This window comes from Vicia villosa, linkage group LG5, assembly GCF_029867415.1.
Source record: "Vicia villosa cultivar HV-30 ecotype Madison, WI linkage group LG5, Vvil1.0, whole genome shotgun sequence".
Taxonomy (NCBI): domain Eukaryota; kingdom Viridiplantae; phylum Streptophyta; class Magnoliopsida; order Fabales; family Fabaceae; genus Vicia; species Vicia villosa.
The window spans coordinates 99687591-99759679 of NC_081184.1; the positions used below are offsets into that span (position 1 = coordinate 99687591).

The 72089-nt window shown below is 36.9% G+C and overlaps 1 protein-coding gene across 3 annotated transcripts; it reads left to right on the forward strand.

The window, feature by feature from the left end:
- The first annotated feature begins 33151 nt into the window (after positions 1 to 33151).
- On the forward strand, positions 33152 to 44098 carry LOC131601877 (helicase protein MOM1-like). 3 transcript variants are annotated; one of them, XM_058873790.1, is made up of 9 exons: positions 33152 to 33686; positions 34452 to 34998; positions 36409 to 36479; positions 36631 to 36743; positions 37508 to 37612; positions 40037 to 41926; positions 42035 to 42245; positions 42772 to 43584; positions 43684 to 44098. In XM_058873790.1, exons 1-9 carry the CDS (start codon positions 33437 to 33439, stop codon positions 43791 to 43793), a joined length of 4110 nt encoding a protein of 1369 aa, XP_058729773.1. In that variant the 5' UTR covers positions 33152 to 33436; the 3' UTR covers positions 43794 to 44098. The 3 variants fall into 3 exon arrangements, with proteins under 3 accessions (XP_058729773.1, XP_058729770.1, XP_058729772.1); XM_058873787.1 differs by having other exon boundaries at positions 42772 to 44098; XM_058873789.1 differs by having other exon boundaries at positions 42035 to 42224; positions 42772 to 44098.
- The last annotated feature ends 27991 nt before the right edge of the window (positions 44099 to 72089 follow it).

Consider the following 72089-nt stretch of genomic DNA (forward strand, 5'->3'; position numbering starts at 1 on the left):
TGCACATACAAACAGACAACAATCCAATGTCGGACAGACAGAATAACAGCAGAGTAATAACAGAATAAGAGTCCAGAGGTACTAGGTCCATAAGTCCGAGTCTCCAAAATGCTAGGGATAGTAACCAATAGTCCAAAGAGAGCCTTATGTGTTTTTTAGATTTTGGTTGTTTATTAGTGTTTTAACATAAAAGTAAAGTATGGTCCAAGTGGACAAAAGGAAAATAGCGGAAGCATAAACATATGTCCAAGTGGACAAAGAGAAAATAGCGGAATTATAAACATCCAAATGGACAAAGAGAAAATGGCGGAATGTAAATATGATGAAATGATAAAATAAAGCGATAAAGCGAGAAATATAAAGAGCGGTATAATAAATGGCGGAAATTAAAGTTAGTTGTTAAATGTTAAAGATAACCATCTTGAAACTTGTCAAGTATGTTATCAAAGTTAGTAATGAAGATCGATGGTGAGTGAATGATGTACTCGGATTTAAATTCAATGGAGGTTTATCAGAAGCTTGATAAAAATCATAGCGACTACACGATAAATACCTCCACAAGTCTTAAATCACCGCATACAATTCTCTTCCATATTTGATCTTTTATCGAGTCGGGACAAATGTAGGAGAACTCTCCATGTATCAAGATTATCAATCAAAAGAAATAAGAAGGAGAAGAAGAAATGATCTAGCCTTTATCAAGAATCCATAGAATTCTCAAGATATCAAGACTTTCATCGATCAAGAGAAAATAAGATGAAAAAAGATAAGAATGAAAAACAAATTGATCTAGTCTTTATCAAGAATCCATAGAATTCTCAAGATATTAAGACTTTCATCGATCAAAAGGAAATAAGATGAAAAGATAAGAATGAAAACAAATTGATCTAGTCTTCATCAAGAATCCATAGAATTCTCAAGATATTAAGACTTTCATCGATCAAAAGAAAAATAAGATGAAAATAAGAATGAAAACACAAAAGATAATCAACTCACACTATCATTAATATCATTCATCCATTTTGGTGGATTAGATCATTTCAAACCTATCAACACCCTAGATCCAATGATATTAATGAAGTGTAGGAAGAAGGAAGCCAAAACAAGCACAAAAAAGGCAAAAAACCACATTCTGCCTGCTGGAAATCGATTTCATGCAGGGGGAAATCGATTTCCATAGTGCAGTTTTCAAAAAAAAACAAGTTACGTTCAGCAGGAAATCGATTTCAGCCTTAAGGAAATCGATTTCTTCAGTGTAAATTTCAGCAAAAACAGCATTTAAAGGCATGAAACTTGATTTGAACAAATATACAAACACCTTATGATCACACATCAACTTGAGCACGAATTTTCCATCAAATTACTATCAATTAGCACCAATATAGCATCAAAGATGCATCACACACAAGCACAAAAGAATCACATTATGATAGATGAAAAAGGATGATGAAAATTACCAAATCTTGAACAAAACTTAGATCTACTTCAAGAATCACCAACACAAACCTTGATCTCTCAACAATTGAAGAAAAAAGAGTGAAATGGATGGTGGCTTAGCTCAAAATTTGTGAGGTTCAAGATGTGACTCGCAAATTTTATGAAGGAAAAAGAGCTTTGGTGAATTTTGGTAAGGATGAGGAGAGAAATTGCAAGGGATTTGTTGGCTCTCAAAGCTTGAGAAATGAGAGAGTAGTGGGCTCTATTTATAGGATGAGAGCAAGAGTAGTGGTAATTTGGTCTTTTTGCATTTGGTAATTAGCTTGTGTTTAATTGGTGATTAAAGTGGCAATTAGATGGTAAAAAGTGGTAAAATGGGGTTTAAGTGGGTTTAATGAAGAGAATTATTTTGATGAGGTGGAAAATTGGTACATTGACAAAAATGGTCAAAGAAAATAGGTGCCAAAATCAAATCAAGCTTCCCTCTCTATTTTTTTTAATTTCGCCTTAAGGAAATCGATTTCCCCAGGAATGAAATCGATTTCACTCTGTTCCAGAAGAGAATTTGGCGCAGAATACACTAGGGAAATCGATTTACCCAGGAGGGAAATCGATTTCATGCTGTCCAGAATGTGATTTTTTTGAAGATTGCTCCGGGGAAATCGATTTACCCAATAAGGAAATCGATTTCCTCAATCAAAAACTTGAAAAATGCCTTGTTTATTGCATGTCTTGGCTTGGTACCTACAAAACAAAAGCCTACAAAGAAACAAAGCAATGTTTTTGGTATTTGGGTTAGTACAATATGCATACAAGATAAACAATCATTGGTGCTTGATGGTCCCTCTTATTGATGAGGTGAGTGCAACACCATAAACAAAACTTCCAAGTGAAGCTCTTGATTAGTGATTGGGATATGAATGACATAGGATCTTAGGGTCAAAAATTGGGGTATGACACCAAGGTTGTGGCTACTGAACAATGAAGGACTCACTAGGGGAGACTCTATTATCTGCCTTGCACAATGCCCAAGGTTGAGGCTGACTATTAACAGGGGAATTTATTGTTTTTTGGTGCCTTGTATGAAGCCCAAGGTTGAGGCTAACTTTTTTTGTTGGATTTTGACTCTATTGAAGGATTTATTTATTAAAAGACTGATTTTTGGAAGCTAACCCTTTCCAGGGATTTTGACTCAGCTGGTGAAATTGTCTGTTAAAAGACTGATTTTTTGTCATGTTTTTTTGGAGGCTGACCCTTTCCAGGGGTTTTGACTCTTTTTGGGGAAATTATCTCCTAAGAGAATGAATCTTTGGTTTTTTTGAAGAAGTGATTTTGGAGGCTAACCCTTTCCAGGGGTTTTTATTAAGATGAAAAAAAATGTGTGGAGGCTAACCCTTTCCAGGGGTTTTTATTAAGATGAAAAAAAATGTGTGGAGGCTAACCCTTTCCAGGGGTTTTTTATTAAAATGAATGGCAGAAAGATTATCTAGTGGAGACTTCTTGTTTAAAGCCCAAGATGAAGGCTGACACTTGCTGAGGATAAGCAAACATGGATCCTAGACTCTGCTAAGGAAGATTGATGAAGATAAGGGTGACAGAGACTGTCCATGTCTCTCATTCCAAAAGGTGTACTCAATGTGAAATTGAGACAAACTTAGCTTGTTTAAAGTCTGGTTTAAATTGGAAGAAACTCGCCAGGGTATGTTAAAAGGTGACTAAAGACCTGTTCCTATGTTTATAAGAAACCTGATGGGTCCTTGTATACAAGCTCAAGAGGAAGCTGGAAATGCTTTTAAGAAGCCTGTGGGTCCTTGTACAAAGCCCAAGAGGAGGCTAATCGAGGGTCATCGAGGGTCCTTGTTATAGCACAAGAGAAAGCTATGTAGTTTTGAACTTATTTTGGCTCTAAGCAAATGGGTAAGAGGTTTCACCGGGAATAATTCCTCTTTGGGTGGATGTGTCCTATTTTTTGGATTCTAAGGTTTTTGCCAAGATGTTTCACCGGGAATAATTCATCTTGGGGGTTTGAACTACAGATCTCTAATTAGGAAAGAGCCTTCACCGGGAAGACATTCTCAATCCTAGGTCATATTCCTATAATATATATAGTTTAACTGTCATAGGGTTTATACTCAAACGTAGTTCTAAACTAATATATAAACAGTTCTATATTTGACGGTAATTTAAATAAAGACTGTAAATGGAAAGCTTGTAAAGCCTAACCTGGATGGAGTGGAGGCCTTTGAAGAAGTATGTACAAAGCCTTACCAGTAATTGATGGATAACAGTTGAATATATATATATATATATATATATATATGATAAACAGTTAATGGTTTTTGAAAACAGAAGAAGTGAAGATGGACAAAGGTCACATAGGTATCTGAAGAGTTTCACCGGGAATAATGCCCTTCAAATACCAGAAGAATGTTTTGAAAAACAGAAAGAAGATTTTGTAAATACAGTTTTTGAAAACAAACTATGAAAAGAAAAAGGTGTTGGGTCTTACACTCTATTAGAGGCCCACTTAAAAAATGATTTACTGTTTATGAGAAACAGTTGAAAATGATTGAAATGATATAAGGTTTTGTTGTTTGAAAACCTTAATCGTCTGTTTGATCGGAGATTGAAAACAGTTTTGCAAATTGACAAAAGTCAACTTAATTAAGGCAAAGATGAAATCTATACCTAATTAAGACCTAAACAATAAGGGTTTTATCATAAAATTATTCACAAAGTAATTAGGTTAAAACAAAATGAAAATATATATATTTTAAAGTATTTAAGAAAACATTTAAAACATACTATTTTAAACCTAATTAAAATACATGAAATAAATAATATTTTTATGATTTTTTTTGATTATTCATAAAATAGGTATATTAAATAATAAGTGTGTGAAAAATGAAGTGAAAATGATTTAATTTGATAGGTGAATTAATTGTGTGAAGTTGTGAGAAAAATGAAGGAAATTAGTGGTAAAAATAAAGTTTTGGTCTCACCATGGTTTGAACCCACGCCCTTTATGTTACCAGTCCCAAAACAACACCACTGAGCCAACGCACGCTTGGTGACAATGTAATGGTTTCGTTGCAATACATATGTTATTCAAGTGTATAGAAGCAAAAAAGAAAATAAAATCAAAAGGTCTGGGGCGAGGGGGATTCGAACCCCAGACCTTGGGCACGCGCAACACACAAACACTCTTTACCACTGGGCTATCACGTTTTAGTCGTTTAGAAACAACTACCATTCAATATAAAATAAACTTTAGCCTTGAATTTGAATTTTGCGCGCCACCACCATTGTCATCTTCAACCTCAAGCTTTCAAATTTTTGAAATTCTGAACTCTCTCAACTCTCAACCATTTGCAAAGATATAAAGACCAAACTTGCTCTAAATTCACTCACGATTCCAGATATGTAACTAATATTTATTTATATTAACTATAGCTACCTAATTTCTCAGAAAACTCTAAGAACACATGAACCCTAAATTTGAAATTAAATGACAAACAAGATGAATAAATGAATGATGATAGAGGGTTTTCAATCCTCTGAAGATGCTGAACAAGATAGAATCGAGCTTTATCACAAAGAGTACTTAAATTAAAGAGATGGAGTTCAGAAACTTACCTCTGAAAATGGAGGTCGTGAGGATGATAGAGAGCACCTGGGCTTGTATGAATGATCCCAAAAGCTTCCTTGGGACTCAGTGATGCTAACTGAATGCTTATTGTAACTTCAATTCTCCTGAATTGCTCTATGGACCTCCCTCGATTTGAGCTTCAAGTGGACATGGAGAGTGATGAATCTTGAGTTACAGATGAGCTGCAGCCATCTGAACAGCTTCACTATGACCTGAGGAACACGTCTGGATGCTTGGCTTTGTTGGAAACCTTCTGAATTGCTCTATGGACCTCCAACTGCAACAGCTCCAAAGTGAGAGCAACAATGGCGTTCCTCCACTTACAGAAGTGATCCAGGTGCTTGGATCACCTCAAATGAACCCCTTTGAGATGTTAGAATGCTTACTTTCCAAAGATAAGCTTTGGTTTGAAGAAAACGATTCTTCTTGCCAAAGAACTTTGAAAAACCATAAGCATGAGAAGAGAAAGAGAAAGCAAGGAATATGGTTGCTTTGGTGTCTTTTCTGAATGAGAAAGAGCCCTCTATTTATAGGCAAATGGTTCAGTACTGATTGAGAGAGTGAGCTTGCTTAGTGAAGTGAGTTTGGTTTCTTAGCCATGAAGAAATTTCAAAGAATATCCAAGAGTGATCATTACATTTTCGAGCCAGCCCCCCATCCATTGATCCTATCTGATCTTAGGGAACATTTCTGATGCAGAGTGAGCTCTAATTGGTTGGTGAGAAGATTCCTTGGGTGATTCATCAATTTGCCATAAATTCCCAAATGTAATCATTACATAATCACATGTTCTTGTTTTGGGAATCTTCCTCAATTCTCATGTTATGGTGGAAATGAATGCATGGCATGTTTTCAGATGTGTTATGGGTCGTGTAGCATCCATAAGTGAGGTCATGTGCACAAAATTGCAAAGTTCAAAAATGATGCATGACCTATAATTTTACTTCATGGTGCCAACTTTGAACAAGCATAACTCTTAGCTCAAAATGAATTTGGAGAAGGTTGAGCACAATTTGGAAAGCCCTAAACATCTACTTCAAATCATTAGTTTGGGGTTTCTTCAGAATCATTTGGGAAAATTGTGAAAAATGAGCCCAAAGTTGGATGAAAACTAGGTTAAAAACACTTAGAAAAATTTCTAAGTTTTTATAACCTAAAGCTTGAAAATTCCAAATCTCTTAAATGGTTGATCTTTTGAAAAAAGTTCCTATGTAAGATGTTGTTTTATTTTGCAAGATCTACAACTTTCATGTTGGAAGTTTTTTGAGTTGTGTAGGTGAAATTTTGAGTTTCCATAATGCCCTCAAAAACCCTAATTCCCGACTTTTTGCTCCTTGAAGATTCTTCTTGAATTTCTTTGGTCAAATGACTTTAATATCCATATATTGATGATATTGATCCTTGAAAGTCATGGTTTGACCAAAAATCTTAAAAGTCAAAGGTGATCCCATACAGTTGACTTTTTCCAAATAAGGTGAGATTTTGGACTTTTGTGTAGAATCAAGATCTTCTCCTCAAATGAGTGATGTAAATGGGTTATATTGAGGTAGTAGAGGTTCTTGAATCATGTATTGAGTTTTGGATCCATGCCCTGATTAAAAGTCAACTATCCAGATGAATTAGGTTAAAAACCCTAATTGTCGACCAGATGAAATTGGTGACTGTGGATCTTGAATTGAGGTGTGATGTCCAGTGGATCTTATTGTATGGATCATTTGAAGATGATTGAAGTCTTTAATAGATGTCCTGGAGCTTTTTAGGGTTTCCCAAAGGTGATCCCTGATTTCAGTCCTTGATAGGCTCAAAAACCCTAGTCTGGTGACCTGAGTAAATCTGTACTCAGAGGACTGGGTGTCTAATCAATCATAGGTGAAAAAATGAAGCTCTTGAGTCCTATGATTATGTTAGAGACTAATCCTTCTATTGATTGATCCTTTGCCTGAGTTTTCTTGTCTTTGAACATCCTTGATTAAATGCCAAATGAAGAAGTGACTGCTCTGGGTACCTGCTTTGACCTGATGAAAATCCTGAAGATATGTCATCTCAGGGGGGTCAAAAATTAGGGTATGACAGATGGGACATTAGTTTTAAGGATGGCGAAAGCGTATTAAAACTGATTAGAATTTATTTACTTTCAAAAAGTGTTTTTAAACCCGACACGGGATGGCGAGAGCGTACGTTAGGGAATACTAGCATGATCCGAGTCAACAGAGCGAGAGTTTGAGACTAGGAGATTTAAGTAGGTAACGTCTTCATGAAGCGAGCATTTTATTAATTAAGATGTTTTCAAAAAGCGTTTCTAAATCTGGTGAGATGGCGAGAGCGTACATTATGAGTTAGGATCATAGTCTAAATCAATAGAGCGAGAGTTTGAGAGGAGGACTTTTAAATAACATAGTTAGTAAAGATCTTTGATTAAATAAGAACCATAGCCAATGGAACTTCGGATCACCTAAGTTAGACGAACTACATACTGATATCCGTTTATTATTATATTACCTAGATTTAAGATTTTATTTTCCCCATTTATAAATAACCCAAATATCATTAGCCTTAGCTTTACATAGTAACTTTAGATAACGGTAGGTTGATTTATAGTCCCTGTGGATTCGATATCTTTTAAAACTACACGACACGACTATGCACTTGCAGTTATTCCGACTAATAGACACGCAAAGTCGCGATCAGATGGAAGAGTGAAGGTTTATGGTGGAGAGTGAATGTGATGAATGATGAAGATGGAAATGGTGGAGGATTGTGGTGAGTGCAGAGGTGGTGAATCAGAGAAGATGAAGATTGTGAAAGGGTGGAGAATGGTGAAGTGAAGATGGTGGAAGAGATTGAAGGGGAATCTGAAAGTGAAAAAGGTGGAAGATTGGAGAGCCTCAACATTGGAGAAGAGCCTCTGTTATATAGGTTAGTTTCCTCTCTGATTTCTGTTATTCTGTTATTTTGAAGGTAGTTAGAGATTGGAAAAAGTTAGTTACTTAGGTTTTTGGATTCTGTTATGGACTTGGAAGTTTGTTATTTTCTGTTTGATGAGCTGGCAGGTAGTTAAGTTCTGTTATGAGTGTTAGGAAAGTTATTTACAAGGGTTTGAAAGTTAGTTAGGTTTGTTAAAACTGTTGGTGGTTAAGAGTTTGTTAGGAGGTAGTGACAGTTAGTGAAAATCAGTTAGGAGGTTGGGTTTTCTGTTATGAATCAGTAGGTTAGTTATGAATTGGTTTAGGTTGAAAACTTTTGGCTCAATGTTAGTTAGGGATTGATTAAAGGACTGGTTGATGTCAATTGCTTGCTGATGGTATGTGGACTTGTTAATTAGGAATGTGTATGGATGCTGAATTTTTGTTAATGATAATAGTGCTCTCTGCTGATCACTTGAACTTGCTGCTAACTTACATCTTTTAAACTCACTGTGACAGGTCTTAGAAGTATCATCAATTGACCCACCCGAGATAATACAAAGAAGGTCGAACCCATGGGTGCGATTACTCAAGTTTATGAAGCCTCAAAACTCAAAGCTCAAGGATAATGTCTTACAACTGATGCCAAATGGAACCCATCTATGTTGTTCAATATTTTGTACTTCACCTTCACTTCTCTTCCGGATTGTGTTTTTTTCTTTTCCACTTTAAGAATAGAGACATGTTGGCATTTGGCATGAGGACACCAATGAAGATTCACCATGCTGATCATGAACTTAATTAGAGGGTGATGAAGTGTGTAATTACTTGTAATTTGTGATGGATTTTGTAATTTGTAAGTGTAATGTCGCTATTGAATTTGTAATGGCTCCTTTTGTAACAGCTTATTGTATGTATTCAAAAATTCTTCTTGAATATAATTTAGATTCTTCCATGGTTGTGAACATGTAATCTCTTTATGACTTAGAAATATGGTGAAAGGCTTATAATGGCATGGTTAATAGGATCTTGTGATATGCTTGAACAAATTGTGATAAGTTCCAAATAATATTTGAATTCTCATTTTCCCTCCATATGCATTATTTGCATCTAAGTCTTTTTTGGCCCACTTGCACAATTGATCATTATTTCCAAATGACATAAAGAATAAGTTGTGAGATATTGGATCGAACTCTAGTATTGTCGAAAGGTAGCTTCTTGGTTCGACAGTTCGACAGAGTTAAGCATGAAGTCGAAGGATTGTTCACATGCTGGTGTCGAAGTATGCATGCTGTAGTCGAAGATGGGTCTAGCATGCAGATGTCGAAGATGCTAGGGTTGTTAGCATGTTAAATTAGGTTTTAGTGTTTAAACCCTAATTTGTTAAGTTAGCTTGTTTATTAAGTTGGCTTGTGTAATGGGCCTTGCTGAAAAAGCCCATTAGTTAGTATGTTAGGTTTTATTATAAATAGCATACTAGTCTCTCATCATTGCTAAGCTGCAAATCCTAATTTAGGGTGAGAGAGGTTATTTGTTATTCTTGTAAACTTGTAATCTTGTTTTAAGAGAAAGTGAAAGAATAGCAGTTATAACCAATTCTTGTGTTCCTCTTCTTCCTTGTCCTTTATTCTTCCTTGTTTTATACTTTGTTCTTGGCATTGAATTCACAACAAATTGGTGCGGTGAGCGTGGAGAAGATGCCTTCAACAAAGTATGAGATTGAAAAGTTCACTGGAGTGAATGATTTCGGTCTGTGGCGCTTGAAGATGAAAGCCCTACTGGTTCAGCAGGGTTGTTTGGAAGCGTTGAAGGGAGAGGCAGCCATGAATGCTGCATTAACGGCAGCGGAGAAGACAACTATGATCGAGAAAGCACACAGCGCAATTCTGTTGAGCCTTGGTGATAAGGTTCTACGACAGGTATCAAAGGAGACGACGGCATCAGGGTTATGGGCGAAACTTGAAAGTTTGTATATGACCAAATCGCTGGTAAATCGACTCTACCTGAAGCAGGCTTTGTATTCATTCAAGATGGTTGAAGACAAAGTGTTGGCTGATCAGTTGGATATGTTCAACAAGCTGATTCTTGATCTTGAAAATATCGATGTAAAGATTGATGATGAAGATCAAGCGCTGTTACTATTGTGCGCTTTGCCTCGATCACATGCTCACTTCAAAGAAACTCTCTTGTATGGAAGGGAGTCCCTGACCTTTGAAGAAGTTCAATCAGCCCTATATTCAAAGGACCTGAACGAACGAAAGGAGCATAAACCTTCGACTGTTGGTGAAGGTTTGGCCGTTAAAGGAAAACTCTTACGAAAGGATGGTAAGTTCGCCAAGAAGAAAGGCAAAAGCCAGTCGAAAACTTACAGTGGCGAAGCATCTGGCATTCGATGCTACCATTGTAAGAAGGAGGGTCACACAAGAAAGGTGTGCCCTGAACGCTTGAAATATCATGGAGGTAAGGATAATGGCAACGCTGCCATTGTTCAAGATGATTTCGAATCATCTGATGTTCTTGTGGTTTCAAGCAGTGACTCTAAGAAGGAGTGGATTATGGATTCAGGTTGCACTTGGCACATGACTCCAAACAAAGACTTGTTCGAGGAATTATGTGATCAAGATGGTGGATCAGTATTGCTGGGAAACAACAAGGCTTGCAAGATTGCAGGTGTTGGATCTGTGAGATTCAAGCTCCATGATGAGTCAATAAGGTTGTTGACTGAAGTCAGGTATGTTCTTGATTTGAAGAGAAATCTGCTTTCTCTTGGTGAATTCGACAAGAAAGGATATGTTTTCCAAGGAGAGAAAAGTATCCTAAGAGTCATGAAGGGTTCGAAGGAAGTCTTGAGAGGCGTGAAGAAACAAGGCTTGTATACCCTTGAGGCTGAAGTTGTAAGTGGTTCGACAAATGTTGCATCCACGAAACCTTTGTCGAAAACAGAAATCTGGCACATGAGATTGGGCCATGTCAGTGAAAGGGGTCTGGTCGAATTAGGGAAACAAAATCTGCTTGGTGGAGACAAAGTCGAAAAGCTGAAGTTTTGTGAACCCTGTGTACTTGGAAAATCTTGCAGAGTGAAGTTCAACAAAGGCAAACAAAGAACACATGGATCCATTGATTACATCCATGCTGATCTTTGGGGGGCTGCAAGGTGTCCATCACATTCAGGAGCAAGGTATTTTCTATCCATAGTAGATGATTATTCCAGAAAATTATGGGTATTCATCCAGAAGACTAAGGATGAAACTTTTGAGAATTTCAAAAGTTGGAAGACTCTGGTTGAAAATCAGACTGGCAGAAAGGTCAAGAGGTTGAGAACCGACAATGGCCTTGAATTTTGCAATGAGGCATTCGACAGTTTTTGTGCTGTCTCTGGTATTGCAAGGCATAGAACTACTGCAGGTACTCCACAGCAAAATGGTTTGGCTGAAAGGTTTAATCGAACTATTTTGGAGAGAGTCAGATGCATGTTGACTAGTGCCGGTTTAAAGAAGGTGTTCTGGGCTGAGGCTGTTTCGACAGCAACATATCTGATAAACAGATGTCCTTCGACAGCGTTAGATATGAAGACACCTGAAGAAGTTTGGTCGGGACATCCACCAGATCTCGACAAACTGAGAGTATTTGGCTGCATAGCCTATGCTCACATTAGGCAAGACAAGGTCGAACCTAGAGCTCTGAAATGCATGGTCATGGGATACCCTGAAGGAGTCAAAGCTTATAGGCTATGGTGCCTAGAGCCAGGTCACAGGAGGTGTATCACTAGTCGAGATGTAGTTTTCAATGAAGCTGAAATGGCTTTTAAGAAAACTGATGATGTTGGTCGAAGTACAGAAACATCTGACGAAGAGCTGGAACAGGTAGAGATTCCTGTTGAGGTGGAGCATGTTGATGCTGAATTGCATATCCCAGATGAAGTCGAAGAAGAAGCAGAAGATGCTGAAGTTGAGGAAACTGACGATGACTACCTATTGTCGAGAGATAGGTCGAGAAGAGTCATCAAGCCACCTCAGAGACTTGGATATGCAGATCTTATAGCTTATGCCTTAATCTCTGCAAGTGAGGTTCTAGGCGAAGAACCTAGAGACTATAAGGAAGTTATGAGGAGTCGAAATAAGACTGAATGGCAGAAGGCCATGGATGATGAGATGAAATCTCTTCATGATAATCATACTTGGGAACTGATCAAGAAACCTGTTGGGGCAAGGTTAGTCAGCTGTAAATGGATTTTCAAAGTTAAGGAAGGAATTGAAGGAGTGACGTCGAAAAGATACAAGGCAAGGTTAGTTGCAAGGGGTTTCACTCAGAAAGAAGGTGTCGACTTCAATGATGTGTTTTCTCCTGTTGTGAAGCATAGGTCCATTCGAATGTTGCTTGCCATGGTGGCACAGTTCGATCTTTGACTGCAACAGATGGATGTGAAGACTGCGTTCTTGTATGGTGATCTAGATGAAACGATCCTGATGAGGCAACCTGAAGGGTATGTCGAAAAGGGGAAGGAAGATTATGTGTGCAAGTTAAAGAGATCTTTGTATGGGCTGAAACAATCTCCTCGACAGTGGAATAGGAGATTCGACAAGTTCATGGCACGCATAAGTTTCATTAGAAGTCAGTTCGACCACTGCGTTTACTTCAGATTTCGACCTGGTAATTCATTTGTTATTTTGTTGCTTTATGTGGATGATATTCTCATAGCAAGCAACAGTGTCGAAGATGTGATGAGGGTGAAGGCTGAACTCAATAAGGAGTTCGATATGAAGGATCTGGGAGCTGCTTCCAGGATTCTTGGAATTGACATTCGAAGAGATAGAAAGAAGTCGAAGTTATGCCTATCTCAAGAGGCATATCTACGGAAGATTCTTGAAAAGTTTGGTATGTCGAATTCGAAGCCAGTTGTGACTCCAACAAACCCTCAATTCAAGCTGAGTATTGATCAGTGTCCCAGTACTGATGTCGAAAGAGCCTATATGAATAGCATCCCATATGCTAATATAGTCGGTTCTTTGATGTATGCTATGGTCTGTACTAGACCCGACATAGCATACGCAGTAAGTCTTGTAAGTAGGTACATGGCGAATCCTGGAAAGGCTCACTGGCAAGCATTGAAGTGGATTTTAAGGTACATAAATGGGTCTCTGAATAGAGTCCTAATTTATGGTGGAGCCTTGGGTGAAGATAGTAAAGCAGTAATAGAAGGATATGTCGACTCTGATTATGCAGGTTGTATGGATTCCAGAAAATCTATTTCTGGATATGTTTTCACTATGTTTGGCACTGCAATTAGTTGGAAAGCAACACTTCAGAAGGTTGTTGCTCTATCAACCACTGAAGCGGAGTATATTGCCCTAACTGAAGCTGTGAAAGAAGCATTATGGCTTGAAGGTTTTGCGAATGAGCTGAAACTTCAAGGTCGAGGTATCACTGTTAAATGTGATAGTCAAAGTGCAATACACCTGTCGAAGAATTCAGCCTATCATGAGCGAACTAAGCACATTGATGTGAGGTTGCATTTCGTCAGAGGAGTAATCGAGCGTGGAGAAGTCCAAGTGCTGAAGGTTTCGACTGAAGACAATGCTGCTGATATGATCACCAAGACATTGCCGAGTTGCAAGTTTTTCCACTGTATGCAGTTGATAAAGCTGCATGAAGAAAGCTAGTCTGTTCCTTGACGTTGTAGAGTTAGGTCCAAGGTGGAGATTTGTGAGATATTGGATCGAACTCTAGTATTGTCGAAAGGTAGCTTCTTGGTTCGACAGTTCGACAGAGTTAAGCATGAAGTCGAAGGATTGTTCACATGCTGGTGTCGAAGTGTGAATGCTGTAGTCGAAGATGGGTCTAGCATGCAGATGTCGAAGATGCTAGGGTTGTTAGCATGTTAAATTAGGTTTTAGTGTTTAAACCCTAATTTGTTAAGTTAGCTTGTTTATTAAGTTGGCTTGTGTAATGGGCCTTGCTGAAAAAGCCCATTAGTTAGTATGTTAGGTTTTATTATAAATAGCATACTAGTCTCTCATCATTGCTAAGCTGCAAATCCTAATTTAGGGTGAGAGAGGTTATTTGTTATTCTTGTAAACTTGTAATCTTGTTTTAAGAGAAAGTGAAAGAATAGCAGTTATAACCAATTCTTGTGTTCCTCTTCTTCCTTGTCCTTTATTCTTCCTTGTTTTATACTTTGTTCTTGGCATTGAATTCACAACAAATTGGTGCGGTGAGCGTGGAGAAGATGCCTTCAACAAAGTATGAGATTGAAAAGTTCACTGGAGTTAATGATTTCGGTCTGTGGCGCTTGAAGATGAAAGCCCTACTGGTTCAGCAGGGTTGTTTGGAAGCGTTGAAGGGAGAGGCAGCCATGAATGTTGCATTAACGGCAGCGGAGAAGACAACTATGATCGAGAAAGCACACAGCGCAATTCTGTTGAGCCTTGGTGATAAGGTTCTACGACAGGTATCAAAGGAGACGACGGCATCAGGGTTATGGGCGAAACTTGAAAGTTTGTATATGACCAAATCGCTGGTAAATCGACTCTACCTGAAGCAGGCTTTGTATTCATTCAAGATGGTTGAAGACAAAGTGTTGGCTGATCAGTTGGATATGTTCAACAAGCTGATTCTTGATCTTGAAAATATCGATGTAAAGATTGATGATGAAGATCAAGCGCTGTTACTATCGTGCGCTTTGCCTCGATCACATGCTCACTTCAAAGAAACTCTCTTGTATGGAAGGGAGTCCCTGACCTTTGAAGAAGTTCAATCAGCCCTATATTCAAAGGACCTGAACGAACGAAAGGAGCATAAACCTTCGACTGTTGGTGAAGGTTTGGCCGTTAAAGGAAAACTCTTACGAAAGGATGGTAAGTTCGCCAAGAAGAAAGGCAAAAGCCAGTCGAAAACTTACAGTGGCGAAGCATCTGGCATTCGATGCTACCATTGTAAGAAGGAGGGTCACACAAGAAAGGTGTGCCCTGAACGCTTGAAATATCATGGAGGTAAGGATAATGGCAACGCTGCCATTGTTCAAGATGATTTCGAATCATCTGATGTTCTTGTGGTTTCAAGCAGTGACTCTAAGAAGGAGTGGATTATGGATTCAGGTTGCACTTGGCACATGACTCCAAACAAAGACTTGTTCGAGGAATTATGTGATCAAGATGGTGGATCAGTATTGCTGGGAAACAACAAGGCTTGCAAGATTGCAGGTGTTGGATCTGTGAGATTCAAGCTCCATGATGAGTCAATAAGGTTGTTGACTGAAGTCAGGTATGTTCCTGATTTGAAGAGAAATCTGCTTTCTCTTGGTGAATTCGACAAGAAAGGATATGTTTTCCAAGGAGAGAAAAGTATCCTAAGAGTCATGAAGGGTTCGAAGGAAGTCTTGAGAGGCGTGAAGAAACAAGGCTTGTATACCCTTGAGGCTGAAGTTGTAAGTGGTTCGACAAATGTTGCATCCACGAAACCTTTGTCGAAAACAGAAATCTGGCACATGAGATTGGGCCATGTCAGTGAAAGGGGTCTGGTCGAATTAGGGAAACAAAATCTGCTTGGTGGAGACAAAGTCGAAAAGCTGAAGTTTTGTGAACCCTGTGTACTTGGAAAATCTTGCAGAGTGAAGTTCAACAAAGGCAAACAAAGAACACATGGATCCATTGATTACATCCATGCTGATCTTTGGGGGGCTGCAAGGTGTCCATCACATTCAGGAGCAAGGTATTTTCTATCCATAGTAGATGATTATTCCAGAAAATTATGGGTATTCATCCAGAAGACTAAGGATGAAACTTTTGAGAATTTCAAAAGTTGGAAGACTCTGGTTGAAAATCAGACTGGCAGAAAGGTCAAGAGGTTGAGAACCGACAATGGCCTTGAATTTTGCAATGAGGCATTCGACAGTTTTTGTGCTGTCTCTGGTATTGCAAGGCATAGAACTACTGCAGGTACTCCACAGCAAAATGGTTTGGCTGAAAGGTTTAATCGAACTATTTTGGAGAGAGTCAGATGCATGTTGACTAGTGCCGGTTTAAAGAAGGTGTTCTGGGCTGAGGCTGTTTCGACAGCAACATATCTGATAAACAGATGTCCTTCGACAGCGTTAGATATGAAGACACCTGAAGAAGTTTGGTCGGGACATCCACCAGATCTCGACAAACTGAGAGTATTTGGCTGCATAGCCTATGCTCACATTAGGCAAGACAAGGTCGAACCTAGAGCTCTGAAATGCATGGTCATGGGATACCCTGAAGGAGTCAAAGCTTATAGGCTATGGTGCCTAGAGCCAGGTCACAGGAGGTGTATCACTAGTCGAGATGTAGTTTTCAATGAAGCTGAAATGGCTTTTAAGAAAACTGATGATGTTGGTCGAAGTACAGAAACATCTGACGAAGAGCTGGAACAGGTAGAGATTCCTGTTGAGGTGGAGCATGTTGATGCTGAATTGCATATCCCAGATGAAGTCGAAGAAGAAGCAGAAGATGCTGAAGTTGAGGAAACTGACGATGACTACCTATTGTCGAGAGATAGGTCGAGAAGAGTCATCAAGCCACCTCAGAGACTTGGATATGCAGATCTTATAGCTTATGCCTTAATCTCTGCAAGTGAGGTTCTAGACGAAGAACCTAGAGACTATAAGGAAGTTATGAGGAGTCGAAATAAGACTGAATGGCAGAAGGCCATGGATGATGAGATGAAATCTCTTCATGATAATCATACTTGGGAACTGATCAAGAAACCTGTTGGGGCAAGGTTAGTCAGCTGTAAATGGATTTTCAAAGTTAAGGAAGGAATTGAAGGAGTGACGTCGAAAAGATACAAGGCAAGGTTAGTTGCAAGGGGTTTCACTCAGAAAGAAGGTGTCGACTTCAATGATGTGTTTTCTCCTGTTGTGAAGCATAGGTCCATTCGAATGTTGCTTGCCATGGTGGCACAGTTCGATCTTGAACTGGAACAGATGGATGTGAAGACTGCGTTCTTGTATGGTGATCTAGATGAAACGATCCTGATGAGGCAACCTGAAGGGTATGTCGAAAAGGGGAAGGAAGATTATGTGTGCAAGTTAAAGAGATCTTTGTATGGGCTGAAACAATCTCCTCGACAGTGGAATAGGAGATTCGACAAGTTCATGGCACGCATAAGTTTCATTAGAAGTCAGTTCGACCACTGCGTTTACTTCAGATTTCGACCTGGTAATTCATTTGTTATTTTGTTGCTTTATGTGGATGATATTCTCATAGCAAGCAACAGTGTCGAAGATGTGATGAGGGTGAAGGCTGAACTCAATAAGGAGTTCGATATGAAGGATCTGGGAGCTGCTTCCAGGATTCTTGGAATTGACATTCGAAGAGATAGAAAGAAGTCGAAGTTATGCCTATCTCAAGAGGCATATCTATGGAAGATTCTTGAAAAGTTTGGTATGTCGAATTCGAAGCCAGTTGTGACTCCAACAAACCCTCAATTCAAGCTGAGTATTGATCAGTGTCCCAGTACTGATGTCGAAAGAGCCTATATGAATAGCATCCCATATGCTAATATAGTCGGTTCTTTGATGTATGCTATGGTCTGTACTAGACCCGACATAGCATACGCAGTAAGTCTTGTAAGTAGGTACATGGCGAATCCTGGAAAGGCTCACTGGCAAGCATTGAAGTGGATTTTAAGGTACATAAATGGGTCTCTGAATAGAGTCCTAATTTATGGTGGAGCCTTGGGTGAAGATAGTAAAGCAGTAATAGAAGGATATGTCGACTCTGATTATGCAGGTTGTATGGATTCCAGAAAATCTATTTCTGGATATGTTTTCACTATGTTTGGCACTGCAATTAGTTGGAAAGCAACACTTCAGAAGGTTGTTGCTCTATCAACCACTGAAGCGGAGTATATTGCCCTAACTGAAGCTGTGAAAGAAGCATTATGGCTTGAAGGTTTTGCGAATGAGCTGAAACTTCAAGGTCGAGGTATCACTGTTAAATGTGATAGTCAAAGTGCAATACACCTGTCGAAGAATTCAGCCTATCATGAGCGAACTAAGCACATTGATGTGAGGTTGCATTTCGTCAGAGGAGTAATCGAGCGTGGAGAAGTCCAAGTGCTGAAGGTTTCGACTGAAGACAATGCTGCTGATATGATCACCAAGACATTGCCGAGTTGCAAGTTTTTCCACTATATGCAGTTGATAAAGCTGCATGAAGAAAGCTAGTCTGTTCCTTGACGTTGTAGAGTTAGGTCCAAGGTGGAGATTTGTGAGATATTGGATCGAACTCTAGTATTGTCGAAAGGTAGCTTCTTGGTTCGACAGTTCGACAGAGTTAAGCATGAAGTCGAAGGATTGTTCACATGCTGGTGTCGAAGTGTGAATGCTGTAGTCGAAGATGGGTCTAGCATGCAGATGTCGAAGATGCTAGGGTTGTTAGCATGTTAAATTAGGTTTTAGTGTTTAAACCCTAATTTGTTAAGTTAGCTTGTTTATTAAGTTGGCTTGTGTAATGGGCCTTGCTGAAAAAGCCCATTAGTTAGTATGTTAGGTTTTATTATAAATAGCATACTAGTCTCTCATCATTGCTAAGCTGCAAATCCTAATTTAGGGTGAGAGAGGTTATTTGTTATTCTTGTAAACTTGTAATCTTGTTTTAAGAGAAAGTGAAAGAATAGCAGTTATAACCAATTCTTGTGTTCCTCTTCTTCCTTGTCCTTTATTCTTCCTTGTTTTATACTTTGTTCTTGGCATTGAATTCACAACAAATTGGTGCGGTGAGCGTGGAGAAGATGCCTTCAACAAAGTATGAGATTGAAAAGTTCACTGGAGTTAATGATTTCGGTCTGTGGCGCTTGAAGATGAAAGCCCTACTGGTTCAGCAGGGTTGTTTGGAAGCGTTGAAGGGAGAGGCAGCCATGAATGCTGCATTAACGGCAGCGGAGAAGACAACTATGATCGAGAAAGCACACAGCGCAATTCTGTTGAGCCTTGGTGATAAGGTTCTACGACAGGTATCAAAGGAGACGACGGCATCAGGGTTATGGGCGAAACTTGAAAGTTTGTATATGACCAAATCGCTGGTAAATCGACTCTACCTGAAGCAGGCTTTGTATTCATTCAAGATGGTTGAAGACAAAGTGTTGGCTGATCAGTTGGATATGTTCAACAAGCTGATTCTTGATCTTGAAAATATCGATGTAAAGATTGATGATGAAGATCAAGCGCTGTTACTATCGTGCGCTTTGCCTCGATCACATGCTCACTTCAAAGAAACTCTCTTGTATGGAAGGGAGTCCCTGACCTTTGAAGAAGTTCAATCAGCCCTATATTCAAAGGACCTGAACGAACGAAAGGAGCATAAACCTTCGACTGTTGGTGAAGGTTTGGCCGTTAAAGGAAAACTCTTACGAAAGGATGGTAAGTTCGACAAGAAGAAAGGCAAAAGCCAGTCGAAAACTTACAGTGGCGAAGCATCTGGCATTCGATGCTACCATTGTAAGAAGGAGGGTCACACAAGAAAGGTGTGCCCTGAACGCTTGAAATATCATGGAGGTAAGGATAATGGCAACGCTGCCATTGTTCAAGATGATTTCGAATCATCTGATGTTCTTGTGGTTTCAAGCAGTGACTCTAAGAAGGAGTGGATTATGGATTCAGGTTGCACTTGGCACATGACTCCAAACAAAGACTTGTTCGAGGAATTATGTGATCAAGATGGTGGATCAGTATTGCTGGGAAACAACAAGGCTTGCAAGATTGCAGGTGTTGGATCTGTGAGATTCAAGCTCCATGATGAGTCAATAAGGTTGTTGACTGAAGTCAGGTATGTTCCTGATTTGAAGAGAAATCTGCTTTCTCTTGGTGAATTCGACAAGAAAGGATATGTTTTCCAAGGAGAGAAAAGTATCCTAAGAGTCATGAAGGGTTCGAAGGAAGTCTTGAGAGGCGTGAAGAAACAAGGCTTGTATACCCTTGAGGCTGAAGTTGTAAGTGGTTCGACAAATGTTGCATCCACGAAACCTTTGTCGAAAACAGAAATCTGGCACATGAGATTGGGCCATGTCAGTGAAAGGGGTCTGGTCGAATTAGGGAAACAAAATCTGCTTGGTGGAGACAAAGTCGAAAAGCTGAAGTTTTGTGAACCCTGTGTACTTGGAAAATCTTGCAGAGTGAAGTTCAACAAAGGCAAACAAAGAACACATGGATCCATTGATTACATCCATGCTGATCTTTGGGGGGCTGCAAGGTGTCCATCACATTCAGGAGCAAGGTATTTTCTATCCATAGTAGATGATTATTCCAGAAAATTATGGGTATTCATCCAGAAGACTAAGGATGAAACTTTTGAGAATTTCAAAAGTTGGAAGACTCTGGTTGAAAATCAGACTGGCAGAAAGGTCAAGAGGTTGAGAACCGACAATGGCCTTGAATTTTGCAATGAGGCATTCGATAGTTTTTGTGCTGCCTCTGGTATTGCAAGGCATAGAACTACTGCAGGTACTCCACAGCAAAATGGTTTGGCTGAAAGGTTTAATCGAACTATTTTGGAGAGAGTCAGATGCATGTTGACTAGTGCCGGTTTAAAGAAGGTGTTCTGGGCTGAGGCTGTTTCGACAGCAACATATCTGATAAACAGATGTCCTTCGACAGCGTTAGATATGAAGACACCTGAAGAAGTTTGGTCGGGACATCCACCAGATCTCGACAAACTGAGAGTATTTGGCTGCATAGCCTATGCTCACATTAGGCAAGACAAGGTCGAACCTAGAGCTCTGAAATGCATGTTCATGGGATACCCTGAAGGAGTCAAAGCTTATAGGCTATGGTGCCTAGAGCCAGGTCACAGGAGGTGTATCACTAGTCGAGATGTAGTTTTCAATGAAGCTGACATGGCTTTTAAGAAAACTGATGATGTTGGTCGAAGTACAGAAACATCTGACGAAGAGCTGGAACAGGTAGAGATTCCTGTTGAGGTGGAGCATGTTGATGCTGAATTGCATATCCCAGATGAAGTCGAAGAAGAAGCAGAAGATGCTGAAGTTGAGGAAACTGACGATGACTACCTATTGTCGAGAGATAGGTCGAGAAGAGTCATCAAGCCACCTCAGAGACTTGGATATGCAGATCTTATAGCTTATGCCTTAATCTCTGCAAGTGAGGTTCTAGACGAAGAACCTAGAGACTATAAGGAAGTTAAGAGGAGTCGAAATAAGACTGAATGGCAGAAGGCCATGGATGATGAGATGAAATCTCTTCATGATAATCATACTTGGGAACTGATCAAGAAACCTGTTGGGGCAAGGTTTGTCAGCTGTAAATGGATTTTCAAAGTTAAGGAAGGAATTGAAGGAGTGACGTCGAAAAGATACAAGGCAAGGTTAGTTGCAAGGGGTTTCACTCAGAAAGAAGGTGTCGACTTCAATGATGTGTTTTCTCCTGTTGTGAAGCATAGGTCCATTCGAATGTTGCTTGCCATGGTGGCACAGTTCGATCTTGAACTGGAACAGATGGATGTGAAGACTGCGTTCTTGTATGGTGATCTAGATGAAACGATCCTGATGAGGCAACCTGAAGGGTATGTCGAAAAGGGGAAGGAAGATTATGTGTGCAAGTTAAAGAGATCTTTGTATGGGCTGAAACAATCTCCTCGACAGTGGAATAGGAGATTCGACAAGTTCATGGCACGCATAAGTTTCATTAGAAGTCAGTTCGACCACTGCGTTTACTTCAGATTTCGACCTGGTAATTCATTTGTTATTTTGTTGCTTTATGTGGATGATATTCTCATAGCAAGCAACAGTGTCGAAGATGTGATGAGGGTGAAGGCTGAACTCAATAAGGAGTTCGATATGAAGGATCTGGGAGCTGCTTCCAGGATTCTTGGAATTGACATTCGAAGAGATAGAAAGAAGTCGAAGTTATGCCTATCTCAAGAGGCATATCTACGGAAGATTCTTGAAAAGTTTGGTATGTCGAATTCGAAGCCAGTTGTGACTCCAACAAACCCTCAATTCAAGCTGAGTATTGATCAGTGTCCCAGTACTATGTCGAAAGAGCCTATATGAATAGCATCCCATATGCTAATATAGTCGGTTCTTTGATGTATGCTATGGTCTGTACTAGACCCGACATAGCATACGCAGTAAGTCTTGTAAGTAGGTACATGGCGAATCCTGGAAAGGCTCACTGGCAAGCATTGAAGTGGATTTTAAGGTACATAAATGGGTCTCTGAATAGAGTCCTAATTTATGGTGGAGCCTTGGGTGAAGATAGTAAAGCAGTAATAGAAGGATATGTCGACTCTGATTATGCAGGTTGTATGGATTCCAGAAAATCTATTTCTGGATATGTTTTCACTATGTTTGGCACTGCAATTAGTTGGAAAGCAACACTTCAGAAGGTTGTTGCTCTATCAACCACTGAAGCGGAGTATATTGCCCTAACTGAAGCTGTGAAAGAAGCATTGTGGCTTGAAGGTTTTGCGAATGAGCTGAAACTTCAAGGTCGAGGTATCACTGTTAAATGTGATAGTCAAAGTGCAATACACCTGTCGAAGAATTCAGCCTATCATGAGCGAACTAAGCACATTGATGTGAGGTTGCATTTCGTCAGAGGAGTAATCGAGCGTGGAGAAGTCCAAGTGCTGAAGGTTTCGACTGAAGACAATGCTGCTGATATGATCACCAAGACATTGTCGAGTTGCAAGTTTTTCCACTGTATGCAGTTGATAAAGCTGCATGAAGAAAGCTAGTCTGTTCCTTGACGTTGTAGAGTTAGGTCCAAGGTGGAGATTTGTGAGATATTGGATCGAACTCTAGTATTGTCGAAAGGTAGCTTCTTGGTTCGACAGTTCGAGAGAGTTAAGCATGAAGTCGAAGGATTGTTCACATGCTGGTGTCGAAGTGTGCATGCTGTAGTCGAAGATGGGTCTAGCATGCAGATGTCGAAGATGCTAGGGTTGTTAGCATGTTAAATTAGGTTTTAGTGTTTAAACCCTAATTTGTTAAGTTAGCTTGTTTATTAAGTTGGCTTGTGTAATGGGCCTTGCTGAAAAATCCCATTAGTTAGTATGTTAGGTTTTATTATAAATAGCATACTAGTCTCTCATCATTGCTAAGCTGCAAATCCTAATTTAGGGTGAGAGAGGTTATTTGTTATTCTTGTAAACTTGTAATCTTGTTTTAAGAGAAAGTGAAAGAATAGCAGTTATAACCAATTCTTGTGTTCCTCTTCTTCCTTGTCCTTTATTCTTCCTTGTTTTATACTTTGTTCTTGGCATTGAATTCACAACATAAGTGAAGCTTGAATGAAGCTAATTTTATTCCTCAACTCCCCTTGCAAACTTCAATGGGCCTCCAATTCACTCCATTCATCAATTTAGTAGATATAATGCTTTGTTCTTTAAAATGATTCACAAACTCCATATAAATTCAAGTTAAATCTCGATGTGGTATCCCATAATTTGATGAAGAAAAAGTCCACGACTCAAACCTTGACTTTTGACCATGATGGATGTAGAAATAATTTGAATCCACCTTAAGTGAGAACCTAGAAACAATAGTAAAATCCCAACTCTTCAAAATCCTTAATCCTGTGCTAGATGAATGCGTGGCTTATGTTAGATGACCTAATATGCGAATGATTATGAGAACAATAAGCCAGTTAGAAATAAATTAGATGGGCAAATTTTTGGGTGCAACAACGAGTACTCATACCTAAATTTGTGTAGACGCAAGCACGGGTAACACACCAGTACCGTGTGAATTCTTGAGTAATCATACCAACATCTGTGCTATTGCACATGTTATTACATTTTTTGTATAATTAAAAAAATAAAAGTAAAACTTATGAGTTATATTACTGACTTTTCATTTTTTTTAAATATTTTATACCATAGTCCAAATTTTAAAAAATACAACATTAAAATTAATTCTTTTATCTCATTCTCTTTTTGAACTTTTATGTAAAATTATATTTCTACCGATTTTCAACTAATTTAAATTTTGGATATTTATTTGTCTCATTTATTAAATTTTATAATTCCTTTTATTATTACAACTCTATCAACCATAAAAGAGCATGTTTCTCTATTTTTTACAATTGTTTTTTTACAAATTATATGTTTAATAGTTTTTCTAAACCATAGATATTTTTAAAAACTTATACAATCATCTTGTAGTCTATTTTTTTCAATAATGTTTTGATTTTTTCGAATTTGTTTGAATTCTCATAACAAACTAGTGACATACCCGCGATCCACACACCAGAACCCGTGCAGACGCATGGGGTTTCCACCAGTTAATAAAAAAGTACTCTACTGACAAAGTTTATAAAGCACTGTTTGAGTGTTTTCCACTTAGGTTTCTTCCTCTTGGAAGAATAGAACACCCTATCATCCAATTACACCTTGGTGATTAATGTCCACTTTTCTATCCATCTTTTAGACAACACACTTCTACTTTTTGATTTTCATTTCTTCTTCCTTCTTCCTTCTAATCTCTGCCTTTCTTTTCTTCTTCCTTCTTACTTCTTCTGTTTTCTGTTTTTTTCCTAAATATAAACTCTTTCTCTCTTCTTTCTTTCTCTCTTTCCTTTTTTATATTTATTCTTCTCTTCTTCTCTTTTAATCGATCTCACTCACCGAGGCATTTATTTAGCTATATATATATATATATATATATATATATATATATATATATATATATATATATATATATATATATATATATATATATATATATATATATATATATATATATATATATATATATATATATATATATATATATATATATATTTATATCTCTAAATCTAAACAGCTGTATAAAGTAATTCTTCATCTTAATCGTAATTCGTAAAGTTAACAGGTATTTCTTCTTCTTCTTCTTCTTCTTCTTCTTCTTCTTCTTCATCTTTGTTGCCGTTTTGGAATAAAAAAGAAACATTCTATCATCACTTCTTATTGTTATTATTTTGAATCATGTTGATCATAGAGTTTCATTTCATAGAGTTAATGTGTTATGGCTATCATAGATTTCTTTGTGATTTTGATTTTTTCCAAGAAAATGGAAAATACATTTGGTGACTTTAACCTTATGGCTATGCTAATAGCCTTGATCATAGTGATTGTTCTTTTCATCCCTTTTTGTTTATGTTTTAAGGAGCAGGTCAAGAATACGTATTTAACATGTCTTCCTACCCAACTAACTCAACCCACATGTAAGGTGAAAATGAGTTAAGCCATACAGTACTACTCGTCTTCCCGTGCATCGCACAAATATGTACGGTTGAACCCAGAACCTTGTACTTACAAGCATTACACTCACGTCTTTACTAGTTGTGGCTATCTCATTCATTCAATATGAAATAGGACGAAAAATCCTATAATGGTATAGACACGAACAAAATTGGGGTATGACAACTGCCCCTACTCAATTAACCTTCAACCCGAAAATGCAGAAGACAAAGTATTCGCATGTTTGTGGTGGAGGATAATTAATATTGTGCGATCCGTGTAAATCCACGGGTAGATAACAACTTAATTATTTCATTGATTTTTTCAATCAAATTATACATTTTTGACGTACCGAAACTACTTAATTTGTACATATTTTATATACATTTTTTAACCATAAATATAATATATTTATTTACTATTTATAAGAAAAATTTAATTCTAGGAAAACGGGTGGTCAACCCCAAAGCTTTCAAGGAGAAGTATGGAAAACTTCTGCCTCTCCTCAAAACCAACATAGTGAATGGGATACTCCCTACACTGATCCAGTTTTATGATCCCATATACCACTGCTTCACCTTCCCCGACTATCAATTCATGCCTACGTTGGAGAAATACTCTCGTCTGGTTGGAATACCCGTGAACGCTCAAGATCCGTACTCTGGTTTGGAAAAGGATCCAGATGATCTAATTATTGTAGAAACTACTCCCTTGAACGTAGTGGACGTCGGGACTCATATGACAAGAAGGGAAGGAATCCGAGGTCTACCTTCCAAGTTTTTATTAGACCAATCTCGGATCTTTATCCGCATCCAAGACATGGTTACTTTTGAGGATATCTTACCCTTGCTCATCTACGGATTGTTTCTGTTTCCTAATATTGACAACTTCGTCGACATCAACGCAATCAAGATCTTCTTGATAGGAAACCCAGTTCCTATACTGCTTGCAGATACTTATCACTCCATACATTTATGGAACCTACAACAAGGAGGAGTGATAATCGGCTGTGTATCGTTGTTATACAACTGGTTCATCTCACACCTGCCCAAGACTGGCACTTTTTGGGACTTAAAGGAAGGCCTCTGGTGGTCACAGAAAATCATGTCCCTTACCCATACTGACATCAACTGGTGTGAACACAACAACGTTGGAGTCATCATAATTGACCGTTGTGGTAATTATCCCAACGTACCCCTTATTGGAACTAAGGGAGGAATCAATTATAATCCAGCTAGGGATGGCAATGGGCAGGGTTTGGGCAGGGTACTATCGTACCCGTCCCCATACCCGCAGTTTAAAAAAATCCCTGTACCCGAGCCCAAACCCGCGTGGGTATCAATATTCATGCCCGTACCCGTACCCTGTGGGTACCTCAATGCCCATACCCGTACCCGTTTACCCGCATTTATAGTAAAATTAAATCGTTTAATTACAAAATATCATATAATTTAAGTCTTTTTAGCAATATTAAAAAAATAATGTATGTTATTATTGAGTTAAGAAACAAATAAACTCTTTTATTAAAATGTGTAATGATTTAATAGAGATATATTTTTAAAAAAATTTACAATCATGCATTTTTATATAATAATATAAATGACATTATAGAAATATGTAATATGGGTATGGGGCGGGTTGGGTAGTAAGGTACCCGTGCCCACACCCATACCCGCATATTTTAATGGGTAATTACCCGTGCCCATACCCATTTTTATGGGTATTTACCCTACCCGATATGGAGTTTTTTGTGGGTACCCACTGGGGATGGGCCAAATTGCCATCCCTAAATCCAGCTCTAGCCCATCGTCAACACGGCTACTCCATGGAAGATGTGCCAAATAACATTAAGCTGGAAGGTCTGTTCTTCAAGAATATTAATGACCATGACAATGTACTGAGAAAATAAATTGTACAAGCTTGGCGCCATGTTCACGGAAAAGGAAAAGGATCGCTAGGAAAACTCCTCGACATCTCTTGGCACCCTTACCTTCAATAGGTACGTACTAAGGAAATTAAGCTCAAAATGCCATACCCTCGTCAGGAACCAATTCTCCTAATGGAACTTGTCGACCTTTTCATCGATAATTCCGAGAAGCTGCAAATGGCATTAACTAGAGTACGTCAGGAAAAGGACGCTTGAAAAAACAAATACCGAGTTGTCAATTTGGAGAACATCCAAATCCAGTTTTCTTTGAAAAGTAAAGATGAGTTTCTCGAAGTACTCGAACAACTGGTAACACAAGGAAAACATGAGGACGTGTGCCTTTCTCAGCATATTCCTCCTGCCTCTTGGATCATCGACCAACTAACATTGGAAAATGCTCAGCTGAAAAAACAGAAGAAGAGATTGGAACGTGAAGTTGAGTCTTCATCAAGACCTTAGTGCCCTTTCTTTCTACTTCTCTGTATTGTTTACTCTCTTTCAAAGTTTGTAAAAATAAACAGTTTGCCTTATGAATAAAAAGTGTGTTTGATGTTTTGCAACGTAAGTATTGTGTTTCCTTGAAAAACTTTTTACTGCATATCATGCATCATCTTAGTCATAGCACTCACATGAAAAACATAAGGTCTTAATCGTCTCATTCCCAACTCCATCAGGAGGAGGAAGGGAATTCAAGTTGTCTCATTCATACAACACTCGGTCAAGTCGTAGGAAAAGAATGGACGACTTAGAGCAAGAGCATTGGGAACTCAGAGAAGAGGTTACTGCACTCAGAGAGTCTTTGGAAAGACTCAACAGTATGGTGGAAGCGTTAGCAGTTGCGCAAAGTCAACCTTCGCTAGAAGAACAAAGGACTGTGATTTCTGAGATTGGTGCTACGCCTCTTCCTCAGTATGCCATGCCACCAAACCGACCTTTGGGTATGCCACCCAACTTTACTCCAGAAGGTTATTACCCTCAGACTACTGAAGATCCGAGAGGTACATTGGAAATACTCCCACAAAAGGGTTACAAACCTCCGGAAGCGGGAATGCCAAGAACAACAGCCATGGGTCATAAGCAACAGAGCACTCAAATACCAAGATTTGCTGCCGTAATAACTACATCACCACTTGTGGTACATACTTTTCCTCCGACGGAAGAACAAGTATATCATCCTGCTCCTAGTGAAAATTCTGGAATAGAAGAAAGATTAGACGAGTTCCATGAACAGTTTCTGCAACTACAGAAGGAACTCAAGGATCTTCGAGGACAAGATTTATTCAGAAAGAATGCTGCAGACCTTTGTCTGGTTCCAAATGTTAAGATTCCTCACAAGTTCAAAGTGCCAGACTTCGAGAAGTACAAAGGGAATTCATGCCCACAAAGTCACTTGACCAGCCATAACTTTCACATGGAACATCAGAAATTTCCCAACCAAAGCCTATTCTGAAGGAAATTGAGTTCTCTACAACTTTGTCTCTCTAAAGCCAAGTCCAAAAATGCTTCATTTGAGAGATATGGATAAAGACATTATAGGTCCTTTTAAAAGTCAATCAAAAGTAATCTTTTTCAAATGAAGCATACATGAACATGGAAGGCTCAATTAAGATGAAACCAAAGGTAATATTTAGAGGACACTCTAAGCTTTCTAAAATAACCAAGAACACCTTCATATGATCAAGATTGAGAGAGATATGAAGTGCACAAGTTGGTCAAAATTCAAGAAGGGCATGAAAGTAACTTTGGCCAATTTTGGATATTTAGACTAATGGGCCTAGGTTTTGGACTTCAAGCATGAATATGACCTAAATAAGGACCCATAATGACATTCATTTATTTTTATAATATTTATTTATTTTATTTTGAATTTTATTCATTTAAATCTAAATAAGTCAAGTAAAATATAAAAAAGATTTGAATTAATTCATGGGAAGTTATTTTAATCATCCAAGAGGCACATGGATAAAAATTATCTATTTTATGGTTTTTTATTTCATTTATAGTTGATTTTATTTATTTAAATTCAATTTAAAATCAAATAAAATCATGAGTTAATAGATAAAAGGTATTATTTGGGCCCTTAAATATTCTTGGCAATACAAAACAATCTTGAAGGCCAAAGCATACGATGGAAAAGATTGGAAGAGATATTTTCCAAAAGAATAAAGATTTCTTGCAATATTTTCAATCAAATCTCAAACTTTCCAATCACTTGATTCTTTCCCTTTTTATTGACCTAAATCCTTCTCATATATAAACACAATGCACTCAGTAAAAGAAGGGGACGAAAATATAAGAGAGGAGCTAGGGTTTACAAGTTGAAAATTTGTCAAAAACTAGGGCAAACTCGAAGCCCTTAGTACAACAAGTTTCAACCAATCCAAAGCACTCAGTCATACTCTTGAAGGTGCCAGGAGCTTGTACCAGTGATTTTTGAAGCTTGAAGCACTACGGATTGCTCTCATCCGTTATCACCGGTTTCTTTATTATTATTTTTTTTTGCATCTCTTAATTCATGCATCATGGGTCAATTTAGTTTGCTTATAACTCTTCACATGAACCATTAGAACATGTTTGATGCTTAAATCGTGAGCTTTAGCGCAGGGATGGGCATTGGCCATTGTTGAAGCTCTAAGATTCAACCGGTTCGTATCAGCACTTATGGGCGTTTTCGTAACAAACAGACATCACCAATGAATCCAGGACGTCTTAATTAAGTGATCTGGGCGCTCATATGTTTTGGCTGACATTGTTTTGTTGATGTTGTGAATTGTTGCAGAATCGAAGAAAAATCCGCAGGTAAATGCATGGATAATTTCGCAGGTAACTCCGCAGGTGCGGAGGTAGGAGATGATGATGTGTAACGTGGACCAGTTGACCATGCGTGGCTGGGTGTTACTCACTAGTCAAAATTCCAATCCTCTCTCCGCGCGCGTGTTACGATCTCAGTGGCCAGTCAATAATTCTGCCCTCTCTCTTTGTTTGATTCGTGGGTCAACCATCAATGGGACCGTTTGACCACGCTGACCATTTGTTACACATTTTAATATTTGTTTTTTTTGTTTTATTCATCTAACAATTAACCAGCGCAGGGGAGTTGGCAAAAGGAGTATGAACGACGACTCAAAGGGAGGGAGGTCGATCCCCAGGCCACACAATTTTATTTTTCAAGGCATTTGATCATAAATCCGGTGTACCAGGTCTACGCAAGTGCACGATGCACCCGCACAACATCACCCTTTGATCCTCATTGCAATCAGATCTAACGACTCCAGTCCGCCCGCCCATGGTACACTTCCAGGAGATGCATCCACCAGATCCAGCGCCTTCCATGTTTCTTCTTTCTTCTCTTTTTTCAACTCTTTTTGTTTTCTTTATAACTTTTATTTTTTTTAACAACATTAAATAATTAAAATTTTTAATAGTTAGGATTACTAATTTTAGATAATTAAGATTAGGATTTTTTTTATATAATTAAATTAATAAATAAGTTAAGATTATTAGATTAATTTAATTTAATTATTAGATTAATTTAGGTTAACTAATTTAGCTAATTTAATTAATCAACGAATTTGATTTAATTAGATAATTAGGTGTGAATTTTAGGTTAAATTAATTAGATAATTAGGATTCATACATAATTTTTCTTAAACATTTAATTTAGTTTAAAATTATGATTTAGTTTAATAATTAAATTAATATAGGTCTTCATCTAATTTCCTTAACCCTAATTTCTCTTCCACCGCGATTCTCTTCTCATCTCCAAACTCTAGTGATTGTCGCATGATTGTTCGTTGTTATTTAATTATTTAATTTATGTTATTTAAATTCTAGAAATTATGTATAGGTCGCAAATTATTTTTGATGTAATAGTAATTAGGATTTAATTTCCGCCTTTACTTTCCGCACTTCCCCGGGTTTTTGGCTATGTAATCCCCCATCCCGAAGCCTTGTAATAGCTTAGGATTTACTTTTCCGCATTTTAATTTCCGCGCAATATAACTGCGTGGTTAGTAATTTAGGGAGTGGCAAGACTAAAATCAATCGCTAGATAACAACTAACTCAAAGATAAATATCTGAATCTAACACGTGATTGTCACACACACACACACACACACACCTTTAGGGTGATCCCTCTTATTGCTGCCTTCTCGATTTAAATAATCAAAGTCCCTTTGAGCGTAGGGAACCTTAGCAAAATGTTGCCTTCGATTCAAATCACCATGTCCCTTCGATTTAAAGATCATAGTCCCTTCAATGTTGCCTTCAGTATAAATGATCTAGTCCCTCGATTTAACGGTGATAGTCCCTTCGATTGCTAAGGTATCTTTACTTGTTGACTAAATGACTATTATCCTTTCCTAAGGCTTCCTACCTTTCTTATGGTATGGATAGCCTTATGGTAAACGATGACCCTCGATGACCCGATACATCAAATGAAAAGACTACCTACCCTTCTTATGGTATGGATAGCCCTTTCAAACAAAAGTCTTAAAGAACACAAAAATTAAACTTATGGTAGTTGCTTTTAATTGCCTGCTCTGTTCAAAACTCAAATTTCAAAATTACTTTTCACACCTCTTTACAAAAACTTTCAAAAAGGCTACGCTTATTTACAAGCTAAAGTCCTTAACAAATCTTTTTCCTATTCACACACTACACTTCAAACATTTTGAAAACAAAAAGTGAGCTAAGCAATTAAGAGCCCATGGATAACCATGGATACAAAGGGTGCTTACACCTTCCCTTTGTATAACCTACCCCCCAAACTCAAAATCTTTCAAAGGTCTTTCCTGTTCTTTTTGCCTTTCCAATTGGATAAAATAAAAGTCGGTGGCAACTCTTGCTATCCGCAACATTTTTAAAAGTCAGTTCTCCCACCGTATTACACTGTTATAAGTTGTTTTGTGCTTCTCTGAGATTAAAGTGCTATGTATTTGTTTATGAGTTGTTTATATGAAGTAAATGTGATATCCCAAATGCTTGTTGATAGTTTTTAAAATACTCTGATTTCTCGCATGATATTTTCGGGTAGAATTTGGGGTGTTACACACATCAACATCCCACCAAACACCACGATGACGCAGATCCACAAACATCCCACCCCAATCACAACCTCAATACCAATACACCCATATGCCCCACACCCAACCTCAATACCAATACAGCCATATGCCCCACATCCAATCACAGTACCAAGAATACACCTGTTATCCCGATATGGGCCCCCTCATCATCTCACCTTAGCCCATACATTGGCCTACCTGAAGAATATTCCCCAACCAACCCAAGTTACGATCAACAACCTCAATATCAATACACCTGACAATCATAGTACCAAACTCCACAAGATTCATTTTCTTTGCACTTCCATTATTCATATGACCGGTGCTATCGACCACCCATGGAACCCCACCCCAACCAATACGACTAAACTTTGAGGGCATGTGTAACTGACTGTTTGAGAGTGGATCTTCTAGATATGACGATCTAACGAATTTCATGGATCCTGAATGCATCGAATTCGCAAGGCCCTCGACCCAACCACAATAGGAAATTCATCGAAACACACCACGAGTTAGGCGAGGACGCGGGTCCGGAACAACGGATCGTTATCGAGTCTCAGGAGACCACTAAATAATATGTAACTTTTATTCTTATTATGTAATCGTTTAATTATTAATGGAGTCGTTTAATTATGTTATTGTCTCTTTTTTTTTTAATTAAAAAATTTCAAAAAAAAAAAACCAAATTGCACCTAGGTGCCATCTGAGATGACTAATTCAATCTAGGAGTCATCTCATTTGATGCCTCCTTTAAAAAATTAAGAGGTGTCGTTATTTTATTTCACTCTTTTATGTTAATGTTTTCTAAAACATAATTATTTACGTATTTTTCTCCAAAACGTGATTATTTTTGTATTTTTTTTAATAATTGGTTATTAAAAAATACAAAATTCCGTATATGGTATGAACTTTATTACCTTAAAAATGCTTTAATTACATTTCCCACAAGTAAGCCATGGATTTTCATGACTAGTGGCTTCAAACGGACTCAAATAACAACATAACATTCCCCCGATCATTCCCTCTGAAAGTTCCGTAACATTATTATTATTACTACTATAGTTCCAAATCCCGTAATACTAAACATAAGAACTATAGTAGTAGTACGTATTTCCCTCAACTCAAAATCAAAACTAGTAAAAACCATTTCTCCATTTCCACAGTTGCTATTTTCGTTAAATTAGGGTTCCTGCATTTCCTTCCAATTTCCACACAACACCGATTCATTCCAATAGCATTGTCTAACACAACAATGGTGTCAAGTCCTTCTTCATCCGAGAATCACAAGAAAACGAAATCATCACCATCAACAACGCCGAGTCCTTTGAGGAGATCTGAGAGACAGCGAAACCTTTCATCTAATTCAAATCGTTCACCTTCTACTTCTACAGCCACCGTTTCGAAGTCTGAGTCTAAAGATAAAGACGAGAAAAGTTCTTCGAATAGGAAGAAACTGGATGCTCGGAGGTATCGAAATATTTTAGCACAAAAGAAAAATAAAGGTAATGTTTTTTTTTTTTTTTATTTCATTTTTTTACTTCAACTGTATTCGGAAGATAATTTGATTTCACTAATGGAGGATTATCCTTTGCATGTTGCTGCTTAGCTTCCTATATTTTTATTATTTGGTGCAAATATGAGTAGTTGAGTTGTTTTTGGAATAGTTGATAGAATTATATGTAGTGATTATGATTAATGAACTAGTTTTAGTGTGTGTTTGGTTCTGCGGTGACGTTATAGAATTGATTCTGGTTAAAAGTGAGTTGGATGTAAAGTGATTTATGTTTGGATATATTTATGTAAAAGTGAGTTGAACAACAAACTCAGAAGCTACAAATTCTAGTTTCAAGTGAATCAATTACGGAGACAAAATTAATTCTACTTTTGAAAAATCAAACATCTCAAAATCATTCCAAAATCAATTCTACACCTCTGAAATTACTTTTGGCTCTTCAAAAAGCTAAACCAAACATACACTAGTCTTCTAGAGCTGTTACATTATTGTACAAGCCGGAAGAGTTTGTTAGAGTTCAATAGAATAGATCAGAGACACCGACTCCGCTTTAATAAAATAGTATGGTGATGAATTAATTAAAGAGTTGGTTAGATTTCTGTTAGTGGGATGGCTACTTCTTAGTATTTCTTCTTTCTGTTATCAAAATTAGCGTAATTGAAAATGGTGCTTAGTGAGAGTGAGGTGTGCAAGTTTAATATATTGTTGTTTTTTTGTATGAATGTTTTATTATTTTTCTTTTATCGATTGACAGATTGCCACAAGGAGACAAATGATGAGCATAAGTTGACTCCAAAAGATAGCAACAAGGGTGAGAGCGAGATTGATGAGTGCCATGAAGGGATTAGTTTGAGTTGTAAAGAAGTTTTTGAGGATTGTATTAAGCCATCTGAAGATGGCAAAGCAAAGGATATGAGCACAAAGTCTATGTCGAAAGGACTTGTGAAAGAACCATTAGAAAATAATGTGACAATAGGTTCAACGGTGGTAGCATCTAATTCCACTTCTCAAAGGACTAGTGAGATACCTGAAAGAGTTAATTTAGATAGCGATGAAGAGGAGATTAGGGGTTCAGATTCAAATGGAAGTTTGATTAGGAAATGCGTTGGAAATGATAAGGGTGGAAATTTGACACCTTCCCAAAGAAAAAGCACGGAGGTAGACATTGAGAATTTGACACCTTCTAAAAGAAAAAGCACGGTCGTAGACATGCACTCTGATGTTTCTCATACCTTGGATGCCGACCATGAAAGGCTTCGCGTCAATATTTTAGAGACCAGTGGGCCTTCCAAAAGGATAAGGTAATTGTTATTTGCTTTTAAATTATGTGGAATGAAACAATGCCAATTTTTAAATAAAAGGGTAAAATAACAAATTATGGTGAATGTCTATCTTCAAACTAATATATGATAGGCAGTTATGGTGTCATACAAGCTATAGTAGGAAAAGGCTTGACTTTTATTTTTGTTTTTATGGGATATTAGAATGTGAAATAAATGTTTTCAATGATGTTGCTGCAGCTGATAAATATGTTTTCAAAATATTAGTTGGTCCTCTGAAGTCCGAAAACCAATGTCAGAGGTATTAGAAGTTGTTAAAATGGAAAAGTCATTAGGAACCTTGTTTGTAGTTGCTCACCACCATGTAATGTTTGGTTAGGGTAAATGAAGGTGAGGGAAGCAAAATGATTTCTCTAACTCATTTTGATTCCCCTAGGAGTTTGGGGATTTGGAGAGGAGAGACGAGTTTGTTAAATTTTGAATGTATTAACGAAAATATCCTTACAAGTGTAAAGTAAAAAAAGGATTGAAGTAGTAAACTTGTCCTTCTCCTACATTGAAGTCCCTCTTCCCCTTGTTAATCAAGCAAAGAGAGGGTTATCCCCCTCTCATGTCTTTGTCAAAATCTAACAAAACATCTAATGAAATCCGTCCCCTCCATTAAAGTTCCTCTTATTTTAACTAAACAGATTCGCAAAAGATTATTATGTTAAATGAAGAACTGTAGCACATATCATCTTTCAAGAGAGAGAATCATAGTTCTAAATTATGAGGGGAGGATGGTATAATTTAAGCATATCCCAGGGAAAAGATTATGTACTTTATTCTTACTTTTTTAATGGTCGTTTTTTTTTCAGTTGTCATTTTTTTAATAAAGTTTGTTCATTTTGTCTTTTGATTTATCAATTATATCGTTATGGTAAATTATCTAAATATTCAATTAAAATGTATGATGTCATATTAGAATTTTTGTATAAATAATACTACGAAATTAATAACTGTTCGACACATTACAATTTAACAAAATTTTGATGGATGATCAATATTAGGCCATTTGATGTAATGGATAAACTGAGTGACTCAAATGAACAAATTGAAAATATTAAAAACAAAAGTGAATGTAGAGGAAAAAAAATGGGAAAGAACTTGATTAAACGCCATAATATTGTTTTTGTCAATCATGTTAGTTTTGGAAAGTATTGTACTGAAGTTTTTTAATTTCTATCTTTTCCCTTCTAGTCATAAAAGCACGGAAATATAAAATGAAAAAGGAGGAGGAAGGGGTAAGGCATTAAAACATAAAGTCAGTGATGCTATTAATATTGGGGTTTTTCATTATCCAGTAAATGAGAGCTTTAATTTTCATTGCATTTGGTGATTATTTTGTCACATAAGCTTATTTTTCTAGCTTCTTTGATCTGGTTTCCTTAGGGGGATCAATAATGTTGATCAACCTACTTCAAAATCTAATGATGAAAAGTCATGTACCAAAAACAAGGAAGGTTAGTGATCTCTGTCATCTTTACGTTTTGCTGTTATGGCTTTTGACAGTTGAACAAGATTGGAAAATTGTAAATTTTATTGTACCATTTGGTAATTTATCCCAAGTGATTTACATCTTTTACTCAGTTTGTTTGTTCAATCGAATGTCAGAGAGACCTCAAGGGAACAATGATGAATCTGAGAAGATAAGGACACAGCAGAGGAGCTTACATCTTTCAGTGAAGCCAGAGATAGAAAAGCTTTGTGAAATTCTTCTTCTCCCAGTATGCTATTTATGTTTTACTTTATTAGGTTTTACCTGCTGTTTTTTAGCCCCACTCACTGTAGTCCTTTATTGTTGACAAGATTACAATTTATTCCCAGATTTTTTTGGTATTAATGAAATATAATTTATAACAGATTATATAAAAACACGAAGTTCAATTATAATTATTATGATTTAGAAATGTATCCAAAGTTGAAAGGGCCAGATCGTGGTTAATTTGAAAAAACTTATCAATTGAATTTCTGCTTTTTACTATTATTGGCGCTGTAACATTTTTTTAGAACAATAGATTCATATAATTTTGAAGTGGTGGATGTATAACATGTAAATCAATTGATGAGAACATATTTATGATATTATGATCTACTACAAGTTTCTCGAGTTTTTCTGTTGATAGTTTTATTTTTCTGGAGAGCGTTCAAGTGTCATTACTCATTGATGGATTATTTTTTATTTATTGTTGAGTCATTGAACATATTAAAATGGCTGCAGTAATGGCTTTACTTGTAAGCAATAAAACATGGATTCAAGATGACAAATGCAGAACCTAAGGAATATAGGATGGTTACCTTTCAAAATAGTTTACATTTTTATAGATTTTTGAATGCCGACTTTGAGTTTAGAAATGAATATTGCTGTGGATTCTTCTAATACAACTTTACCTGCATCACAAAGGACTTCTTAAGATTGTATACTATCCCAATCTAAGCTATGTTATCAGCAAATTTGATGATGTTTTAACATATCTTTGTGACAATGCAGGATAATGTCAAGTGTATGGTTGGAAAGTTTCTTGAATATACCATGAACAATTATATGATCTGTACAGAACCAGTATCAATATTACAGGCTTTTCAATTATCTCTGGTGAGAATGTTTTCTTGATTTTTCTTGTTCAGTTTTCAACCCCCCTCCTGTTTATGTGACTGTTGGTAATCCAACGCCAATTGTACAAGTGGATTATTTTTGTGGTCATGTTTTCTTGATTGATTTCATGTCATTTAGGCTATGTTTGGGAGTTTGGAGGGGAAGGGAGGGGAGGGTTTTAAAAAATAGGAGGAATTGGGTGAAAATGATAAAAAGATTTTGGATAGGAGGGTGTTGGAGGGTTTGAGTTTATTCATAACACCAAAAACCCCATAAAATGGGGGAACTCAAAAATTGTATTGAATGAGGGTTTTGGAGGGTTTTGAAGGGTTTACATAAAATTTCCCAATATCTTTTAGGTTGTTATACACTTTTGAAAATTAAAAATTTAGTAATTATAATAACTCTTTTATCATTCTAAACAAATTCATTTTTTCAAAAAATGTCAAATATTTTCCTACATTTTTTTAAAATTTTGATTTTGGAAGCCTTCCCCTCCCCTCCCCTCCAAACTCCCAAACATAGCCTTAAGAGTTGTTCGTTGACAAATTTGCTTCATTTTGTTTTGCATCTTTTGGAAGTTGATTTGAATGGTTGCCTCCCCTCCAGAATCCAACGACAATTGTATAAGTTGATTGTGGTCATGTTTTCTTGATTGATTTCATGTCATGTAAGAGTTGTTTGTTGACAACTTTGCCTCATTTTGTTTTGCAACTTCTGGAGCTTGATTTGAATGGTTGCCTCCCCTCCAGAATCCCACCAAATTATGAAGTGCATTATGCTTTGTTGGTTTGGTGTTGCAGAATGAAGAGGCGTATTTAAGGATTATCCTGTTGTATAAGGATTAGTGTTACTCTTGGAAATTTGAAGAATAACGTAATAATCTGTAAATATGCTTCTCTATTCTGCATCTTTGACTCTTTATCTTGGAAAAATCTATCACATCATTATGTATGTTGCTTGAGCATCTACTGTCACATTTTCTGTTGCTGCAACCTTTTTCTCAAGCCTTTTTGATTTGTACTTGATCCAGCTGGTCTGTTTTTTATGTTACCTACCTTGAAATTTAATGTAGTTGAGACTATGATTGCTGTGTAGCATGGTCAGTACTCAGTCGGGTAAAAAATGAGGCTACATTCAAGCCTCCATGTGCATGTATGCATTGGTTTCATGGTCAAGTAATTTGACTTGAAGTACAGTCACTATTATCTTGACAATGTGATGGTTTACAGTAGAAAGAAAGAAGATACTGAACTAAGATTGTAGTGGTATTAATGTAATTGGTACAGAAAAATAGAAGAAAGTCTGATAGCGAGCTGCCAGACCTAGCCAAGTGATTCCTTGACCAAAGTGATTATCAGTGATCCCTCTCACTTCTAACAGAATTCCAGAATGAATCCCACTCTCTCCTCTTGTTTCTTGTGTAACTCACTTTTCCCGATACAAGTCATTCCCCTCCTCACTTGGCAGCTCAGATTGTTTGCTATTCTCAAAACAAATTCTATGGCAAACTTGCCAAACCATGGACCTGTCATCAGGACTTGGTAACAGCTGGCCCAATTCTCCGTCACAAGTTCTATCACTTTGATTCAATTTTTAAGATACTAAGATACTTAGAGGGTACCATCAGTTTTGGCCTTAGATTTTATCCCTCACATTCATAAACCTCTCTCCCTAAGTTTTCTGTGATGCTGATTTAGCTGCAGACCCTGATGACAGGTCAACTTCTGGAGCTGCTATCTTTTTTGGACCAAATCTCATCTCTTGGTGGTCAAGATTCAAGAAAACAGCCCGTTGTTGCTACTTGCTAGGTCTAGCACGATGTGAGTCGAGAAGTAATATAACGTAGGTTTGTGATAGTTACATGCCTATTAAGTACCAGCTGTCACTGATAGCTGTAGGATAGCTACCACTAACCTCTACACAGGATTAAAAGCAGTTACAGGTAACCTGCAGTATGAACAGTATTAGCCTTTCTATATAAAGCTGTAGCCATCATCATTGAGAATCAATAAAAACAGACTACTCTAGCATCAGAAATCTGTTATGAGTCATTCTTAGGTTTTACACTGCAGTATGTACAGTATTAGCCTTTCTATATAAAGCTGTAGCCATCATTATTGAGAATCAATAAAAACAGAATGATCTAGCATCAGAAATATGTTATGAGTCATTCTTAGATTTTGCACAATTGAAATTTTCTCTCAGCCGTTGCATTTAAATAATTCTCTTCTTTTCTATCGGATTTTTTTTACCTCTCATCATTTTTTACCTCCTCTTTATTGCAATATGATTACCATCACAAAAACCCATTTAATATGGGAAACCCTTACTTTATACAGTTTTATAACTAAACATTGCGTATTATTTATTTTATCGCCCTTAATACATTTAACTGACAAGCTTTTTCTTGTACTGTTTCAGTGTTTGACTGCTGCTTCGTTGCTAAGCCACAAACTTGACTCTGAAGCTGCCCTCATTCTTGCAAAGCGGCACTTGAATTTTTCCTGTAAGAAAGATGCGGTTGATGAAATTAGTGCAATGCTGTGGGATCTGAAGGACAATTTTTTATTACTCACAGGAGACTCTAATGCCAATTGCTCTCCAAAGGTTTCGGAATCATCAAAAAGGGTTCATTCGGATACAGATACAACATCAGATGTTGAATTGACCAAAAAAGATATTTCCAAAATTTCTAGAAATATTAAAGTAAATCAGAATCGCAAAGAGCAATGGAGAAAGCTACTTCATATTCAACAGGAAAATAAACATAAGTTGGAAAAAGGTATTGAGAAAAAAATGACTGATTTTAAAAATATGTTTCATGTAGAGTGGCAAGCTACTTTACTTTATGCGAAGGAAAAAGTGAAGCTCAGAGAATTCAAAAGTAAATACAAAGTAAGGGAAGCAATATTGAAAAGGGAGCAAGAAGCACGTCTCAAGGCTCTTGAGGCCGAACAGTTAGAAGAAAGGCAGAAATTCCGTGAGTCGTCAAACCTAAGTTCTTCGAAGGAACTTGGGACATCCCATAATGCTCAAAAAATCCTTCTGTCTAATAAAGTGTCTGAAACTAGTTGCAAACTGGCGACTGCCAGTGAATTGAGTAGGAAGGAAGCTGTTGGATTGCCCAGCAAAGTCAGAAGTACTGATTATCCAGAGAATGCAGCTCCTCTGAATTCCTTATCCTCAGATCAAATATCTGATGAAGGTTTAGATGGGGTTGCATCACCTAGGCCTCGTAGCTCTTCTGGTCCAAGTAATGGCCATCCAGCTGCAGTTTCCCTTTTGAATTCACCATCTTCAATTCAAAAAGTTTCCGGTAGAGTCTCGCCGGCGGCCATAAGTGATGGACAAACGCCAGTCACGGGACCAGAATTGAGTGGGGATGCAGCCGTAGGATTGCCTAGCACAGTTAGAAGTACTGGTTATCCAGAGAATGCAGCTGCTCTGAATTCTTCACCAACAGATCAAATATCTGATGTAGGTTTAGATGGTGTTGCATCACCAACACCCTGTATATTTTCTAGTCCACCTGATGGTCTTCCAGCTACATCTTCCCTTTTGAATTCACCTTCTTCAAAGCAACAAGTTCCTGATAGAGTCTTGTCACCCATAACTGATGGACAAATACCAGTCGTAGTGCCAGAAAATAATCATGAAGAGGCTGAATGTCAATTAACAGATAACGTCGAAGTGAATGAGAGTACTACATCAAACTACCAGGACGGAGTAGACAGAACTATGGCAGAAAACACTTTGTCCCAGGAGACTTCAGTATCTAGAGCGGTGGATCCCATTGAGCCTCAAAAACAAGGGCCCGGGCAGCCATTATCAGCTGTAGAGTTACCCTCTATGGTCATGGAGCCTCCAGAGCAGGTGCAGCAATTACCTTCTTCAGGGTTCCTTTCATCCAACCAGGATATCTCTAACTTGCCTTCGGTGGCTGGAGGTGAAGATCAGCCAGCAACCAATGAAATTTTTTTCTCCAGCCAGATTCCCGAGGCATCAGCAGTGGTTCAAAATCAAGCCGCCGAGCAACCTGCCTTGAATTTGGAAGTTGATTCACATTCGCGTCAAGTTGTGCCTCCAGTCTCGGACATGGTCCTTGATTCACTTGCGCCTGGTGGAGTCACAACCCAGTCATTAGACACAAGAAATTTGTCAACTCACAGAATTATCAATAATCATCCTATTCAAACTCCAGCTCAATCAGCTTCAAGGAGTTTTCCATCTTTGTTTTATGATCCACTTAGTTATGAATTGGAAAGAATACGTAAATCGACAAAGCAAAATCTGAAAAACCATGAAGATATGGTTAGCTCCTGTGCAACTCATTGCTATGAGAATACCTATTTACATTTTATATCTTATACCTTCCTTTTATGATAAATAACTGCTATATTATTCTACTTGTTGAAACAGAAATTACAGCTGAAATGTAATTTTGAGAAGGAAATTGAGGAACTTCGCAGGAAGTATGATATTCAAATGAAGGAGATTGAAGTTGAATTTCAGAAAACAAGCAAGAACTATGATACACAATATAAAACAGTTTATGTACATAAAATATTGGCCGATGCTATGAAGGCTAATTCTGATCCTAGGTTTTCTGGTGAGTCGGGAATGCTGCAAGGTATAGTCCCTTATAGAGAGTGCATTAATCGTTGAAATGTCTATGAAATCTATTATTCTCTGGATCTTGACTACTAATTTGTTACCCAAGTAGATAGTATATTTACTGCTCATAAACACAGATATTTGTGAAGATTTATTTACTGGACAATGTAGTGTTTCTTCTATTGTTTAATTACTATTATATTAGAGAACCTTTCCCCTTGAGTTACGGGTGAAAGGTATTTGATACCAGCTCGTGGGCATACAATGCATGTCTGTAGCTTTTGTTGGTGCTATCTGTCTTTTTTCTTTACAATGAAGATGATGTATGCATTTGCTGCAGTTGTTTTTAATGTTGGCTGTTTGGATTCTCATAAATTTCAAGGGGAGGTTTTATTTATTTAAGTATGCAATTGTATATTTGTCTCTTGCTGTGCTTGTGAGCATATTCATCTCATTTTTTCATGTTCTACTCATTTATGGTCAAAACCTCTTATTTTTCTGTTTATCGTTTTCTAACAATATTATACTAATGCCGGATGCAGGTTTAACCCAACTTCCAAGACCGCAAAATCCTACTCATCCCTTTCAGGTTGCCGGACCATCTTGCTGTGGGCCTCCTGTAACCACTTTCCAGAATTCACACGCCTCAACTGGCTCTCATGCTATGTTGCCATCACCTATGCACAATACACCGGGAAATTTCAGCGGTTTTTCTGCAAGACCACCTCATATCAATACTTCTTCACTTAATCTTCAAGCTGGTGGGGGGATATGTGCTCCTCCACTGCATCCGCCGCCTTATAGATCCTCAACATCTGTACCAGCCTCAAGTCTCATGGGGGAGTTCCGAGCCCCTCCACCTCCTCTCCACCCTTATAGACCCTCAATATCTGTACCAGCCTCCAGTCACAGTGGGGCGATGCCCACCCCTCTGCTTCCTATCCCGCCTTATAGAACCTCCACATCTGTGCCAGCCTCCAGTCACAGTGGAGCGATGCGCACCCCTCAACCTCCTCTCCCGCCTTATAGACCCTCAACATCTGTTCCAGCCTCCAGTCACAGTAGGGCAATGCGCACCTCTCCACCTCCTCTCCCACCTTATAGACCCTCAACATCTGTACCAGCCTCTGGTCACAGTAGTGCGATACGTGCCCCTGCACCGCATCTTCCGCCTTATAGACCCTCAACATCTGTACCAGCCTCCAGTCTCAGCGGGGAGATACGTGCCCCTGCACCGCATATACCGCCTTATAGACCCTCAACATCTCTACCACCCTCGACATCTGTACCAGCCTCCAGTCTTGGAGGAGTCTCTCAGATTGGTCCTCATAGGGGGCATGGGTATGAGAGCACAGGTGGGTTCCTCACTCCTAATGTATCTGCTACGGATATGTGTATGAATGTTAATAGTCAATATAGCATTAATCTGCCAAATACTCTGCCACATATGTCAGATTCGGCATCTTTGAATCATTCCCAATTTAGCAAAAGTAGCAGCGTCCCGGTCAACTCAACCCAAGAAGCTACACCTTCTGATGTTGTCTGTTTATCAGATGATGACTAACCAGAGGAAGTGTTCATATATTTTTTCCAGAATTGTCCTTACACTAGGAAATGATACAAGCTCCTTTTTCTGCTACTGGAATTTAGGACAGAAGTTTGGTGATAGTGTGATGCCTCGCTCACCATTTTTTGTTTAGTGCATATTTGTAATCATTAATTTATCCACCATATGTAAATATATAACGCATATGTAATTCAAATTCCTAGGTTTTTTGGGGATTGTAATTAATGACTGTACACTTAAATGAAACAGCGATACAATATTCTAAAAAAAGTATAGTATAAGTAATTATTTGAATTCTAGAAGTTTGCTTTTGGTAACCAAGTTAATGTTATTTGAACTCCATTTTAATCATGTTAGTCATCGAATGAGTATTTAATCATTCGTATAAACCAATGTAATCTTCGCAACAATAACACTTGTTAATCAGTCAAATCATTGACTCGATAACAACTTAATAATTGGTATAAACAATTCAACCATCAACATTGCACCATTTCAGACCATTTCAGGCCAACAACATTATCATTATTGCAATATATTATGCAATTCATTCATACATCGTTCGTACAATACCATCACGTTTAATCACAACAATATGTATCACACTTCATACCACACTAACACACAAGGTTTAAGCCTCCGACCAAAATAATCATTTATTTCCATAAAAATTATTATCATGTTATAGAAAATATTTTTAGATTTTTAGCGGTCCAAACGGTGCGTCAAACAAACACCCGAGTTAAAAGTTACAAGTTTTCAAAGTTTTACAAAGATACAAACACCGACATCATACTGCAACATACACTGACAACGTAAAGCTTCATTACACATCAATTAAATTTAGTTTCAGAAACTTAAGACTATTTTTATAAGAAATTACATTGTATTAGCTTTCCACAGGTTCAAACGGCACGTCAAACGGACACCCGAGTCAAAAGTTATGGATTTTACAAGTTTTGAAAAAAGTACTGTCAACTTCAGGAAATCGAGTACTCCAATACTAGAAATCGATTTCCTCACTTCTAGAGGCCAATTTTTGCAGTTTTCGTGATGGAAATCAATTTTCCATAAAAGGGTAATTGATTTCCACTGCCTAGAAGCAGTTTTTCTGCTATTTTTAAATTACAAACCCAATCTTTTCAACCCCAAAACTCCCAAAAATTATATCAAAACAGGTTCTTACTTTTCACAAATTATTCTCACACATTATACATTATATTCAACCATCCCATAACATCAATTTCACCAATTCAATCAAAGTTATGTCAAATATTCATCAAATGCATTCAAACACACAACAACACTTTTCGTGAATAAACCCACAACAACCATGGAAATCAAAATCCCCACATCCACATCATTATATAATACCCTTATAGGGTTGAAACCCAAAACACCCCACAATGCTTATTTCGGTTTCTAAACTTTAGTATTCATTCAGATACACTATCATAACATTTCTATTACACCAAATATGCAATTACGCACATAAATCAACTCAATTTCATACGTTATTACAAACATCGACATTGACACCCAATTATACCAACTTGCAACCAAACTTAAGTCTTTCCATTTCACAAATTGTTCATACACATTAAACAATATTCCAAATCATTTCATGTCCTCGATTTCATCAAATTATCTTCTAACATAACAAAAATTTATCAATTTCATTCATTCACACTACCATCAAAGATTATGAAACATAGAGCAAGAGCCTTTATGTTGGCATGCCATAATGATGTTAAACTGGTGATGTTAGAAGAAAGATGCCATACCTTTAGTATTCATTCACATACACTATCAAAACATTTCTATTACACCAAACATGCAATTACACACATAAATCAACTCAATTTCATAAGTTATTATAAATATCGACATTGACACTCAATTATACCAACTTGCAACCAAAATTAAGTCTTTCCATTTCACAAATTGTTCATACACATTACACAATATTCCAAATCATTTCATGTCCTTGATTTCATCAAATTATCCACCAACATAACAAAAATTCATCAATTTCATTCATTCACACAACAATCAAAGATTATGAAACAGAGAGCAAGAGCCTATATGTTGGCATGCCACAATGATGTTAAACTGGTGATGTTAGAAGAAATATGCCATACCTGTAGTTGTAGACCTAAGGAAGATTTAAAGACCTCAGAAGAAAATGTGAATCTGTCACATCTGATAAGAGAAAGTGATTGAAGAATGATTGTCAAATGACAAAACAAATTATAGTCTAATATATGCCTATTTAGACAATAATTTTACAATGAAAGATTCCAGAGCTTTAGACCATAAAAAACCTCTATAGAAGAGACTAAAGACTTCAAGTCAAGGTACGTGCTTTTTAGGCCTAAACACTACTCACATTACATATGATAATCAGTAACACGGATGTCAAAATATTTGCATGTTTCACCCCTTTTAAGTCGACAGATTATATACAACATCTATTCTCAAAATTGAATTCCCTACACCTCACTAACTTCACAATAACATAAATTATGAGTCCGTTTGTTTTGGCTTTTTTTAAAAATGATTTTTATAGTGTTATATAAATTTGTGAAAAAATTTTTACAATTTTTTTTTTATTTATAAAAGCTTCAAATGAAAATTTTATTTGAATAGTTATTCTTAAAATGTGATTTTAGATATTTCATTTATTTGTAGATAAATAATTTAAAGTGTTACCAGAAATATCAATATCAGAAAGCATGCCAAAAAATTTAATCATTTGATATTAAAATGTTAAAGAACTCAATTGATAGTCATACTCATATACTTTCATATACTTTATAGTTTATGACTAAAATGCAGAGTTTTATACATTTTCGGAACTACTTACATTATTTATATAGTTTTATGATTAAATTAGAGTTATTCATAGCTTAAAGATTAAATTTAATAATTTATTCTTTAAATATTTCCTCCATTTTTAATCTTTGGTCTTTTATTTCGAAGTAAAAATCTTTAGTCTTATTAATATTTAAGTTTTATTCTAAAACTTTGATTCTTACAAAAACAAGATACATTTAATAATATTGACTATTTTCACCATACATTAATAAAAAAAAAAAATATTAATTTTTTATTTTTACTTTTTCTTAATGAACCTACATGTTATCAGCGATTTTAATTCATTTTAATTTTTTTTTAATATGTGTATCCAAGTCTAAAATAAACAAAAAAAATGTTATATTATATTCGTCTGGAATATAAGACCATCTTATTTTTGTTGTCATTTATTTTAAAATTTCAATTTAATTAATTAATTAATTATTAATATAACCTAATCATATTTTTTCTGTATTTAATAATAAATACTATAAATATTAAATAGCTCTTTATCTTAAATAATAAATTTATAAAAGCTAAATATAATATATTATTAAAAATCTAATATCAAAACATTTTTTAAAATTTTTTTTATTCATTCAAACAAATTATATATTTAGAGACGAAAATATTATGAGTAAACCAGTGAAGAGTTTTTGTTTTTCCTCACAGAATTTGATGAGATAAAAATTATTATACTTTTTTAAATATTATTTTTCGTCATTCAATCTTTTCCACTGAAATTTGTTTTATGAGAATTTTAACTGAATGATACTTTTGAAATGATAAACTTTATTTATATTTGAGTCTATATAAATATGAGATATCATTGTTGTTGTTTAGTATATTTGAGTGAGGAGGGAGTATCACTGATGACATGATGTAACTCAAGGCAAACCATCATAATCGTTTAAATTTCCACTTATGTTTTTGGCCCTTTCTAAAAGGTTATATTCCTTTTCTTCTTCTTCTTCTTCGTATACATTGGAAATTAGGCAAAACATAAAACAAAACTACACACCAAAAATTGAAGGCAACTCTTGTCTTGAAGTTAATCGTAAAAACTCCCGAGTGATTTGAATTAGCTAAAAAATCAACAAATGCATTCTCTTATCGATAATATCCACCACAAATGGATATAAAATGGGAAAGTTGGAACTTAGAGATAGCATCCCAAATAATAGATTGAAGGCCCTCATAAGTAACCATCTAAACCTTTACCTTAGAATCCAAATCAAGTGAAATTCTCCTCCCCTCCCACACCCAAATCCTTTCTAAAATCTATAGAATTTTCAAAAATGTTATTTAAATTTTAAAATCTAAATATTCAACATAAACACTTCATTAAATTAAATCTACCAATATAATACATCAAGATAAATTAAAAATAGTAATTAAACACAAATTAAACCATGAAAGAAAAAACAATTGTTTCACTTGGTTTAAGGTGTGATTTCATCAAATGTTATAGGAAGGATCAAGTTTTAATAGACAACTAGTCAGAGACCCGTGCTGTCGCACGGGTGCATCATTTTTTGAATTATATGAAATAAAATGTTGAGGATGGGTAATTTAATTATGATATTGTGTAAATAACTAAAAAAATATGTAGTAATTTAGAATTTTCAAATAATAATCATAAAAATATTTGGGGGCGACCGTTGTTGAACTGTCGCAATTTTCTTTTAAGGGCAGTTGGGCCTATAACTGTCGTAAAATGTTTCAGATTTTTTAAAAATTATGTCGCAACCTATATGTCGCAAAAAAAATAATTCTTGTAGTGTGATATGGAGAATAAATTAATATTTAAAAATAAAGATTTTGTCTCTTGAATTAAAATAATGATTGATTAACTAAAATAAATATTGTCTTGTTAGTGACCCGTGAGATAAATACATTTTTTATCATGCTAATTAAATTAAAAAAATACATTATACAAATAAATCTAAAATGAATTACTTAATTATTAAATAATTATACAAAGAAAAAATTGATCCATGAGACGGAAAGAGAATAAAGAGAATTTTAACATTTGAAAAAATAAATAAAATATGTATTATGTTGATAGTGACCCGTAAACTACAACATAATATCATGTAAATTTATTTAATATTGTATCACATATATTTAAAAACATGTAAAGTTAAAATGAACGATTCAATTATAAATGAATAATAATCATAAATATGCAACTATATTATATTTTCAATTGAAATGGTACTTTATAAAGAGAAAGAGAATGAGGTAGTGTATTATGTTTTTAAAATTAAAAAAATACATTATACAAATAAATTTAAAATGAATTACTTAATTATTAAATAATTAAGCAAAGAAAAAAAATTGATTCATGAGACCGAAAAAGAATAAAAAGAATTTTAACATTTGAAAAAATAAATAAAATATGTATTATATTGATAGTGACCCGTAAACTACAACCTAATATCATGTAAATTTATTTAATATGATATAAAATAAATTTAAAAAGATGTAAATTTAAAATGAATGATTCAATTATAAATGAATAATAATCATAAATATGGTAATAATCATAAATATGCAACTTTATTATATTTTCAATTGAAATTGTACTTTATAATAAGGAGAGAGAAAATGAGGTAGTGTATTATGTTGTAGAAAGTTGGTGGACCAATGAGAGTGAAACACTTGGTGCAAAAGGTAAAAAGGTGAAGGGTTATTTTGTTAGTTACCAAAATATCCATTTTGTAGTGTAAATTTATTTTGAGGAAAGGGCAATTTAGGAAGTTTGGTCAATCTTTTAATATATGGTAGATAGTAGATATCAACATATCAAATAAGAGTAGTGTTTAACTAGATCGTCCCTTGGAATGATATTGACCAATTATTGAGTACATGATTCTCTCATCATTGTCATTTTGAAATTTTATTTTGGTGAAATGAAAACACCTATGATCATCGATTCAGGGGCGAAGATACTCAATACTAACCATCTTTCACATATTAAGGTAGTTGAGACAACTATTCACTTAATTATTCAAATCACACAATGTAACATTAACATTGATCTTAAAGAAATGGAGAGTCTCCTTATTCTAGTAATTTCAGCTAGATTAAAATTCATTTTAATTGAGTATACGTAAGAGTTCAATGATTTGTGTATTGAACAACAATTAACCAAACATGTCAAATTATACAAATGTTTTGTGTATTGTAGTTCATATAACTTGTCATTGTAATTTTGATCATACAGTAGAAAATCTTGTATTGATAAAATTCAAATTTATAACTCGAACTTATAATTGATGTAATTTACACAAATATTCTATAATATGAACTTATAAAATACTCCATCAATTTGTGTTTAAATTATATAATATGAATGTATAATTTACATGCCTTGATTATAGATATGTTTTACACCAAAGTACTTGTTTTTCTTATATTTTTATTTTACTCAAGTATCAACAAATAACCATAATATGATAACAATAAATAATAGTATAACCACACTATTGACCTAGAAACCATGATTATTCAATTTGGGAACCCAAAAAGGATGATATTTAACATCACAAAAATGTGGGGAGGAAAAAAAGTGTAGACCTGCTAGACGATGCTTGTTTAGCCCACCATTTTTGACAGGTTGAACTGAGATTTTTGGTCCGACCCCTATACTTTTCTCACCCTGTCACGTTTTTGACGGCCTTTAACGGATACGGACTTAAATGGGGCGGACATGATTTTTCCTAATTTTATACTTTTGGATTGGTATGGTCCTCCAAGCACGCCTTTTTACTTTACCCATCCATACTGTTTTTTGACGAGATTTAGTAGGACAAATCTAAATGAAACATAAATATCAATTTGCCACCCAAAAAAGATTTGAAAATTTAAAACTCACAAATTGACAAATACATACTCCCGTTAGAATGGTCGACTAACAAATTTACATAACCTCTTATAATATTAACCATTTTTTAATGACAACAAATCTCCCTTTAGTAAATAAAAAACCTACTTGCGAAAATGACATTTGATTAATATCTTTTGGAAGAGTGTTTATGAATATCAGCTTGAAAATCGTCTAGGATTTTTTTGCGAACTGACGTTTGAGTGTTGCTAGGTAAATGAAAAGTTAGAAACTAGTGTTAGAACAAGATTTGTTCTGATCAATATTCTTAGTTTTGATGATAACAAGGATATGAATTTTGTATGAGATAATGTGGTACTCTAATACTATGCAATTTCCATTTCAGGAATTATAACAAAGAGTATGCACAGAATCAGCGCAAGAAGCAACTGACTCAGAAGGTTCAGCATGCAACATCAGAACATGGTCTGGCAAGACATCAGAAGATGGTCAAGCAGAATCAGAACATGGGTCTATGGAAGCATCAGAAGAACTTGAGATCAGAAGCAGAAGCACTGAAGTTCTCATGGTATCACGCTCAGAAGCTCTTCAAGGTCAGAAGACAAGAAGATGCTCTGCACCAAGCTGTTTGACTCTGATGACATTCAAACGTTGTTTACACAAACATCAGATCAGAAGCAAGTACTAGACTGGCAGGCTACGCTGACTGACAAAAGGAACGTTAGAAGCTATTAAAGGCAACGTCAGTAGACACAGCGGAAACAAGGCTCGAGGTAGTTGACAAAAGAGTGAAACATTAAATGCAATGCTGTACGGATTACGCAAAGCATTAAATGCTCCCAACGGTCATCTTCTCAAGTGCCTATATATATGAAGTTCTGATGAGAAGCTCAATAAAACACTTGCGCATTAAACTGAAACGCTGTCAAATTCAAAAGCTCTCAAACTTCATCATCAAGCTCACTACATTGCTGTTGTAATATCTTAGTGAGATTTAAGCTTAAACTTTAAGAGAAATATCACAGTTGTGATTAAAGCTTTTCAGAAGCATTGTAATACTCTTAGAATTTGTTTACATTAAGTTGTAAGAACTAGAGTGATCAGGTAGATCAGAATACTCTAGAAAAGTCTTAGAGGTTGTCTAAGCAGTTTGTTCCTAGAGTGATCAGGTTGTGATCAGGATACTCTAGAAGACTTAGCAGTTGGCTAAGTGGAAAACCATTGTAATCAAGTGTGATTAGTGGATTAAATCCTCAGGTGAGGTAAATCATGTTAGAACAAGATTTGTTCTTATCAATTATCTTAGTTTTGATGATAACAATAATATGAATTTTGCTTAAGATAATATGGTACTCTAATCCAATGCAATTTCCCTTTCAGGAAATATATAAAGAGTACGCATAATTCAGCGCTCAGAAGATGTGTCTCAAATGGTTCAGCATGCAACATCAGAACATGGTCTGGCAAGACATCAGAAGATGGTCGAAGCAGAATCAGAACATGGGTCTATGGAAGCATCAGAAGAACATGAGATCAGAAGCACTGAAAATCAGAAGATGGTATCACGCTCAGAAGCACTTCAAGGTCAGAAGATCAGAAGATGCTGTGCACCAAGCTGTTTGACTCTGATGATATTCAAACGTCGTATTCACAAACATCAGATCAGAAGGAAGTACACGTGGCAGACTACGCTGACTGACAAAAGGAACGTTAAAGCTACTAAAGGCTACGTCAGTAGACACAGCGTGAACAAGGCTCGAGGTAGTTGACAAAAGCGTATAACATTAAATGCAAAGCTGTACGGAACACGCAAAGCATTAAATGCATTCAACGGTCATCTTCTCAACGCCTATAAATATGAAGTTCTGATGAGAAGCAAGGTTAACGATTCTGCACAAAATCAACTTATATCAAACTTGCTGAAACGCTGTTCAAATCAAAACTCAGAATCTTCATCTTCATCAAAGCTCACTACATTGCTGTTGTAATATCTTAGTGAGATTAAGCTTAAACTGTAAGAGAAATATCACAGTTGTGATTATCGCTTTTAAGAAGCATTTGTAAACTCTTGAATTGATTACATTAAGTTGTAAGGAACTAGAGTGATCGGTTGATCAGTATACTCTAGGAAGTCTTGGCAGTTGGCTGAGCAGTTTGTAACTAGAGTGATCAGGTTGATCAGAATACTCTAGAGGAAGTCTTAGCAGTTGGCTGAGCAGAAAGTCTTAGGAGTGAACTAAGCCTAGAGTGATCGTGTTGATCAGTAGACTCTAGAAAAAGTCTTAGGAGTGAACTAAGCAGTTGTTCCTGGAGTGATCAGGTTGTGATCAGAAGACTCTGGAAGACTTAGTTGCGGCTAAGTGGAAAACCATTGTAATCCGTGCGATTAGTGGATTAAATCCTCAGTTGAGGTAAATCATCTCTGCGGGGGTGGACTGGAGTAGCTTCGTTAACAGCGAACCAGGATAAAAATATTTGTGCATTTATTTTTATCGTCCAAGATTTAAAGTCACACTTATTCAATCCCCCCCCCTTTCTAAGTGTTTTTCTATCCTTCAAATCACTCCAAGGGGGTGGACTGGAGTAGTTTAGTTAACAACGAACCAGGATAAAAATCATTGTGCAAATTGTTTTTATCTTACAAGTTTTAAAGCTACACTTATTCAAACCCCCCCCCCCCCTTTCTAAGTGTTTTTCTATCCTTCAATTGGTATCAGAGCCTGGTTCTAAGGTGCAAGCACTTAACCGTGTTTAGAAAGAAGATTTGAACGTGGAGAATCTTCTGATGAAAGAAGATTTGACAAGAAGAAGGTCATGTGCTATGAATGCAATGAGCCTGGACACTACAAGAATGAATGTCCAAATCTTCAAAAGGAAAGTCCCAAGAAAAAGTTTCATAAGAAGAAAGGTCTTATGGCAACCTGGGATGAGTCAGAAGATGATTCAGAAGATGAGCAGGCCAACTGTGCGCTGATGGCGACAGAAGATGACGGATCAGAATCTACATCAGAATCAGATTCTGAAGAGGTATTTTCTGAACTTACTAGAGATGAGTTAGTTTCCGGTCTAACTGAACTTCTGGAACTCAAGTCTCAGATTAGTCTCAAATACAAAAAGCTGAAAAAGCAATTTGAATTTGAAACAAAGAAGCTTGAGTTTGAGAATTCTGAATTAAAAGAAAAACTTTTAAAATTATCCAATAATGTTGGATCTCCTTCTGATTCAGAAAAATCCACTCCTAGTCTGAACCATATTCTAAAAGAATATGATTTAAGTTTCAGAAAGTTCTTATCTAGAAGTATTGGCAGAAGTCAGCTAGCTTCTATGATATATGCTGTGTCTGGAAACAAAAGAGTTGGCATTGGTTATGAGGGTGAAACCCCATACAAACTTGAACCTGTTGATGAAATGAAAATTACATACAAGCCATTGTATGATCAGTTCAAGTATGGCCACTCTCATGATATTAGGCACACCTCACATGCACAAAGTTTTCACATAACACACACTAAGAAGCATGTGACACAACCTAGGAAATATCATGAAACTCACATTAAGAATTATCATGCTGTTCCTCCTATTGCTTACAATGTTAAACCCAAGTTCAATCAGAACTTGAGAAAATCTAACAAGAAAGGACCCAAAAAGATGTGGGTACCTAAGGATAAGATTATTCCTATTGCAGATATCCTTGGCTGCAAGAAGGACAAAGCACAACATGTCATGGTACCTGGACTCTGGATGCTCGCGACACATGACAGGAAGAAGGTCTATGTTCCAAGACCTGGTGCTTAAGTCTGGAGGAGAAGTCAAGTTCGGAGGAGATCAGAAGGGCAAGATAATTGGCTCTGGAACTATAAAGTCTGGTAACTCTCCTTCCATTTCTAATGTACTTCTTGTAGAAGGATTAACTCATAACCTCTTATCTATCAGTCAATTAAGTGACAATGGTGATGATATAATCTTCAATCAAAAGTCTTGCAAGGCTGTAAATCAGAAGGATGGCTCAATCCTATTTACAGGCAAGAGGAAGAACAACATTTATAAGACAGATCTGCAAGATCTTATGAGTCAGAAGGTGACTTGTCTCATGTCTGTTTCTGAAGAGCAGTGGGTCTGGCACAGAAGATTAGGTCATGCTAGTTTGAGAAAGATCTCTCAGATTAACAAACTGAATCTTGTCAGAGGACTCCCTAATTTGAAATTCCAATCAGATGCTCTTTGTGAAGCATGTCAGAAGGGCAAGTTCTCCAAACCTGCATTCAAGTCTAAGAATGTTGTTTCTACCTCAAGGCCATTAGAACTCTTGCACATTGATCTGTTTGGCCCAGTCAAAACAGCATCTGTCAGAGGAAAGAAATATGGATTAGTCATCGTAGATGATTATAGCCGCTGGACATGGGTAAAATTCTTGAAACACAAGGATGAGACTCATTCAGTGTTCTTTGATTTCTGCATTCAGATTCAATCTGAAAAAGAGTGTAAAATCATAAAGGTCAGAAGTGATCATGGTGGTGAATTTGAGAACAGACCCTTTGAAGAATTCTTCAAAGAAAATGGTATTGCCCATGATTTCTCTTGTCCTAGAACTCCACAGCAAAATGGGGTTGTAGAACGAAAGAATAGGACTCTTCAAGAAATGGCCAGAACCATGATCAATGAAACCAATATGGCTAAGCATTTCTGGGCAGAAGCAATAAACACTGCATGTTATATTCAGAATAGAATCTCTATCAGACCTATTCTTAATAAGACTCCCTATGAATTGTGGAAGAATAAAAAGCCCAACATTTCATATTTCCATCCTTTTGGATGTGTGTGCTTTATTCTGAACACTAAAGATCATCTTGGTAAGTTTGATTCCAAAGCTCAAAAGTGTTTCCTTCTTGGATATTCTGAACGCTCAAAAGGCTACAGAGTATACAATACTGAAACATTGGTTGTAGAAGAATCAATCAATATCAGGTTTGATGATAAGCTTGGTTCTGAAAAACCAAAGCAAGTTGATAATTTTGCAGGTTGTGATATTGACATATCAGAAGTTGTTGAGCCAAGAAGCAACGCATCAGAAGCAGAGCTTCTCAGAAGCAAAGAATCTGAAGATCAAGTATCAGCTTCTCTGGAGGATCTAAGTATTTCTGAAGAACCATCTGTCAGAAGATCATCCAGACTCATCTCTGGTCATTCAGAAGATGTCATTCTTGGAAAGAAGGATGATCCAATCAGAACAAGAGCATTCCTTAGAAACAATGCAGACTGTCAATTAGGTCTTGTATCTTTGATCGAGCCAACTTCTGTTGATCATGCTCTAGAAGATCCAGACTGGATAATTGCTATGCAAGAAGAACTAAATCAGTTTACAAGGAATGATGTTTGGGATCTTGTTCCTATACCAGATGGATTCAATATAATTGGTACAAATTGGGTCTTCAGAAACAAGCTCAGAATGAGAAGATGAGAAATTCTTACGTATGAGTATCCTTTGATATGAAATTTTTGTTAAGAAGTTCTGATAGAAATCAATTAGAAATTGTGATTCAGTTATTACTAACGTTTCAGTGTCTAAGTTGATTCAGAATCTCTCTTTAAAGCAAAACAGCTGTAACTGGCTATCCAGATGGTAAACACGTGTTCACTATTCCTGGACAAGCGTGCGTGCAGTTGAGGGGACGTCTACTTAGGTAACTGTGCAAATCACGTCTTTTGTCATTATTATCTCTCCTCATGTCACGTAACATTAAATGCTTTTCATCATTTACTCTCTTTCAGTTTTTTTTTATATACTCTTCAAACGTTTCTTTTCCCTCTCATATTTCTCTCTCTGCATTTGGTTTCTTTTTCATCTCTCTATTTTCATATCATAAACCCTAGCAGTTTCCAATATCTGAAAATTCATCATGAATCCATCGTCAAGCTCTGGGAATCAAGACAATAATAGGAAACAAAAGAGAAAAGCATCTGCTGAACCAGAAACCAAATCTAAAAGAGTTAGGATCTCCTATGACCCTCTCAAAGTGTATCAACCCTTTGACGGTTCCCGTCAATCACCTCCCTCTTCAAAGACCTCCACCACCTCTTCCTCCTCATTCATCCTCTCGGAACCACCTTCTTCACCATCTGATATCTCCTCTCCTTTAACCCTTCCATCAGATATTTCTTCATCCCTCTCATATCCTTTTCCCACCAGAACACCTAATCCCTATAGTGTTGTGCTTCCCGACGCAAGGTTCACTGTCAACCCTCCAACCCCTACCACTCAAACATATCTGGAGCTTTTACATGCTGATGTAAATGGCTGGTTGGAGATTCTTGGTGCTGCTCACCTTAATCATCTGGATGAGTATGCTACAAACAACCTCTGGAATACCTTTCGTCAGGATTTTCTGGAGAAGGCTACAGACACTCAGAGAAGGATTATGTCTGAAGCTCCTGGTGTTCGTGGTCTCCGGTTGGAAGTTGGTGAGAGCAGCCACCACTGTCTCATCAGGAACAGAAGTGTTCTTGAAGAGAAAATACCTGCAGATGAGTTGGAAGAAGAAAATCTCTGCAGAGATATCGTGGTATGGAAACCCCGATCTTCTGTGCTCTGGTTTCCTGTGCTGACTGGAGATTTTCAGTGGCTGTTCAACTGGTTCAGAATGAACCCTTCTGAAAAAGCACCTCACATGGTCTTTCCAGTAGTGGTTTATCGTGCTGATGTTGCTGGTCCTACTCCTCCAACAAACCTAGCAGCTATTCTTCAAGCATTGGAAGATGGAACTTCTGAGCTGCCTGAACCAGAATATGCCAAGGCTCCTTCTGAGTCAGACTCAGATGAGGAAATGGGAGATGCACAAGCTGAAGATCTTCCAGAAGATCACCCTGCTGAGATTGCTGTCCCTCTGGGCAGAAATACTGGTGCTTCTTCTTCTGGTGAAACCTCAGCTCTGATGGAGACCTTGGAAACTCTTCATCAGAATCAAGCTATGCTGGCTTCTCGTTTGGACGCGCAAGAAGCAGCCAATGCTGAGTTTCGTTCCTTCATGACAAGGCAAGCTACGAGCACTGACGGGATTCATGATGTTCTGGCGCGGATTTTGCGTAGGCTAGGATCTTAGTCTTTTGGTCTTTGTAGTTTCCTTTCCTTGTTGCATCTGTTTTCCTGCATTCTTCTTGTAATCCTCTTTTGGTGATCAATGAAAAAGTTTCTTTGTGTTTTACATTCCAGTAAATGTTTTCTTTTGTCGTTTCATACATCTGATTTTTTTTATATTCTTTTTGATGTTATGACAAAAAGGGGGAGAAAGATAAATGATAAATGATTTGATTAAATCTATCAGTTGCTGGGTAAAGGCTCCCACACATTCACTAACAAGAACTGCAAGTTCTATATGGTTTAAGTGTTTTGCAGGTACAGAGAAGTGAAGTGAATCTTCAAAGCAAACACTAGAAGCAAAACCATGGAAACTGAAGCAAGCTGAGTGCTGTCAAGCTTCAGAGATCAGAAGCAAGAAAGAAGAATGAATCAGAAGCACTGATAATAGAATTTGAATATCATTGTCTATCCTGTTATGACAAAATTCTATTTGCCCTGATACATATAATGTTATGGCTCTGATACATTATTTGCTCTGATACATGTTTTTAGCCTAAATGCTCTGATACATTTGGCTCTGATACATATCATGTATTTGAATATACATTTTATGTTCTAACTCGTTCATGCTGACTTTTGTCGTTTAGTTTTTGTTCTGTAACATTTCAGGATGTAGAGATGCTCAGATGATGCTCTAGTACATTCAACAATGTTCTGATACAAATCTAGCATGAAGTGATGTTGGTAGACATTCAAAGTTCTGAAGCTATCCGAGGGAAGCAGAAATCAGAAGATGTGAATGTTCTAAAAGATCCAGTAATTCAAGTTCTGAAGCTGTCCTGAATGGAAGCAGAAGTCAGAAGCTGTGAATGTTCTGAAGATTGAAGAAATTCAAGTTCTGAAGCTGTCCTGAATGGAAGCAGAAGTCAGAAGCTGTGAATGTTCTGAAGATCGAAGAAATTCAAGTTCTGAAGCTGTCCAATGGAAGCAGAAGTCAGAAGCTATGAATTCTCCGAAGGCAGAAGCTTATATGATCGTCTCTACCGAAATAATCAGGGAAGTCTTTTATCAAAGTTCTTCGAGTATTTATTTCAGGGGGAGATTATTTATCTCAGGGGGAGATTGTTAATCTCAGGGGGAGACATATTCATATGCTTATGCTATAGCTGTGTAATTTGTCTTTTGCCGTCTACTCTTTCTGATCGCAAATTCATATCATTTATATATGTTTTTGTCATCATCAAAAAGGGGGAGATTGTTAGAACAAGATTTGTTCTTATCAATTATCTTAGTTTTGATGATAACAATAATATGAATTTTGCTTAAGATAATATGGTACTCTAATCCAATGCAATTTCCCTTTCAGGAAATATATAAAGAGTACGCATAATTCAGCGCTCAGAAGATGTGTCTCAAATGGTTCAGCATGCAACATCAGAACATGGTCTGGCAAGACATCAGAAGATGGTCGAAGCAGAATCAGAACATGGGTCTATGGAAGCATCAGAAGAACATGAGATCAGAAGCACTGAAAATCAGAAGATGGTATCACGCTCAGAAGCACTTCAAGGTCAGAAGATCAGAAGATGCTGTGCACCAAGCTGTTTGACTCTGATGATATTCAAACGTCGTATTCACAAACATCAGATCAGAAGGAAGTACACGTGGCAGACTACGCTGACTGACAAAAGGAACGTTAAAGCTACTAAAGGCTACGTCAGTAGACACAGCGTGAACAAGGCTCGAGGTAGTTGACAAAAGCGTATAACATTAAATGCAAAGCTGTACGGAACACGCAAAGCATTAAATGCATTCAACGGTCATCTTCTCAACGCCTATAAATATGAAGTTCTGATGAGAAGCAAGGTTAACGATTCTGCACAAAATCAACTTATATCAAACTTGCTGAAACGCTGTTCAAATCAAAACTCAGAATCTTCATCTTCATCAAAGCTCACTACATTGCTGTTGTAATATCTTAGTGAGATTAAGCTTAAACTGTAAGAGAAATATCACAGTTGTGATTATCGCTTTTAAGAAGCATTTGTAAACTCTTGAATTGATTACATTAAGTTGTAAGGAACTAGAGTGATCGGTTGATCAGTATACTCTAGGAAGTCTTGGCAGTTGGCTGAGCAGTTTGTAACTAGAGTGATCAGGTTGATCAGAATACTCTAGAGGAAGTCTTAGCAGTTGGCTGAGCAGAAAGTCTTAGGAGTGAACTAAGCCTAGAGTGATCGTGTTGATCAGTAGACTCTAGAAAAAGTCTTAGGAGTGAACTAAGCAGTTGTTCCTGGAGTGATCAGGTTGTGATCAGAAGACTCTGGAAGACTTAGTTGCGGCTAAGTGGAAAACCATTGTAATCCGTGCGATTAGTGGATTAAATCCTCAGTTGAGGTAAATCATCTCTGCGGGGGTGGACTGGAGTAGCTTCGTTAACAGCGAACCAGGATAAAAATATTTGTGCATTTATTTTTATCGTCCAAGATTTAAAGTCACACTTATTCAATCCCCCCCCCTTTCTAAGTGTTTTTCTATCCTTCAAATCACTCCAAGGGGGTGGACTGGAGTAGTTTAGTTAACAACGAACCAGGATAAAAATCATTGTGCAAATTGTTTTTATCTTACAAGTTTTAAAGCTACACTTATTCAAACCCCCCCCCCCCCCCCTTTCTAAGTGTTTTTCTATCCTTCAATTGGTATCAGAGCCTGGTTCTAAGGTGCAAGCACTTAACCGTGTTTAGAAAAGATTCAGGAAGAGAAAAACGCTTCAGTAAAAGATGGCTGGTGAAATTCCAACAAACACACCTACATCTACATCTGGCTCTGCTGAGCAATACAATGGAAATGGTAACAATGGTTATACTAGACCACCAGTATTTGATGGTGAAAACTTTGAATACTGGAAAGATAAACTGGAAAGTTACTTCCTTGGTCTAGATTGTGACTTATGGGATCTTCTGGTGGATGGTTACAAACATCCAGTGAATGCTACTGGCGTAAGGCTTACAAGACAAGAAATGAATGATGATCAAAAGAAGCTTTTCAAAAATCATCATAAATGTAGGACTGTTTTGCTGAATGCTATCTCTCATGCTGAGTATGAGAAGATATCTAACAGGGAAACTGCCCATGATATATATGAGTCATTGAAAATGACCCATGAAGGAAATGCTCAAGTCAAGGAGACCAAAGCTCTTGCTCTAATCCAGAAGTATGAAGCCTTCAAGATGGAGGACGATGAAGATATTGAGAAGATGTTCTCAAGATTTCAAACGCTAACTGCTAGATTAAGAGTTCTGGACAAAGGTTACACCAAGGCTGATCATGTAAAGAAGATCATCAGAAGCTTACCCAGAAGATGGGGTCCAATGGTGACTGCATTCAAGATTGCAAGAAATCTGAATGAGGTTTCTTTGGAAGAGCTAATCAGTGCCTTGAGAAGCCATGAGATAGAGCTGGATGCAAATGAGCCTCAGAAGAAAGGTAAGTCTATTGCATTAAAATCTAATATTAAAAAATGCACTAACGCTTTTCAGGCTGAAGAAGTAGATTCTGAAGAATCAGAATCAGAAGAAGAAGATGAACTGTCCATGATCTCCAGAAGGGTAAACCAACTCTGGAAAAGCAAACAAAGGAAGTTCAAAAGCTTCAGAAGTTCAAAGAAATTTGAACGAGAAGAATCTTCTGGTGGCAGAAGATCTGACAAGAAGAAAGTTGTCTGCTATGAGTGCAATGAGCCTGGACACTTCAAGAATGAATGTCCAAAACTTCAGAAGGAGAATCCCAAGAAGAAGTTTCATAAGAAGAAAGGTCTTCTGGCAACATGGGATGATTCTGAATCAGAATCAGAATCAGACTCTGAAGGAGAGCAAGCCAACTTTGCACTGATGGCCATAGTGGATGATGGATCAGAATCTACATCAGAATCAAATCCTGAAGAGGTATTTTCTGAACTATCTAGAGATGAATTAGTTTCCAGCTTGACTGAACTTTTGGAACTCAAGGCTCACCTTAGTATCAAATACAAAAAGCTGAAAAAGCAATTTGAATTTGAAACTAAGAAGCTGGAAGTGGAAAATTCTGAACTGAAGGAAAAAGTTTTAAAATTATCCAAAGATAGTGGATCTCCTTCTGAATCAGAAAAATCCATTCCTAGTCTCAATCATATTCTGAAAGAATATGACTCGAGCTTCAGAAAGTTCCTATCTAGAAGTATTGGCAGAAGTCATCTTGCTTCTATGATATATGGTGTCTCTGGAAACAAGAGGTTTGGTTTTGGCTATGAGGGTGATACCTCACATAAATTTGAACCTGTTGATGATTTGAAAATCACATACAAGCCATTGTATGATCAGTTCAAATATGGCCATGCACATGATATTAGGCTCACTTCACATGCACAGAGTTTTAACATTGTACACACCAAGAAGCATGTGACACAACCTAAGAAATATCATGCTGTCAAACCTAAAGAATATCATGCTGTTCCTCCTGTTAACTATTATGCTAAACCCAAGTTCAATCAGAACTTGAGGAAAACTAACAAGAAAGGACCCAAGAAATTATGGGTACCTAAGGAGAAGATAATTTCTGTTGCAGATATCCTTAGCTGCAAAGAGGACAAAGCACAAAATGTCATGGTACCTGGACTCTGGGTGCTCGCGACACATGACAGGAAGAAGGTCTATGTTCCAAGACCTGGAGCTTAAACCAGGTGGAGAAGTCAAGTATGGAGGAGATCAGAAGGGCAAGATTATTGGCTCTGGAACCATAAGTTTTGGTAACTCTCCTTCCATAACTAATGTACTTCTTGTAGAAGGATTAACGCATAACTTATTGTCCATAAGTCAATTAAGTGACAATGGTTATGATATAATCTTCAATCAAAAGTCTTGCAAGGCTGTAAGTCAGAAGGATGGCTCAATCCTATTTACAGGCAAGAGAAAGAACAACATCTATAAGATTGATCTTTTAGATCTTGAGAAGCAGAAGGTGACTTGCCTTATGTCTGTTTCTGAAGAGCAATGGGTCTGGCACAGAAGATTAGGACATGCTAGTTTGAGAAAGATTTCTCAGATTAACAAACTAAATCTGGTCAGAGGGCTCCCAAATCTGAAATATAAATCAGATGCTCTTTGTGAAGCATGTCAGAAGGGCAAGTTCTCCAAACCTGCATTCAAACCTAAGAATATTGTCTCTTCCTCAAGGCCATTAGAACTTCTGCACATTGATCTGTTTGGACCAGTCAAAACAGCATCTGTCAGAGGGAAGAAATATGGATTAGTCATCGTAGATGATTATAGCCGCTGGACATGGGTAAAGTTCTTAAAACACAAGGATGAGTCTCATTCAGTGTTCTTTGAATTCTGCACTCAGATCCAATCTGAGAAGGAGTGCAAAATCATAAAGGTCAGAAGTGATCATGGTGGCGAATTTGAGAACAGATTCTTTGAGGAGTTCTTCAAAGAAAATGGTATTTCCTATGATTTCTCTTGCCCTAGAACTCCACAGCAAAATGGAGTTGTAGAGCGAAAGAATAGGACTTTGCAAGAAATGGCCAGAACCATGATCAATGAGACCAATATGGCTAAGCACTTCTGGGCAGAAGCAATAAACACTGCATGTTATATTCATAATAGAATCTCTATAAGACCTATTCTAAATAAGACTCCTTATGAATTGTGGAAGAACAGAAAGCCCAATATTTCACATTTTCATCCTTTTGGATGTGTGTGTTTTATTCTGAATACTAAAGATCATCTTGGTAAGTTTGATTCTAAGGCACAAAAATGTTTTCTTCTTGGATATTATGAACGCTCTAAAGGCTACAGAGTATACAATACTGAAACATTGGTTGTAGAAGAATCAATCAATATCAGGTTTGATGATAAGCTTGGTCTTGAAAAACCAAAGCAGTTTGAGAATTTTGCAGATATAGATGTTGACATATCAGAAGCTGTAGAACCAAGAAGTAAAGCTCCAGAAGCTGAAAGTCTCAGAAGCAATGGATCAGAAGATCAAGTTGCTGCATCTTTAGAGAATCTCAGGATTTCTGAAGAGCCAACAGTCAGAAGATCTTCTAGACTCTCCTTTGCTCACTCAGAAGATGTGATCCTTGGAAAGAAAGACGACCCCATCAGAACAAGAGCATTCCTTAAGAACAATGCAGAATGTCAATTAGGTCTTGTTTCTTTGATCGAGCCAACTTCTGTTGATCAAGCTCTAGAAGATCCAGACTGGATGCCATGCAAGAAGAACTAAATCAGTTTACAAGGAATGATGTATGGGATTTGGTTCCTAGACCAAAAGGATTCAACATCATTGGTACTAAGTGGGTGTTCAGAAAAAAGCTCAGTGAAAAGGGAGAAGTGGTAAGAAACAAAGCCAGACTGGTGGCTCAGGGATATAGTCAGCAAGAAGGGATTGACTATACAGAAACCTTTGCACCAATGGCCAGGTTAGAATCTATTCGCTTACTGATTTCTTTTGCCACTAAATATAACATCACTCTGTATCAGATGGATGTTAAGAGTGCCTTCTTAAATGGTTATATAGATGAAGAAGTCTATGTCCACCAACCTCCTGGTTTTGAAGACTTTAAGTCTCCAGAACATGTTTTCAAACTTAAGAAATCATTGTATGGATTGAAGCAAGCTCCCAGAGCTTGGTATGAAAGATTAAGTTCTTTCCTTCTGGACAATGGGTTCACTAGAGGTCAAGTGGACACAACTCTTTTCTATAAAACATCTAAGAAGGATATTTTAATTTGTCAAATTTATGTTGATGATATTATCTTTGGAACATCTAATGCTTCACTTGGAAAGGAGTTTGCTAAGTCTATGCAGGCTGAATTTGAAATGAGCATGATGGGTGAACTCAAGTATTTCCTTGGGATTCAAATCAATCAAACTTCTGATGGAACCTATGTTCATCAAACGAAGTATGTGAAAGAACTTCTGAAGAAGTTTAATCTTTCTGAAAGCAAAGAAGCCAAAACTCCTATGCATCCAACATGTGTTCTAGGTAAGGATGAGGTAAGTAAGAAGGTAGATCAGAAGTTGTACAGAGGTATGATTGGATCTCTTCTATACTTAACTGCTTCTAGACCTGACATTCTATTCAGTGTTTGTTTGTGTGCTAGATTCCAATCAGATCCTAGAGAATCTCACTTAACTGCTGTTAAGAGAATTCTGAGGTATCTGAAAGGTACTACTAACGTTGGTTTAGTCTACAGAAGATCTAAAGAATACAACTTAGTAGGATTCTGTGATGCTGACTATGCTGGAGATAGAATTGAAAGAAAGACTACTTCTGGAAGTTGTCAATTCCTTGGAAGTCATTTGATCTCCTGGTACAGCAAGAAGCAAGCTACCATAGCTCTCTCAACTACAGAAGCAGAATATGTTGCTGCTGCTGGATGTAGCACACAAATGCTATGGATGAAGAGTCAGCTAGAAGATTATCAGATATATGAGAGTAACATTCCTATTTTCTGTGATAATACTTCTGCTATATGTTTATCTAAGAATCCTATCTTACATTCCAAAGCTAAACATATTGAGATTAAACATCATTTTATGAGGGACTATGTTCAGAAGGGTGTTCTTTCTTTGAACTTTGTGGATACAGACCATCAATGGGCTGACATCTTTACAAAACCCCTTGCTGAAGATAGGTTTAAGTACATTCTGAAGAATATCAGTATGGACTTATGCCCAGAATTAGAAGATGAGAAGATCTTTGTATGAATACCTTCTAAAATGTGTTAGGACTAGGCAGCTATAAGAAGTTCTGATACTAATCAATTAGAAGTTCTGATTCTGTTATTACTAACGTTTCATTATCTAAGTTGATTCAGAAGCTCTTTTAAAGCAAAACAACTGTCACCAGTCTTTCCAGAAAATGAACACGTGTTCACTATTTTTGGACAAGCATGCGTGCAGTTGAGGAGACGCCGCCATAGGTAACTGTGCAAATCATTTCACTTTGTCACATTATCTCTCCTAACGTCATTTCTCATTAAATGTATATTGATGTCATTTTTTTTGTAATCATTTCTTTTAAACAGTGTTCCTTTTTACTTTATTTTATTTTCTTTTTCAAACCGTTTAAATAACCCGCTTCATCTTCATTTCATCTTTCTCTCTCTCTCTCTCTCTCTCTCTCTCTCTCTCTCTCTCTCTCTCTCTCCATTTGTGTATCTCTCTCTTTGCATTCGTTTCTTTCAAACCCTAGTTTGTGATCTGAAACCAAGCAACATCATCATGTATTCCTCATCAAGTTCATCAAGCCCAGTAGAAAGACTCTCTTCTACTCAGATTCTTCTCCGCAAGTATGGGTATGCTCCTCTGAAAACATGCATGATTCCCACTGACGAATTGGAAGTTCTATGTGAATCTGCTGTGGACTTCAACAACCTAAGAGCAAACGGTTTTCTGTGTGATGCAAGAATATTAGCACAGGGATGGTCAAACTATCTCGATAGATTGGTTGGACCAATTTATCCTGAACTGGTGAAGGATTTCTTGGTACAAGCTTTCCAGATATTCTGTCAAGGAGAGTTCCTGTTGAAGGTTTTGCCACCTTGTTTCATTTAGAACTTCACAAGGCTGTCAAGCACCACTTGGAAGATTCTGTTAGGAAACAATCTGAAGTTGATCCTGCGTGGATCCGTGGTAGAGTGCTTATGTCAAAAGCTGATCTTCAGAAGAAGGATCAGAAGAAACAACAGTGGGAAAGTCAGGTCTTGATGTTTTACGCACTACTAGTTTATTCATTGTGATGTATTATGCAATATAATTGTTATTAGTGTTTGTCTTGTGTAAATTCTTAATTGGATTCTTTTAGTAGTTAGTTTTAAAATATGATTAAGATGATATATGTTGTTTATTGTTTTATTTATTTTGACACCTTTTTTTTATTGTGCTTAAGTTTATTTTATTTTTTTGTTGTAATTGATCTTTAAGAATTAAATGTTGAAGTTCTATTGTTCGTTGTTAAAAAAATTCTTTTATCGACCTCTTTGGTAATAATTAAAAAAAATGTAAAATAAAAAACATAAATTTTGGCGGGCCGGCCCGCCAACCCGCCAACTCGTATGTAAACGGGGCGGGCTTGACTTTTGAGCTCAAACACCTAAGTTGGCCCGCCCCGCCCCGCCCCGCTTTTGGACGGGCTTAAACGGGGCGGGCCTAAACGGGGCGGGCCGCCCGCTTTGCCACCCCTACCTATGATCCTGACAAGGTGAACACTCCAGAATATCAGCAGAAGAAAATTAGAGATTCCTTTCGTACTCCCAGATCTGCAAATACTCCTTCTGCAATTGTCTCCAGGCATGTTTTTACACCTCCTTCTGAACCACAAAATACCTTCACTATACAAAATCCTCCCTCACCTTCTCTTTCTACTCCTGTCTTAAACCCTACACCACTAAATATTCTTCCTCCAACTCCTTCTGACAAGCCATCCTCATCAACACCCATTATAATTATTCCTTCTTCACCTACTCCAAACACAGATATACCTTCCTCATCAACCCCCTTCACTGATATTCCATCCTCTTCAAACACTGCACCTCCATCTTCTCTATCCCATCCCCTAACTACCAGAAAATCCAACCCTTACTGCCTTCTCTACCCAGACTACAAATTCACCTTCAACCCTCCTGAACCTGAACCTATTATTTGTCTGGAGTTGTTCAGAAGTGAAGTGATCAGTAGGCTGGACCTCTTGAGAGATGCTTTCCTCAATGGTCTTGATGATGTTTCTACGAGAAACCTCTGGAGAAGCTTTCGCCAGGATTTTTAAGTAGGAGCAATGGGGGTACAGAAGAGACTAGTGGCTGCTGCCCCTGGTCATGCTGGTTACCTTCTGGAGGATGATAATGGTATCTACTACCATCCCCTCAGAAACAGGGTTGTCGTTGAAGAGAAGAAGTTTGTGGATGAGCTGGAAGAAGCAAGAATTGCTGCTAAAATGGAAGCTAACCCGTGCAGGGAAATTGTGGTCTGGAGACCTCAATATCCTGTTCTGCTCGGAGATTTCAGGACTCTCTTTGAATTTCTGAGGGAAAACCCTTCTGAGAAAGACCCAAGCTTGGTCATTCCAGAAGTTGTTGACCCACCAGAAGTTGAAGGTCCTTCTGCTCCTAAAAATCTTGCTGCCATTCTTCAGGCACTTGAGAATGGAGATTCTGAGGTTCCTGCTGCAGAGTATGGAGATGCTTCTATGGAAGAAGCAGATGCTGAAGATCATGTTGCTGAAACCATTCCTGTTGTGGAAAATCCTGCAAATGATCTGATCATGGAAGCTGCGGATCAAAATGCCATCCCTTTGGAAAGAAGTTGTGAAGCTTCTTCTGATGAACCTTCCCGTCTTGCAAGGACTTTGGAAGTTATTCAAAAGAACCAGGATGAGCAGAGATCAATCAACGCTGAGTTTCGTGCTTTCATGGAAAGGCAGAATGAGAGCAATAGTGGGATTCATGATATGCTAGCCAAGATCATGTCGAAGCTAGGGTCATCTTAGATTGAGTCTTAGACTGTTTCTTTTTGCTTTGCTGCATCTGTTTTTCTTTGCATCTTCTCTTGCCCTTCCTCTTGTACTTCTGAACCTTTTCTCCGTGCTTAATGAAAATTATCCTTTTTCTTCTATGTGTTTGTCGTGTTTTTCATCTGAATCTTTTATGTTTTTGATGTTATGACAAAAAGGGGGAGAAAAATGTGATAAATGATCTGATTTATTTTATCAGTTGCTGGGAGAAAGGCTCCACATTTCTAACAGAACTTGCAAAGTTCCATGCTTTTAAGTGTTGTCTTGCAGGAATTGAAGATCCTCTTTAAAGCTCAACATGAGAAGCAAAGAGATGGGGAAAAGCAATTCTATAAAGAATCAAGCTCTTGGAAATTGAAGCAAGCTGAGTGCTATAAAGCTTCAAGAATCAGAAACAAGAAGGAAGAATGTTCTGATATTCTGATGATAGAATATACTTTCATTCTTATTCTTTATATGTTCTGATGCATGTTTTAGTTACAAAATATGCTCTGAAACATTTTATGTTTGTATGCTCTGATACATAATTATATGTTCTGATACATATTTTATGTTCTGATTCATTCATGCTGACTTTTGTCGTTTAGTTTGTTTTGTAACATTTCAGGATGTAGAGATGCTCTGATGATGCTCTGGTACATTCAACAATGTTCTGATACAATCTAGCATGTAATGACTCAAGAAGATATTCAAGCTCTGAAGCTGTCCAATGGAAGCAAGAATCAGAAGCTATGAATATTCTGAAGATCTAGGAAATTCAAGTTCTGAAGCTGTCCTATGGAAGCAAGAATCAGAAGCTGTGAATGTTCTGAAGATCTAAGCATATGTGAAAGTCTCTACTGAAATACTCAGGGAAGTCTTTTATTTATAAAAAAATTCTTCTAGTATTTATTTCAGGGGGAGATTATTTATCTCAGGGGGAGATTGTTAATCTCAGGGGGAGACATATTCACACATTGTCTATATGCTTGTGCTATAGCGGTGTAATTGTCTTTAGCCGTCTGATATTCTGATCGCAAATTCATATCATTTATGTATGTTTTTGTCATCATCAAAAAGGGGGAAATTGTTAGAACAATATTTGTTCTGATCACTATTCTTAGTTTTGATGATAACAAGGATATGAATTTTGTATGAGATAATGTGGTACTCTAATACTATGCAATTTCCATTTCAGGAATTATAACAAAGAGTATGCACAAAATCAGCGCAAGAAGCAACTGACTCAAAAGGTTCAGCATGCAACATTAGAACATGGTCTGGCAAGACATCAGAAGATGGTCAAGCAGAATCAGAACATGGGTCTATGGAAGCATCAGAAGAACTTGAGATCAGAAGCAAAAGCACTGAAGTTCTCATGGTATCACGCTCAGAAGCTCTTCAAGGTCAGAAGACAAGAAGATGCTCTGCACCAAGCTGTTTGACTCTGATGACATTCAAACGTTGTTTACACAAACATCAGATCAGAAGCAAGTACTAGACTGGCAGGCTACGCTGACTGACAAAAGGAACGTTAGAAGCTATTAAAGGCAACGTCAGTAGACACAGCGGAAACAAGGCTCGAGGTAGTTGACAAAAGAGTGAAACATTAAATGCAATGCTGTACGGATTACGCAAAGCATTAAATGCTCCCAACGGTCATCTTCTCAAGTGCCTATATATATGAAGTTCTGATGAGAAGCTCAATACAACACTTGCGCATTAAACTGAAACGCTGTCAAATTCAAAAGCTCTCAAACTTCATCATCAAGCTCACTACATTGCTGTTGTAATATCTTAGTGAGATTTAAGCTTAAACTTTAAGAGAAATATCACAGTTGTGATTAAAGCTTTTCAGAAGCATTGTAATACTCTTAGAATTTGTTTACATTAAGTTGTAAGAACTAGAGTGATCAGGTAGATCAAAATACTCTAGAAAAGTCTTAGAGGTTGTCTAAGCAGTTTGTTCCTAGAGTGATCAGGTTGTGATCAGGATACTCTAGAAGACTTAGCAGTTGGCTAAGTGGAAAACCATTGTAATCAAGTGTGATTAGTGGATTAAATCCTCAGGTGAGGTAAATCACTCCAAGGGGGTGGACTGGAGTAGTTTAGTTAACAACAAACCAGGATAAAAATCATTGTGCAAATTGTTTTTATCTTACAAGTTTTAAAGCTACACTTATTCAAACACCCCCTTTCTAAGTGTTTTTTTATCCTTCAACTAGATAGTAATCTGAAGTATTTCATGCAAAATAAGTGTCATCTCGATTTTACACAAAAGCCGATTATTAAAAATATGAAATATAAAAAAAACTTCTTTAAAAGATATAACATGTTGGTTATTTAATAAAATCGGTGGATTAAAGTATATCAAATAAAATATTAAAATAAGATATTGAAATTAGTATTATGAAATTGTTAATGCAAAATACTTTACCTCTCAGTTGGAACAAATAAAAAAAAAATCATTGAAAATGCGCCAAGTGAGAAATACCTATTAAACAATTGAAAAAAAAAAAACATAAAATGCAACAATTGGGTGTCGAAGCGAGATCTTTTATTGCTAACTTACCTCAGTTTTATTAAATATCTGAGGACTAAAGTTTTTTATTAAAAAAAATAATAAAACATGCCGCTCCCAAGACCTATACCCTCTTTTTTTCATTGTTCGAGGTGTAAGTTTCGTCATAAAAAGCGTTATTTGTTGTAGTGGGACAACCTCACCCTTTGAGCTAACTTTTGGGGTTAGGATTCAAGCATATTTAACAAGGTATCAGAGCCGAGTTAAAAAATCCAATGTGAACGTTTGACCCAAACCCATGCTAGGCGTGATGGTGGGTGTTGAAGTTGATAATTGTCTTGTTGGAGTTTGTTTGAAGTTCTACATTGCTTAGGCTCTCGGTCTGTTGAATGTATAAATATGTGAGGGTAACATCAACCTTTGAGCTATCTTTTGGGGTTAAGATCCAAGCATATTTAATAAGGTATAAAAGTCTGGTTAAGTAGTACAATGTGGACATTTGACTCAGACCCACACTAGGCGTTAGGGTGGGTGTTGAAGTTAATAGTTGTATTGTTGGAATTTGTTTGAAGTCCCACATTGCTTAGGTTCCCGATTTGTTGAATGTATAAATATCCGAGGGTACCCTCACCATTTGAGATAGCTTTTAGGGTTATGATCCAAGCATATTTAACAAGGTATCAAAGTCGAGTTTATGACTGAAAAATGGAAATTTGACCCAAGCCCACGCTAGATGTGAGGATGGGTGTTGAAGTTTATAGTTGTCTTGTTGAAGTTGTTTGAAGTTCTATATTGTTTAGGTTCCCTAACTGTTAAATGTATAAATATGTGAGAGCAATCTTACCAATTGAGCTAGCTTTTAGGACCAGGATCCAAACATGTTTAATATGCGATCAGATTCGGGTTAGGTTTGAGTTTGAGATTAGGATTCAAACATATTTAACATAGTATCAGAGTCGGGTTAGGCGTGAGTTTGAGATTAGGATCCAAGCATATTTAACATGGTATCATAGTCAGGCTAGACGTGAGAGTAGGTGTTGAAGTTGATAGTTGTGTTGTTGGAGTTGTTTAAAGTCCCACATTGCTTTGATACCTCCATGCTGACCCCCAAAAAGATTTGATGACCTAACAGTAACTTCAAACAACTTCAATAATGCAACTATCAACATCCACTCTCACACTTAGCATAGGTCTGCTAGACATGAGGGTGGATGTTTGAAGTTGATAGTTTTATTGTTAAAGTTGTTTGAAAGTTCACATTGATCTGATACCTCCGTTTGATCTCAAATATTTGATGACCTAACAATAACTTCAAATAATTCCAACAATACAACTATCAACTTCAACGGAAATATTGGCCATTTTGAATAAAATCCATCATAATTTTATTATTTTAGAAAGGTGTTTTTGTTGAGTTGAGGAGAGGTGTCATTGAGTTAAAAAATATAAATATTATAT

What these genes read in the sequence shown, in the direction of transcription:
- LOC131601877 (XM_058873787.1), top strand. Translation starts at nt 33,437, where the DNA reads ATGGTGTCAAGTCCTTCTTCATCCGAGAATCACAAGAAAACGAAATCA. An exon ending in GTGAAATTCTTCTTCTCCCA is followed by an intron (nt 36,744 to 37,507) that starts GTATGCTATTTA and finishes GTGACAATGCAG; the next exon opens with GATAATGTCAAGTGTATGGT. An exon ending in TGAAAAACCATGAAGATATG is followed by an intron (nt 41,927 to 42,034) that starts GTTAGCTCCTGT and finishes TTGTTGAAACAG; the next exon opens with AAATTACAGCTGAAATGTAA.